General features: G+C 43.3%; 1 protein-coding gene across 1 annotated transcript; it reads right to left on the bottom strand.

Moving 5' to 3' along the window:
- Positions 1–13516: 13516 nt before the first annotated feature.
- EGLN3 (egl-9 family hypoxia inducible factor 3) lies at positions 13517–41203 on the bottom strand. Its single transcript, XM_056133684.1, has 5 exons — positions 40498–41203; positions 20223–20342; positions 18201–18337; positions 14958–15031; positions 13517–13952 (listed from the first exon to the last, which is right to left on the bottom strand). Exons 1-5 carry the CDS (start codon positions 40852–40854, stop codon positions 13921–13923), a joined length of 720 nt encoding a protein of 239 aa, XP_055989659.1. The 5' UTR covers positions 40855–41203; the 3' UTR covers positions 13517–13920.
- Positions 41204–72089: the final 30886 nt, after the last annotated feature.

The raw sequence follows: 72089 nt of genomic DNA, 5'->3' as shown, positions 1-72089 counted from the left end.
TCGATCCTGAGAAAACCTGAAGATTTCAGTCACATACCAGAATTTTCAGCAGATTATATCTCAGTGAGGTCCTTCCTGAGATGGTGGAGGCAAGCCAGGGTTATGGTGGAGATTTTGGATGGTGGAAGCAAGTGGCTGTCAGAGGCTCTGCTTGGATGTGCTCCAGGCTGACCCAGCCCCTCTGACTTATCCCAACCTGTTCAGCTTTGTACGGGTCTGAAATCAACTGCAGCTTTTGATCTCTTTCAATATTTACTTATGGCTCTCTGAAATAAGGTCAATAAATGAGATAGAATAGCTGAGCTGGAGGTGCTTTGCGAGCGTGGCTCCCACATAACTTTTGGCCATTTAATTCCTTGGTATACTTGGTCCCAAGTTGTTGGGGTCTGACCAAAGGCACAGTGACAATTTTGGGGTATCAGGAAGCCTAAAGGCACCATCAGGATGCTGATGCACTAGTCCCTCAGGCACAGGTTGATCTGCTGGCGGCACCATAACCCCCTTCCATTGAACTTTAATCTAAGAAACTTGGCAACTGTGAATTTAGCGGTCATGATTCAACCCACACAATTAAATGTTATATCTTCTTTACAGCATTATCAGCCATGTCAGTACAAGGAGTAACAACTCTCTCAGGATTATAATAGGAACGTTCAAACCTTTTATAGTCAGTCACACAATGACTCCAGTGAAGTTAGAGGGCCCTGTTCATCTTTTTCTCTCTGTAAATTCTAGAGAATTCTCAGGACAATCGACTCACATCCAGTTGTAACAGACAGCACCACTGCCAGAACAGTAAAGCTCAACAATTGCATGGGATTCGCTTACAGTGGCATTGCATTCCAGTTAGCCACAGGTGATAGCTTGCTAAATTGTGGCCCTCCACAGCATGCCACAGATGATTCCAATCCCATTTGGCAAGGGACTGAGAGCTTCTCTTCACCCCAAACAAATCTCCGATTATACACACACAGACACACACACACACAACACACATTCTTCACATCCTTTTTCCTCTGGGGCCACACCTGGGTCTTATTCTGTATCAGGTGTGAGATAGGAACTGGGTAAGAATTTAAGCAGCAAAGATTTACTGTGAAGAACTATTTACAGGGACTGCATGATATTGATGGAAAATACTGATAACGGATGGCGAAGAAGAGGGGTGAAGGCAGAAACAGAGTTGGAAAGTGGCCTCTTCCCCAGCTGGGACTAGAAACCCACAGGATGAGGGTGCCACTGGCAGAGGTGGAGGCTTACACTGGGTGAAAGGCTACAGCAGGTCCACAGGGGTGACTGCGGTTGATAGTCAGGAAGCCATCTCCGATACCTTGGGCTAAGAGCTTAGACTGGGACTGGCACTAAGAACCACTGGAGGGTTACACAGCACTGCCCAGGTTGGGCCGGCAACCCTGGGCAAGTCAAAGAGGAGCATCCTGAAACCCGAGCCTCCTTTTTCTCCTGCAACGTCCCTCCAGCGCCCTCTACTGGCAAAGATCAGCACGGGGTCTATGGCAAAGGAGTCTCGTTCCATTATTAACGCAAAGAAAGATGGATTTGAAACCAAGAGGCAGTAAATTGGTAACTGTTACGCTTATTTTCACTCCGAGGCACCTCACGGTTCTTGCCTTTACTGGCTTTTCCACTTTCCAGGGCTCTTTACTGGAACTGGATCCCTGCGGGACTGAGCCCTCAACAGTGCTGTATGGGAAGTGTCACTAGAGATACCTTTTAAAACTCCCAGGTACATTAATCCTGGGGAGGATCCCAGCTGAAGTCCTGGGCACTTGTCATCCGCATTACTCTAAACTCCCCCTTGCACGTTGGCCCTAACTTCCTGGACCTAACTCCCATCACTCACTCCAGACCACACTATTTTAGATGACCTTCATTTTAGCCCATTTACCTGGTAGTGAGTCCAGAGGTCACAAATGGTCACAAATAACACACAGCCTCCAGGAGACCCTTGTCTTTGGTCCTTTGTTTCCTCTGCGGTTTCTGAGCCCAGGTGCTCAGGGACAGGAAATGCTTTGTAAGTGGGTTGTCTGCTCATCTTTAGAGGTGGTGGAGGCAAGGTTATGGAGGAGGAAGCAGGCAGGGCTAGAGAGATAGGACAGTACTTGACTTGCACGTAGACAACATGGGCTTGATCCCTGGCACCACATACAGACCCCAAGACCTGCCAGTAGTGATCCCTGAGCACAGATCCAGGTGTAGCCCCCAAACCAACAACAGAAGAAGAAATCATTGAGATTACACAATTAGAAACAACTGGAAGTAAACACAAGCCTGACTCCACAACCTCCAACTTTGTTTCCAATGCAGAGTGTTGCCTTGGGGCTCTCTGCCTTGCTGACAGAAGTGTTGGTGATGAATACTTGGCAAGAGTGATTTTGCAGAAATAAAGTGCAACTGGTGAGGTGTTGGGAGGAATTTGAGCTTCTCAGTGGAGTAACAGCTGACCTTTCAGGATGCCCCCAAGTCCTAGATGGTTTGTTGAGAGAAGGAGCAACCTTCCACCAGGTTAAATGTCACTAGTGCCCTCTGCTCTCAGATTGGTGAGCTGGTGAGCACCATCTTGACAGGTCTATTTTACGAATATCACTAACTCCCCAAACACTAGTGGAAGCAGAAGAAATAGAGCTGGAATGGGGTAAAGATTTACTAAGTCCTGCAGTAAGTACAGTCACTTATTTATATCACTTTAAAGAAACTGCTGTCTGTAACTTAACAGGGAAAAGAAAGAACCATGGTGTAATTATTCTCCTTGAAGATGAAACTTTTGAATAATATTACTTCTACTTGTGGGAGTTACCTTCAGCCTGACCTGTGATGTCCATCTCACAGACATGATCTAATTGGGACAGTGCTGAGTGCCTGGGATAGGCTAGCATGACTCACCCACTCCTGCCATTTTACCAACAAGCCATGGATATGTCACAGGAGCAAAGTACTTTCAGCAGCTGCTTGACAACTGGGGGCACCTCTTCCTCCCCCCGTCTTCTAAGCTCCCCAAGCTCAACCACCACCACCTTTGCCTTCTGCAACCTACTCTTTGTGGCTCAGGTTCTCAGAGCCTCAATGACCAAGCATGAATCTGATCTGAAAAATCAGTGACTGTGTGAAGACACAAGCAGACAAGCACAAATGCATTTAATATTTTTTGGTACATTTTTGGCATTTGGTGTTTTTTGTTCTTGTTGGGGTGGGGTGGGATATAGCTTTCACCTCAGGAATGAATTGACTTATGATTGTCACAGAAGTGGGGAAAGAGATTCTCTGATATACAGAGGTCTTCCCATCCCACTTTCCTTTCTGAAGCAGTTGCCCTATGCTGCTCACAGCAATCAGTGGACTTCTTCCTCCCAACCCCCTGGACTGCAGAGCTGGCTATCCATTCTTCTAGTGTTGCCCCAGCCAGTGAACAGAATGAACGTTATTGGTTTTATCTCTCACAGTACTCAGACTTCTGACTATGTTCATGGATCACTCCTGAAGACTCAGGGGACCATCTGTGGTGTTGGAATTGAACACAGGTCAGCTGCACGCAGGGCAAGCACCTTACCTCTGTATTATCTCCCCAGCCCGCCATGTTCTTTTCTTAGAAATCAAAGAGTTGAACAAAGTTCGCATGTCACATGACAGTAAAGTCACAGAAGAGGGGATCCTGGTTCAAGAGAAACTCAACTGAGAGTTGCAGATAGGAGAGAGTTGAAAGGGACTGTGCTAGTTTCTGGCTTGCTCGCTTGCTTTAGGTGCCAACTTAGGGAGGCATCGACTGCTTCTGGCCTGTTTCTGCGTATCCATGAGGTTTCCTTTTACATTCAAATGGATGGGAAGAAGATCCAGAGGGTAGCATGAGGCCCACCCAAATTCAGTAGCTAGAGTGAAATTCAGGTCTCCAAGTTCAAATGGATGTGTCTGTTTCTCAAAAGCAGAAGTGATGGTGAAACACTGAATAATATGAAACAGTGACTGACTCCACTGATCCACATGGAGCTCTGCCCTGTCTTCTGCCAGCCAGAAGTTCTAAGTTGGAAGGAGACTGTTGGAGGGAGTTGTCAGGCAGTTTCTCATCCTTCCCCAGAGAAGATACTGCTGCAAACACTCACTGTGAATGATCAGGGGTGATGCAGCCAAGGACTCTGCTCCTCAGGCCTCACTTTGCACCCAATGGTGCCTAAAAGGAGCAGGGAGAGCATCTTCTGAAGGACTGGGGAAATTGCCCTGGGCTGACATCCAAATGAAATCCTTAGGTGAAACTAAAGGAGTTGCTTCAAATGTGAATTGCTGAAAATGAGTCATAGAATAGCTGTTAGAGCAGAAACTCAAGTTTTTGAGGGACAGTTCAGAGACCCTGTGGAAAGAAAAATATGCTCGTGGCTATGGCAGAGTCAAATACATACCATACCACCCTGCTCCCAGAAGAGAACATCCCCTTTCAAGCCATCCCTGCCTAGACTTAGTCTCTCCCTGTGACGCCCAAACATTTTGGCATCCCTCCAAATGAATAAAAGTAGGTACCCATTACATATATTTTACACTGTAGAAATTGTTGAAAGATTTGTAAAGAATATCACCTTAGGTATACAGTAGTGATGTTGTAAAATAACTGCAAAATAAACTTCCAATACTCTCCAGAATGTAATAAAACAGGATAGTGAGATAAAATCACGTGGTGGGTGTTGAAAGGAAATCCTCTTGAAGACACCACCATTCTTCAACCTTTCTGCAGCTGTGGGTCAGCATCTGTCTGCATATTGGGGCCATGCACCGGCAGTTATAACCAAGGTTATAGATCTGTAATCTCAACCTTTCTGCACCTGGAGGCCAGAACTGGCCCATGGAGAGATGGTTGAAGTACACTGATCTTAATAGCCCATCATCACCCATGTAGAGCAATATAGAAATCACATTCTAGGAAGGAGTCAGACTGAAGAAGGGTGGTGGCTAAGTGGATGGAGAAAAGTAGGGTGTCGGCTGGGTCACGGAGAATCTGCAAAGCTTCTGAATTGACTCTCTTCTTTCTGCCTCTCCATCTTTATACCTCTGCTAAGTTCTAGGAACCTGACTGGTGCCCCAACCTATAGCTCAGTTGAATGGTAGCTTCTCCATATGCTCTGCCAGGGGTATGCTCCAGCAAGTCTGATGAAAGAAAAGCACAATGGTAGTGTGTTTATTCTTCCAGCTCTCCTTTTTAGGGCCTTGTGGTCTAGTTGAATTCATTCAGCCAAGTTTCCAGCTGAATCAGAGAGAAACATACAGACTGATCTCATGTTTTGCATGCAGGCGGTGTGGGTTAAAACCCAGCACTACATGGTGCTCTCAGCACCAGCAGGAGTGATCCCTAGGCACTGAGCCAGGAGTGGCCCCTGAGCACCGCCCGATGTGGCCCCCACGCCACACACAGAGAGAAAAAGAAAGACTCTACATGACTCATTTCTAATTACCATTTCCCTGCAGTAGTACCACCTGCTGTTATAGCATTAGGCTCCCTATCTCTTATGGTTCACCAGTAACCTCCCTGCCTTGACTGTTTTAAAGGTCCTTTATTTAACTCTCTTCCCATTGTCCTCATTTGTATGTGTCATCTTTCCTCCCAGGACACTAATTGATTCCCCATGATAAAGTGCTCATGTTCTAGTACCCATACTCATCAGTCTTCTGCTAATAGTCTTCTATCCTGTGAAGCTATCTCAGGAGCCCATTTGTGTGTGTGTGTGTGTGTGTGTGTGTGTGTGTGTTCGCGCACGTGCGTGTGTGTGTGTGTGTTTGCTTCCTGGTACGAATTAGCGTTCTAGGAATGTACAGCCACCAAGATGCATGACAACACTAAGTGATACTTGAGAGTCAACTGATCCATTGAGAATGAGTGTGCCATTTCTGTCTTGAGCAGCATTCCCAGGCAAGGCGCTCTCTGGGGAACACGGTCAGTAACTGTAAACTCCAGTCCCCTCTTCAGGTTAAAAACTTCCTCTTCACCCTAGTGTTAGTTGGAAAACGTTCAGCCACCACCATATTTAGTCATATTTGGTGGGGGAGGAGGTGGAGTGCTGGATCAGGGTCTAAAAAGGAAAAAGGAATGTATATGTACTTAAGTAGCTGAGATCAGTTTGCTCTCCACGTACTTGTCTGGGAAAGCCTCCATCCAAACTCACACGAGCAAAACCACCAAACCAAAATAACACAGACCTCTTTCCCTTCCATTGGCTGAGCGTGGGGCCCTTTTTCATTCATTTCCAGCCAAGAGTCATTGTGTCAAGTCATGGCTTTGTCACACTGGGGGAGCTTGAAGTGGCTTCAAGGCCACTCACTGAAGATGGAACACAGTTCCACTCTGATCACCACTCACAGCTGGCTTGTTTGATAAAAGTATGTTTCCTCCATTGAGATAACATCAGTTGGTTGACACCAGGAAACACTCGGGCAGCTACCCAGGGAAGTAGGAGTGAAGAGTGAACAGTCCAGTGACAAGCAGGAGCAGGCCAGAGGAGAGTGGGTCCCCATCCTGGGAGGCTCAGCTGGGTTTCCAGCACCCTGAGCAGCTGTTCCCAGCTGGGAAAACCCCTGGCACAAGAAACATGTAGCCAGACCTTCTATTCACACCTTCTGAAGAAGCCAGAAAGCCCCAGAAACATATGAACTTGGGAAAATGAGAAGCTACGGGGAAAGGATGTAGAGATGGTTTAAAAATAAAACTTATCAGATGAGAATTAAGTCCTGAGAATGTTATCTCTTCCCACAGGAGGGTGGAAAAAAAAATAGGCATGTCAAGGAGAACATGAGCCACAGGATGAATAAGCATAAAAATAGGAGGAAATGAGCATGCAGACGTGCCAAGCGTGCAGGAGGAGGCCTTGCTCCTGCTTTCTAAGACGACCCAGAACCCTGCAGGGTGACAGTAGAAACAGGCCACGGGACAGTTGAGGTGCAGAGAGACATTTTCTCCTCTAGACCACATTTCAAATAGGTTGGTAGCTTTCCTCTTATGCATTTGATATCTTTTCAGGAAGATCCAAGTCTTTCCAAGTCCACAGAAAAGGTTCTTGAGGAATTCCCACTTCCCAGCAGCATATAGAGCAGAGAAGGGTGGTCGGGGTGGGCAGTGGGTAGGGGAGAGGGTATATGAGCCACACCCAGCAGCACTTGAAGGAACAATGAGGTGTGATCACATCAGGTCCTCTGCAAGGCAAGCACTTTAACCCTGTTCCATTTCTCTGGCCCTTTCCCAGCATTTTGATGGCAGGCAGGCAACCTGGCACCTTCAGGTTTGGGGGTTTTGTTTGTTTGTTTTCTGGGATTCAGATCGCTGGCCAACACTTCATTTGTTTCCTGGCTGCTAGTTTCTGCTTCCTTCACGTTCACACTGCCCTTGGCTGCTAGAAACAACACCCTCTTCCCAGCCTCTCCCCATGATTTTTTTAGAGATCTGGGCTGATTTTGGGCTGCTCCCAAAACTCTTCAAAATATACCTCCCACACCCAGATCATAGTTCTAACTCTCATTTACCTGGAAGCTCCCAAATGAGAAATAAAGAATTCTCTTTTTCCCCTTTCAACATTTATATACGGACTTGGCACTTTTCCCTCAAAAAATGGGCACAGAATAATGACTGCCTGTCCATGTGGAATGGTCCGGTGTTTATCTATCCCCAAAATAATGACTCTCACTCTACAACCACACTTAAAAATTGAAATGATAAAAATACAAGGGCTGTCCTTTGAGATGTTTTTAGAACTTGACCGAAAAAAATCACAAAATAGTCTTTATAAACGTTCTGAAATTTTTCAGCACTCAGGAGCACAAGCAGAAACTATGTCCAAAAAAAGCTGTCTTTTCTAAGTGCTAAGTTTATCAAAGGTCAAATAAACAGGATCCAAGTGGAATCTGGTGCTTTTTCAGTACTCTGTCACTCAGAGTACTGAAGAGCTGAGTGTTAAATTGAAATGACATGTTCCAAAGGCACCTTTAGAACATCAGGTAGCCTGGTTGTCCATATGTGTTCAGAATTGAATGTTTGTCAATCTTTACTCAGCATCATATTGAGGTTATAAATGTGGTCCCTAAGATAACAGGGCTGTCTTCCATTTCAAATTATTAGGGAACATTGCCAGAAACAATTCCACAGACGCTTCAACTTTAACTCTACCTCAAGCCCAAATTGGAAACTTAAGTCTATCAAAAAGGATGTCATGACAGAAAAAGAACCAAACATGATGGCCTCTCAGTATCTGTATTGTAAACCATAATGCCCAAAAATAGAGAGAGAGAAAGATTGTCTGTCATAGAGGCAGGGGGAAATGAGGTGGGAGTGGTGGAAGGGATACTGGGGACATTGGTGGTGGAAAATGTACACTTGTGGAGGAATGGGTGTTTGATCATTTTATGACTAAAACTCAATCGTGAAAGCTTTGTAACTGTATCTTGCAGTGATTCAATTAAATACATACATACATAATTTAAAAAAATAAGGATGCCAAGAAAATTCTGCTTCACTTCTTTCCCTTTGTGCACATAGGACATAGGGGCATGAATATAACACCTCACACACAGCCTGAAGGTGCAGTGAGCCATGGTCTAGATGACTCCTAACAGTACTCAGGAAATCTCACCCTGGTTTTGCTTCCAGATGACCTACTCGTCTCTGCAGGTGCCAGCATGCCCAATGGAGCCCACGCCCATCATCAGCCCAAGAGGACAACGTTACACATCTATCCTCCACAATCCTGCAAGGCAAGTGGAAAAGATCCCAGGGCAAATTCATGGGAGGATTCAACTGTGAAGTTATTTTCTGCTCGTGTGGTGTTAATTAAACAATTGACATTCCTTTGGTGACTAAGCATGAGACCCTTTTTGATAACCAAACATTATGTAAGAATCTTAAGCAGCAAGCCTTTCAAGTTCACCTGTCTCAGCACCACTCATTCTGTCTTGCTCTTTGTTTGGCATCTCCAATGCAGGAAGGAGACACCAAGACAACAAACATGCGGAGGTGGAAATCTCCGAATGCTGGCATGCTACTCCATCACCTGTTGTAACCTTTGGCAACTCACCTAACTGCTCTGAATATGCTTCTCGTCAGTAAGAACTGGTCTCTTTGCAGTGACGAAGAATAACCACATAAGAGCAGGAAGCACAAACCTGGCTTTGAAGGCATCAACTTATCACTAAAGGATTCCAAATGATTTCTGGCTTGACTCTGTCTGTGACATGGGAAGGTGAGAGGCCATGAGAACCAGTCTGAAAATTCCCAGTGAGGCAACGGCATAGTAAAATCATACATGTAAGGAAGTAAATTGGGTTTAAAAGTAAATTGAGTCTTTAAAAGAAAAACCAACAGGTTATTATCCAACAGAGTTCAATCACAGCCAACTTCATTTTGAGTAGAGCTACTTATTTCCACTCTATTTTGAGGCAATAGCCTCTATCTACCTCACTAACCAGTCTTCTCATGGCATTCCAACAATTCAAGACTGGAGCTCAGCTTTGCATTATTTTTATTTAAAATAACTTTACTAAGAACATCCTTTGTGCTTGTGCTCACAGTTGATAAAATATAAGAGCCCCTGACATGCCCAAACTCCAGTTTTATAAAAACTGCTGACCCAGCTAGAATTCCCCATCAATGCTTTATAAAACACAGGAAATTTCAAGACTGAATGACCAAAAGAAATTAGGACCCAGCCTCTAAAGAGTCTGAGTCATTTAAAGAAAAACAAAATCATGTCTAAATGGATAATTCATGTTTCAGACAGCCCAGCATTTAATTGGTATTAACTACTCTACTAAAGATGTATTTAATGCACTTAGGTAAGACTTTTTATTTCCATGAAATTGGATCTTTGCTTCAAAATTTAATCTCCTGCCCAGAACTCTGTGCGCTATAGATGACGTAACATTGAGGTAGGCTCTTAACATTTCATTGCCAGGAATATAAAGGAAATTGATCAGATTATTTGCCAAATAATGTTTCTTCTGCAGGGCTAAGTCCTCTCCTAAGTGGGCTGTCAAAGTGATGAGCAATAAAGCAGAAACTATTATAGTGCATTTTCCAAGTTAATCTTCCAGGACTCAAATTCAGCCATGAAAAATCAGTGCATTAAAAAAAATTTTTTTATAAAGTTTACAGGACTTTTTTTTTCCTGTATGGAATAAGGTTTAGAGGTCAGATATTTTGGCAAATCAAAATATTGACTGAAAGATACAATACATACTTACTAGAATGGCATAATATATTCCTTCAAAATATTATCATTTCATTCTCAATACATTATGCATTGAGTAATCATGGAGGAAAACAAGCTATATGGGCCAGAGAGATACCTCAGGGATTAAGGCACTTACCTTGCATAAGGCCCACCCAGTTTGAATCTCTGGCACCATATAAAGCCCTCTAAAAGCACCACCAGGGGTCACTCCAGAACAAAAAGTCAGGAGTAACCTCTGAATATGACAGGGTGTGGCTCCCATACAAAAAAACTTAAATTACATATATTTTTCCATATTGTTCCAAAGTAGGAATGTCCTCCATCTTAGCTGAAGCTTCTTGTATTAACTCCAATGTCCCGGGAGATTGAGGGCAAAATTCTTTGTTCATTTTGCAGGCGCAGAGTGGCCAATGAGCTATTCAAACAGGTAAACAATGATGAAGTAATTCTATAACCAACAATTAAAAATTATTTTAGTTATTCATATTTGCTTTTAGACATAGTATGTCCAGCACCAGTCCCACCAGTGTCTTCCCTCAACCAGGATTCTGAGGTACTCGCCCCGCACCGCCCCCCACCCCGACACACACACACCAATCCACTCCCCATCCCTAGCTCTTCACCTTGACAAGCACATTTTGAAGTTTGGTTATTGAAGTTTGGACCGCTTGTTTTCAGTGTTGCTGACTCTGTATACAACCAAAACTTAAAAAAAAATAGTACATAGTCTAAATTTATGTCAATGAGAGAAAGATATGCATAAAAAGATTCTTGCAAGTCATTCCTGACAAAGATGTTGGAAATTAATCAAACCACGAAAGCATTATGATATTCAACTTGTTAATCAATAAATTTCTACTGAATCCTTAACTATATGCCAGGTATGGTTGTAGGTTCTGGGAATATATTATATAGATTAAAAAGACAAACATCCTATCTTTTTTGTGTGAGAAAGGACTGTATCACTGTCATCCTGTTGGTCATCGATTGCCTTGAGCAGGCCCCAGTAACATCTCCTTCGTCCTAGCCCTGCTATTTTAAAAAGTGCCACATTCGAGGCTCTTTTAGGGTCAGGAGAATGAGACCCATCATTGTTACTGGTTTTTGGCATATTGAATATGCCATGGGGAGTTTGCCAGACTCTGCCGTGTGGGCAGGATACTTTTGGTAGCCTGCCAGGTTCTCCAGAGTAAGTCCTAGATAATAAGATGTCGCGCAGCCACAAATGCAGCCGCGCGCATCCAAGAACTGGGTTTTATAGTCCCTGGGTCTTGGCCGTTGATGGGATTACACGGCGCCAGGGGCAGTTGGTGAGTGTAATGTCTACATACTGGAAGATGGAGAATCTGGGTGGAGGAGGCCCATTCCCAATCCGAGCAGGCTTGGAGATCTCAGCCCCAGGACCTGCATGCCTGGGTTCCTCTGCTGGTTCCTTCATGCGTGAGGCTTGTCCAAATGTGTTGAGAGTGGTCTTAAGCATGGCTGTGGCTAGAACCGGAGGTATTCAGCTGCCGGGGCTCTGCTCAGGGTGGGGAGGGGAACTCAACCCACCCTCCTCCAAGGGGTCCCAGTGAGGACAGCCAGGCATGGAGGTGTGTAATCCCATCAACAGCCAAGACCCAGAGACTATAAAACCCTGCTCCCGGAAGAGAACAGCACAGTCTCCTGCCTCCGTGCCTGGCTGTCCTCACTGGGGCCCCTTGGAGGAGGGTGGGCCCCAAGCAGAGCCCCGGCAGCTGAAGACCTCCGGTTCCAGCCAAAGCCATGCTCAAGACCATTCTCCACACATTCGGATGAGCCTCACGCATGAAGGAACCAGTAGAAGAACCCAGGTGTGTGGGACCTGGGGTGTAGATCTCCAAGCCTGCTCAGATTGGGACTGGGGCCTCCTCCACCCAGATCCCCCATCTTCCAGGCATTACACCCACCAACTGCCCCCGATGCCATGTAATCCCATCAATGGCCAAGATCCAGAGACTATAAAACCCTGCTCCCAGAAGAGAAAAGCACAGAGAGGAATGACATAAGATAAAAAAAAAAACATAATAAATAAGTAAATCACATAGTAAAATATTAAGCACTATGTTTTTTTTAAAGGGCATTGTGATGGAGCCAGAAAGATACTCAGCAGGTAGGGCACTTGCCTTGCATGTCGTCAACCCTAGTTCAATCCCCAGAATCTCGCACAATCCTGAGCTTTGCCAGAAGTAATTCCTGAGTGCAAAGTCAGGAGTAGCCCCTGAACATCAAGTGGTGTGCCCTCCCTAGAGCCCCCCCCCCACATAAAAAAGTCATTGCAAAAGCAAACAAGCAAGCAAACAAGGATGCAACATGTAAACTTCCTTCCTAGAAATTCTACCTATCTGTAAATGATCAAAAGACATGTTTTTAGCAAGAAATAAAAGGATTCCAAAATCTTCTGTGGTACTGAAAACTAGGAACAGTAATTATCCAAAAATTTGGGCTCAGTACTGAGGCCTTGAGGCAGCACCATCTGTGCTAACTACAGAGGTAGTGCCTTCCAGGGTTCTAGCAAGTGTCATGATTCTTGCCCAAGCTGACCACACTGGGGCTGGAGAGAGGCCGCTAGAGACAGACAAGAAAATCACACCAACAACTTTATTCAGAATTTAGTTTCATTTTATTCCCATTTCCTTTTAAAAATACATCCTGCAGTTTTTCTTGTTGTATTTTCCTAAAGAAGAAGGGTGGGTTCATTAAAAAGAAAAACTGAAAAAATGGGAATGCCCACATTTACATCTCCATCCCCTCTGCTGTTCACCATCCCCTACCTGTACTGTGTATGTGCAGATCCTCATCTTTCAAAACCATTATCACAGGTTGTTGACTCTAATCTACTGGGCAGATTCCTTTACTCAAACCCAGCCCCTTGGATTTAAATTCAAATTCCATTTCAACAAGGCAACCAAGATAATTAATGTCTAGTTTAATCTCTGGGGAATTAGGTTCTCCAATATGAAGTGAAAATCGAGAATAAATGGTGTTGTCAGCTTTAATCAAAAGTCCTATTTTCAGCAACATGGGGCAGAGGCAGAAAGTCCAGGTAGCATACCAGGAATAAGGAGTGTCCACCCCACCGGACACTTATAATTGATGACTATGACAGCAGCCCTTTCTAGAGGTAATAATGTCATTAAGTTGTGATAATTCTCCAGAATCCCCACAAACCCTGGAGAAAGAACATCTGGAAATTGTTCCGATGACACAAATTGGTTTCCTGCTGTGAAAGCTTTAATGCAATCTCTCTGTAACATGTGTCACCAGTTGTTTTTTTCTTCTTCTTCTTCTTCTTCTTCTTCTTCTTCTTCTTCTGCAACCTCCGTGTTTCAATTCAGGAATCATAGATAAAGTGCAAATAAGAGTCATTCCCTCGCCCATGCTTCTGGGCTCTTGTTTTGGAGAGCCAGCATCACCCAATCTATCAGTTAAACCACCAGCCAGGTAGATCATCTGCAGGTATTTCTGGAGTTGGCAAATGAGTCCATCTGGCTAAGACAGTATCTGAAGACTGATGTAGTCTTGTCAAAAAAAAAAAAAAACCACAAAGTACCATAGGCAAGACAGGGATGTGATCAATGCAAGCAGTGAGGGGAAGTTCGAGTCATAGAAGAGGCCATTTTTGGAACTCAAAGCTTAAAAAATTCAAGAACCATTGCTAAAATGAGTAAGGCCTGTATACTTTCCAGCACAGTCAATCTTCAGTGAGGGCAGATTCAGATTTCCCTGGGTTGGGGACAGAAAAGAGTAAAGAAGGCAATGGATCAGATCTGATTAATGTTACAAGGGTCACCAAAAGATCTTCTAATCAATATTTCCCATCTTACATAATAAAGTTGGGTGGACTGCTTCCTGTTAGAGATTTGCACATGTGTTTTCTTTGGTATCTGACAGTAGAGCCCGGCAAGCTACCAAGAGTATCTGGCCCACACGGCAAAGCCTGGCAAAGTACCCGTGATGTATTCAATATGCAAACACAGTAACAACAAGTCTAACGATGGGGACGTTACTGGGGCCACTCAAGCAAATCGATGAACAATGGGAGGACTGTGACTGTGATTGTGACTGACAGTAGATAACCCAATTGGTCATGAGTTATGCAATATTACAATACATCCATTGCAGAATTTTATAAATTAATTTTTCTGCACTCCTGTGCCAATGAATACTGAGTTTTCAAGAGAAGAACATGGTCCGCAACAGTTCACACATTTGCGGGGCCAGAAAATTTACCTTTTCACAAGTCAGTCTAAAGGATCAGACCTCTCAATGCAACGTATTTTGAGCGACATTGCCTTACATTCTGGCCAGAATAACACAGGAATAATGTTAAGTCATATTCAGATTTCTATTACATAGCCCAATTTTTATACTGAGGCATATACTACACCAACATTAAAAATTAAGTAGATCTGGTCTTTATCATATCTCCTTTATAACGTGCCCAAACCATGTGTAAGTATATGTTATGTTCAACAAACCATTAACAATATAACTTTCTCATCAGGTATAATCCATCATGTAATGTCCTTAACATTTTCTTCTATTTTTTTTCTTTGCAAAGCTAAGATGGGGTTTTACAGGATTAAGCACATCAAGATATTTATGCATCTGACATCAAGTCATACTATACTTGGAACCAAAGAGTATATAAGAATACACATAAAAATTGTGAACAAAAGTCATGGATAAATTTGTTCTAAAGTCACAAAAGTTTATTAAAACACATACTAGTTAAATTCCTGAATTTCTTCTTGGCTTCTGCTCTTTCTTCAGCATCAAAGTACCAAACGGTCATAGCATATCTGTTAAAAAAAAATTAGATATAAGAGGCTTAAAAATTCTTCCTCAAAATAAAGAAAAAATCTATAATCTTTCATCAGAATCAACATGTGAAGTTTTCTCTATTATTGGAATTCCATCATAATTTCAACTTCATATAAATTTCTCTGATTTCCATCCTATTTAAGTGTAATAAAAACATGTAAGAATTTCCAAGTATGTGCCAAGCATTAGCCTCAACAACTGAAATTCAAACGATGATATAAATCTGGCTCTTCCTGTCTCTTCCAAACTCTAGCCAGGGAGACAGACCTTTCAACTAATAAAGCAACACATCTACCAGAAATGACTAGATGCCTGAAAGAGACCCAGGTTGGTAGGGAGAACACAGAGAAGAGAAAGTGACTTTTTTTTTTTTTTAGTGAGACACCATGAGGCACAGTTGTAGACTTACAAACTTTTGGGTTTGGGTTTCAGTTATACAATGATCAAGTACCCATCCCTCCACCAGTGCCTATTCTCTACCACCAATCAATCCAGTTGCCCTCCCACCACCCCAATCTCCCCCCACCCCATCCCACCTCTATGGCAGGGCATTCCCTTTTGCTCTCTCTTTCCTCTAGGGTGTTGTGGTTTGCAATAGAGGCATTGAGTGGCCATCGTGTTCGGTCTATTCGAGTGAAACTTTATTTATTTTTTAATTAATTAATTAATTAATTTTTTGCTTTTTGGATCACACCTCATGATGCACAGGGGTTACTCATGGCTTTGCACTCAGGAATGACTCCTGGTGGTGCTCAGAGGACTATATGTGATGCTGGGGATTGAACCCGGGTCAGCTGTGTGCGAGGCAAATGCCCTACCTGCTGTGCTATCACTCCAGCCTCAGTACTCGAGTGAAACTTTAAAACACTGATGCAGGCACTGCAAACCACATTCAAGTGTGAGCCACCAATGATGTCAATGTGTTAAAGACAAGTAGCCTAGAGATAGTACATGGGTAAGGCACTTTTCTAGCACGCAGCTGACTTGTTTAACTTCTGACACCACATGATTCCCAGAGCCCTGCAGGAGTGATCCCTGAGCAGAGAGCCAATAGTATCCTGAGCACAACTGAGTGTGACCCTCAAATAAATAAACATTAAAGAAAATTGCTTATGGAAGGGGTTGGGGAGAGATGAAGAGAACAAGAAGTGATGTAATGACAGTGAGGAGGATTCTGGACAGTAAGAGATGGTTTATCAACTTTGCAAAACTCATAAATATCAATGTGATTTTCCAGTTGCTGCAATAGTAATAATTTTTTTAAAAAGATTAGAAATAGAACAACTGATGTAAACAACAGGACACTTGCAAGTTCCTGGCTTTCTTTCCTTTAAATGACATAGTCTTGGACACTATGACAAACATGTACTACAATAACGATGCCCTCAAGCTTTCTCTTTCAGTCTCGTTTAATTTGCTTTATCCCATCCAGAGGAAAGATGGCAACAGGAGTGATTTCATGCTTGAGTTTTCAAAACATAACATTTTATAATTATTATTAGCCACTGGAATTTCTATTGCACTTTATATTTTCCAAGGGCTTCCTATCAACATTTGCTAATCTTTTCCCTATAAGTCTCATTGCCAAAGGACTGGGCAATAACTAGAAAATTCTGTGCAAATTACAGGGCCTAATTACTGCCCCCCCATTAAACAAGTCAGAAGCAGATTGCGGTGTCAGAATAAGTTACCTGCTCACCTACGGCACATTCCAATCTGGCATTTAATAATCTACTCTGGGGTTCAGACCTGTGATTTCTAGTGGGGGCTAGTTACAAATCTTTACACATGTGATTTTAATTTAATTAAGTTTGTTAATGTTTAATCCATCTTCTACACAAGTTCTCGCCTCCTGCCCTCAAAACTTATTCTCAATACAAACTGTACCATAACCAATACTCCTGTGCAGACTGACTTACTGCTTTAGTCATAAAGGAAACATCTGAAATTGAAATTAGGTGTCAAATTCAATATTAGGAATGAAGACACCCGTCTGGTTAGGGGTGGTTAAAAAATGTCAAGAATGTCCTCTATCTTTTCCTACAGGAGAAGAGGAGGGAAACTTTAATCAGAAATATTTATTGACAGTCATACTAGAAGTGTACCTCAGAGACCAGTCCCTGAATTTATTGATTACCCTGGCATCTACCAGTCTGTAACTTGCCTTTCCTTCTCTGTAAAATCCTGTAATATTGTGACTGTAACAAGACAGTTGCTTTGAGGACATGAGTCATCCTCCTCAAGTGAATTGAACTTTCATGGTTAAAAATTGAAACTATATCAAGAGGTTTTAGATTAACAATTCTTGCAAGTCATATAACAAACAAACAAAAACTAAGTTGTTCAGTTACTCAGAGAATGTCCACATGTGTGAGTTAAGATTTATGGGGTGAAGGAGAAAGCCTGGGGAGCCCCAAAGAGTTGGAGTGTTGGCAAAAGTCCCAGGTAGATTCAATCACCAGCACACGGTCCCCTAATCGCCAATGGGTATGACCCAAAACTGAACAAGAAAGATGGAAAAAAAAGATGACATTTAAAAAGAAAAATGTCATTGCTGGGACATGATGGGTATCTGGAGAAAAAAAATTAAACTTAAAGAAAAGGTAAACTTTATTGCAAACCATAACACCCAAAAGGAGAACATTGGTGGAGGGGACGGGTACTCAATCATTTTATGACTGAAATGTAATCACGAAAGTTCTTAAGTCTGTAACTGTACCTCATCGTGATTCATACAAAAAAAAGAAAAGAAAAGGTAAAAATGAAAAGTCAGAACAAACTCATTTTCTTTATTTTTTTTCAGGAGGTGAGGTTTTGATGCCACATCTGGCAGTACTCAGGACTTATTCCTGCCTCCCTGTTCAGGATCACTCCTGCCATTACTTGGGGATCATGAGGTGGGGGCAAGGGGAGAATCAAACCAGCAGTGTTTAAGTAACCATCTCTCTGGTCACCCCCTACTGTATCTCTTAAAGTTTTTTCTCTGCTTACAATTGACCCAACAACTCATTCAGTGGGAGGCAGACAGAATGCCTTATATGTACAGCCAGAATTCTATAGCCTCAGCCTAACAAGATTTTAGAGAATTCTTTGGGAATGGGTTTATACAAGAAGCTCCCCAAAAGAAATTATGGCCATGGCAGTTACCTGGTGGCATAGGAAGGCTGAACTTCATGTGGGTTCCTGCGGTCTGACCAGAAGAACAGGAGTCTGTCAAAAATGGGTTCCACATCTGCTATAAATGATTTCCCTTCTGGAAATATCCGTAGGACCCCACCATGTAGCTGAGGGAGAGCAAGAAGACAAATTATTTTCTGATCTATTAATCTTTAGTATTTCAGGCTACTGTAGAAACAAAGCCATGTTTCAACTTATCTTCCAAGCAGAAATTCCATCCACATTTTTACTACAACCTTATCCTGTATACTACGCTTTATCTCAACTGAAATAGCTCTTCAATTTCCTCATGCCAAATTTCTCACTCCCCATTGCCATGGAACCCACGAACACAAAATGAAGGACACTCTGACTGAATTGTGCACAACTGCCAGTGTTTGACTCATCTCAACCTATACTTCCAAACCTTCAGATTCTTTATGGTTAAATCTGATATTATTAGTTATCGAGGAGGATTTTCTCTTCATTTAGAATTTGTGGCTTTCTTCTGAATGTCCCTAGTCTTCTCACCTTAGAAGTGGTTAGAAGTGACATGAAGTGGCTGGTTAGAAGTGGCATGTTCTTCTTTCTGACCTCTTATGTCATCCCATGTGTACCTTTTATTACATCTTTCACTTTCTTGTTTGAATTTCTTTTTTCTTTCGACATGTATAGCTCATGTATTACTAGATGACCCATACAAGGGTAGAATTCCACACATCAGCACAAAGCCTGGCAATAACAACAGGCACTACAATATGTGTCAGACTATTTCTTAAAGTTTGGGGTTTTATTGTGTGTGTGGAAGGACATGGAAATCTCTCAAGGGGTACTCAAGAGATCCGGTGGCCCTAGCTATGATTCTTGGCCAATCAGGTAAGGGATTCAATGCAAGGGAATGAGCATACAAGTACTGTTCAGAGTTGGAGGTACTAGGGATTACTCAGCAATGTTTGGGGACATCTAGGGTCACACCTGGTGGTGCTTGGGGGACCATGCAGTGTTAAGAATCAAACCAGTCAGCTGCATGTCATGCCAGTGCCTTAATCCCCAGACTGTCTCTCTGGTCCTGTGAATGATATCTTAATAGGCAATGCATTCTTGTTGCTGTGATGCAATTCCACTCCCTTGCCTGTACCACTCTGCAAAACTGAACAGGACATTGGAGAAATATATATTCCATCCATGGTAACAGACAGAAGAGACAAGCTTTGTAACTAATTCACTTGTTTCTGAGGTTTCATTTCCCTTGCAATTGTGACAATTAGTATAGGCCATAACAACAGGAAATGGGATACAGAAACTTCGAAGACAAGTAGTTCTAAAAAGTTCCACAACCTCTCCAACTTCTAAGTTAGCCCTAACTTTCAGAAAGCATACAGATTCCAGACAATGTTTGTAAGTGTAGAACCAGACTTCCTACCTTTATCTATCTGCATGCTCAGAATTACAAAAATATGTCACAAAGCCTTGTGCTTTTATAAAGCCTATTAAACTATGGGAAGAGGCCAACAATAAAAGTGATTGCAGAGAGAGAGAGAGAGAGAGAGAGAGAGAGAGAGAGAGAGAGAATGAGAACTATCAAAATCTTTCTCAAAAATGATTTTATATCCTACAGTTCTATTTGAAGAAGAATCCTCTCAATGTCAGGGCTAGAAGGGAAAAGTGTATATCTTATTCTGCAATGAGAGTTGCATCAGCTCTGGATTAGGCTTCAAAATAAAAACTGATCCCTTAAATCATCAGAAAATAATAGATGGCCTTCTCTTCACCAACCTTTCCTCCCATCTTCTAATAAAGACCCGTTTCCTCCCTTCCATCAAATTAGCTTTATAGCAATCATTTTCAACTCCTCAACTTTAGGATAAATAAACTTCAATACTAAAATCACTGGGAGTGGGATGGGGGTGAGGAATATGAATGAGAAACCCCAGCATTAGGAGATATAAATTCTGAATGGTCATCTAAACCTCCTGTCATTTTCATTATCACACTCTACTCCCACAGAAGTACCTTGGCATCCCAATTCTTGTTCAAATAGTAGATGCAGGTGATACAGCGGCCATCACCGTTGGGGTTGTCAACATGTCGAACATAACCGGTTCCATTTCCTGGGTAGCAAGCCACCATTGCCTATGGAGAGATTCCCCAAAAGGTTAACAAAGCTGAGATGCTCCTCTCTCTGATGAGTAGCTGAGTAACATAGTCTCCTTGAGTGCTGTGTGACATTTATAGGTAACTATTAGGTACTTAGTTTATAGGTAACTACTAGATGTTTAACTGCACAGACAAGATCAAAATTTGGATACTTCAGCATAAAATTTTAACCATCAATTCATACATCACGATTCAACCTAGTGGGAAGTATTCTAAAATATTCCCACAGTTCTGGAACACTTTGGATAGGAAATCTCCTACATCACCATTAGGATGTTTGGTCTCCTTCAGTCATTCTTTCTGAAATAGCAGGTTCTGAGTTCTCACAAAATTAGAATGTCATGCATTTTAGTAGTTATGCTTGTTTGGCACTCATCCTGAACCACGTTTTGCTGTGTCGGAACAATGACTAAAGACACTTGCACTTACAAAGAAACAGGAACCCATTCTGAAGAAGGAAAGGTCAGGTGTACACAATAAAATATTTAGACCGCCACCCCCCCAAAAAAGAAGGAGTGTCAGCCTGAAGCTGTGCCCCAACTTGTTAGCAGAAACAACAGTCAGGTCCCAATAAGAACAAAAAAATAAAATCACAGACATGGGGCAGAAGAGATAATACAGAGTTAAGGAGTTTGCTGCTCATATGGTCTCTCAGCACTGCCGGGCATGATCTCAGAGCTCAGAGCCAGAAGCAAGTCCCTAAACATTACCAGGAATAGTCCAAAACCAAAAGTTTCTTAATGATTGTCTTCTCCTTGATCATAATGATCAAATTATATGAATACCTCAAGTTCTCTTCCTTTACAATTCTGAAAATTACTCTTATAGGATTACTATTAAGAGCATTACCAATTTCTAATTGCTCCATGAAAAATTTATAAAAAAAGACTAAGTGCAAAAAGTGAGTTTTCCCCCCATAGGACACCACAACAGTGCTGCAGTATTTTTGAAATAGTAGGATATATAAATGAAAAATATTAGAAACTTGCAATGAAAGAGGTGAAAGGTACATTTTCCTGTGTTGTTCTCTGATGCATTCTTGATCCCTGAACATTACCTGACACACAGAAGGTATCTATTTAAAACCCGATAATTATGGAGGCCAGAGAGATAATACAATGGATAGGGCACAGGCCTTGCATGCAGCCGACTCATGTTTGGTACCCAGAGCCCACCAAGAGCAATACCTGAGTACTGCTCGGTATGCTTCCAAAACAATAACAACAACAAAAACTAAAACAACTTGACTTGATAATTTTTTAAAATGGATAAATTAGAAAATGGCTCTCTTTTCTAAAGAATACCTAGATTATTAGGTAATGATTTTTATATTTAGATCCACAAATTATTGTCACTTTAAAAACTTATCTTTAAGACTTAAGTTGCAATTTAAGTCTTATATTTCCTTCTGAATGGCTGGGACGGTAGTTTTACTGGCAAAATATAGGTACAACAAGGGCATCCATGAATGAGCCTTGATGTGCCTCGTCATTCCCAGTAGTAGCATGAAAACATGAACTGGGCATGTACTCAAAATGCTTCACATATGCTACAGATGAGAACAATACTAAATGCTGAACAGTAACCTGATTTACAATGATCTTCATGCTTAAATCACCATCTCTCTCAAACTTTATATCCCCTTACAGCTAGCAATCCCCATATCCTTCCTATGAACATTTAAAGTGTCAATGCAATGTCACGAACAGCGGATGTTAGGCTGGTGGCTTTAACTTCTTTCTGAAGGTTGGATTCTGAAGTTACTGCAAGCAAGACCTAACAAAATGACAATAAGGCAAAGAACGGAAATGGGTGGTAGACAGAAATGATGGGCCTTGCTGGGGAAGAAGAGAAAAATGAAGTCACCTATAATGATTGAGGAATTACTGATCCCTGGAAGCAGCTATTAGGATTATATGAGCCACCACTGAGTCAATAATGAAAGTCACTTAAGCCACAAACAATTAAAGGCTGGATTTCTTGCCACCGAAGCCTCTCCCCACTGTGAAGCCCTGGAAAGAAAAAGTCCTCCATCAATGCTGCATAATCTAAGACTCTCAAACAGCTCAACTCTAAAGAAAAGGTCAGTGGTTTGGATACCTGCCATCCATCTCATCCTGCAACTAATTGTGTGATCTCAGGTTTCATTCATTTTGTCTTTTTGGTGTCCCTCCCGCCCTCCAGTCTGTGTGTGGGGAGCACACTCAATGATGCTCAGTGCTTACTCTTGACTATGCACTCAATAATTACTTATGGTGGGCTTGAGGGACCATATGGGGTGCTGGGGTTTGAATCAGCCGCATGCAAGACAAGTGCCTTGTCCTCTATCATTGCTCTGGTCCCAGGCTTCATTTCTTTTCTGTAAAGGGGGCTTGGGTTATGTGGCCTGTGACGGTCCAAGAACATCTAAGACAACAACCTCAAAAGAAGCAACAGAGTTCTTCAGGGAGTAGGAAATACCTATGCACATCAGGATTCCCCTTAGATTCAATTATGGAAAGAAAAAAAGTAGACCCCTCAACTGCTGCCTCCTGAAGGACCAATCCAGGGGACTAACTTTTCAGAGTAAAGCCCTCATGTGTCTACAAAGCATCTTTGCCAAAGGGAGAGTACAGAGAGTATTTTATTCTAGCTAAGTGGATCTTCATCCTCTCTCCTGGTTCCTGAAGGAATAGCGCCTAGTTGCAAACAATGGAAGGAAATCATTGTGGGCCTCAGTGGGCCTGTAGTAACTACACTGGCTAATTTTTATCAGTGTTTTTCTGGACAGGAGCCACAGGAGCTGGATGGGTCCTGGCTTGAGCACATTCCCAGCAATTTATTGGTCTTCGACACAGTCTAATACCAGGAGGCAAGGGATATACCGAGAAGTGAGTCTCACTTCCTTAACTTGTCTTCTGTGCCAATTTGTGCACGGGGCAGAAACAAACCCCGGAAAGAGATCAGTTCAACTGAGTTGCTATCTAAACCTCATCAAACCCGGGAAAGGATTTAGAGTGTACAAAGGAAGAGAATGCTTCAGAACAATAAGATCAGGGCCAGAGTACTTTAATTATCATGTGGCAAACATGCCAAGAAATACTGACACTGATCAGGAAGACATAGCATCATTATTGTAGACTTTCTATTTATCAAACTTCCGGACAGGATTAATACATGAAGTTTATAGGAGTTCAGTAACCTACCATCACACCTACAAGCTAATCCTATAATTCTATTCCTAGGTGTGCGGATAAATTCACACATCCCTCTTATGCATTCACCGAACTTGCTCTGCGGCCCACCCCTGCCCCACACTATCCCCAGAGGCCTCCCCATAGTTCTGAAGCAAAAGGATTTATTAACAGAGGAGTGAAGTCTCCGACATTCCCACACTGGGTCTATACCAAAGGAAAGCGTGTCAAAGATACCTAGGCATTGTGTCCAAGAAGAAACAGTACATGGATTCCTGGAAGATATACATTGATATATTTGAATAGTCAAATCCAAGTAATATAGTCAGTTCCCCCAAAAGCTACAGAGGGAAAAGCAAAGAGCAATTGGTTCTGTTCAAAGTTACTGTTGAACTGCCTCCATAGAACACTACTTTTAGAAGAAAGAAAGAAAGAAAGAAAGAAAGAAAGAAAGAAAGAAAGAAAGAAAGAAAGGAGAAAAAAAGAATCAGCCCATCAATTCTGAAGGTAAAGTTGAAAACTCAAAGTTCCAGATTCCCATTCTGAGGCCTTAACAGAAAGCTATTGATCAAGACGAACTCAGCTTGACTATTGTGCACAAGTGATAGCACAGTGGGTAGGGCATTTGCTTTGTAGGTAGCCGACCAGGTTGACCCGGGTTCAATTCCTCCACCCCTCTCAGAGATCCCGGCAAGCTACTGAGAGTATTTTGCCCACATGGCAAAGCCTGGCAAGCTACCCATGATGTATTTGATATGCCAAACACAGTAACAACACATCTCACAATGGAGACGTTACTGGGTCTGCTCGAGCAAATCGATGAACAATGAGAGGACAGTGCTACAGTGCTTTTTTTTTTAACTTTTTTATTGAATCACCATGAGATAGACCATTACAAAGCCATTCGTGATTGGATTTCAGTCATACAGTATTCCAATACCCATTCCTCCACCAGAGTACATTTCCCAGCACCAGTGTCCCCAGGTTCCCTCCCATCCTCCCCCCCCCCAACCCCTTGCCTGCCTCTGTGACAGGTGCTTTTCTCTCTCTCTCTCTCTCTCTCTCTCTCTCTCTCTCTCTCTCTCTCTCTGTGTTTTAGGCATTGTGGTTTGCAATATTGATACTGAAAGGTTATCAAGAATATCCCTTACCTACTTAACCCTCAGATCTTGTCCACCGTGATCATTCCCAGCTACTATTGTTACACAGGTCTCTATTCATTTTCAAACTAGAAAAGTGGTGATTCTAATTGGAAAATGGATGGAGCAGAGATACCATCTGCTTCATACTTTTAGTCTAAAATGATCATTTGCTGACTGGAGGTCTTCCATTTGAGGGGTTGGGATTGGGTTCTTGGGCCCCATCCTGTGGTGCTCAGGGGCACCCTGATCAGTGCTATGGAAGAACATGTGGTGCCAAGGATCAAACCAGTGTTGTGTGCATGCAAGGCAAGTGCCTCACCTCCTCTATCTCTGACCTTTAACTAATGACTTTATGCTTCAGTTTTCTCATCTGAAAAAAGGGTTTGTGAAATGCTTATCACAAGTTTGGCACAAACTGCAGCTTAATCTCGCTATTTTTATAGCTGATATGCAAGTTCTCATTTTCCTCTCAACTGGGGTTCAAAACGTCTCTCCTTCAGAGACCTGACTACTTAAGTGCTTTACAACTTCAAATCCAAGGCCAGCAAACTTGCGAAAGCTTTTGGCATCTGCGAGTAAAGGAAATTGATTGATCTAATTTATATGTGGATAACAATAGCTTAGGTGACAAACTAGCCTATGTTTGTAGTCAGTGGTGAGTGGAGACTCTAGGGACCATTTTCCTGGGTCATTTGTGTTCAACACATATTTTAACACACACAACTAAGGCAACAGTGAGCAGGGCAATGTCACAGTTGAATACTTCCATCCTGTATTCATAAAGGCACCTTTGGGGGCCAGAGAAATAGTACAGAGAATAAAGGGTAGTGCTTGCCTTGCACAGGGCTCACCTGGGTTCCATCTCCAGCACCACATACGATTGCACTTCCAGGAGTGATCTCTGAGTACAAAGCATGGAGTAAGCCATGAGCACAGACAGGTATAGCCAAAACACCAAAACCAAACAAACAAAACAAAAGGCGCCTTTGGAGGTGCTCCACTTAGTAATGCATCTGAGGCATTATCAGTAACAGGAACAAGGGCACCACATGGGCCAGCATCAACTCTAAAATGAACTTTTTCTACTTAAAAATAAATTTTAAAAACTTATTAAAAAAATCCCTAAATATTCACACTGATGCATGCAGGCAGAGTCTGAGACAAACACCAGAACTGGAATAGAATGGATTTGCAAGTTTTTTACTTGAGAATAAAAATAAATAATAATGCAGCTGAATTGAGGAGAACTGTACAGTAGAGCACTCGCCTTGGAAGTATGAGCCTGTGAGACTGCAAGACAGACTAGGCATCTAGGTACATGCCTCTGTGATCCCTGCACTCCTGCTGTGTAAGATTCTTGGTGCCATGGCAAATGTGTGTGACCTTTGTGACACACAACTAAAGTGTGTATGACCCCGGCCACTGAAATGAATGCAGGTGTGGGGGTGATTGAGGAGGGGAGCAAGGACAAGCTAAAGATAAATAAAGCCAAAGTGCCAGTTTCCATTTGGTTCTAGAAAGGAGTCAGAAAACTCCAAATATCCTTTCAGAGGCAAGTTACCTTATATCCAGGGCATGTGGAAAGTAAACTAATTGTTGCTTTTTCCTCATTTTCCTTGAGAATGTGATCTTCAGAGGTCCACTGTTGATACTTTAATTCCTACAGAACCACCTCAGAAGTTATCTGTGTGAGAGGACAGAAACTCTGCAAAGCCTTCTAAAGCTTTGAGCAAATGCAGTGGAACAGCACCAGATTGCCACCAGCTCCACCTCTGGTATGAATCCAAAGAGAAACTCTCTGTGTGACTACTCTCGTAAGCATTCAAAGTGCTATCAAATTTGTATACAATCATTTTAACTTCATCTAGATTGGCACAAAGAAATGAGATGTAGGGGAATGTGACACTTCGGAAGAAGAAGTAGGAACTTCGCACACATTATGACTATTTATCTTGCCACCTTGCTCATCTATCTTATTTAAGAGCAAGTCTGGCTATTTCCTTCCTCCTCATGTGCCTGCAGTTCAAGATTGATGTCACCACACAGGGAGAAATCGGAAACACATCTTGGGTGGGTCATAACACCAGCCAAATCCAACTAGCATACTCCACACTTTCCAAAGCTTTCCTACCTGAGCAGGTAATTTGGAAAATTCAAAATGCCAGTCAAATCAGTAATCTATTCAGCAACTCCCAAGTTATCCATGACTAACAATTACTTCTGCCTTTCTCCTCTGCTCTAAAGCCAAAGTGAAAATTCCTCATCCTGATCCTGTCCCAAGTACCTACACCTAACCTTACCTCCAACCCAGAGGACTGCCATCCTGTTTGGATCTTGTACTAAGGCAGGCACTTTAGTAATTTGAACAAAGAGAGGTTATATGGAGGCAGTTTCTCAGGTGATGGGTCTGCCTATCCCTCCTGGGCAGCAATGCCTGACAGGAAGAGCATTTACCACCCTTATTGCAGAACCTGGCTTCAGGGTTTCCTTTATCAACTAGGGGGCAGCTCTGGAATCATTCAACCAACCAAAAACCCGTATGTGATATTTGATTTTTAGTAGGTCTACAAAGTGACCTCGGGTTGGAGTGACAGCATAGGAGATAGGGCTTTATAGGGCTTTTGCCTTGCACACGGCCGACCCAGGTTCAATTCCTCCATCCCTCTCAGAGAGCCCGGCAACCTACCAAGAGTATCCCGCCCTACTCGGCAGAGCCTGGCAAGCTCCCCGTGGCATATTTGATATGCCAAAAACAGTAACAACAACAAGTCTCAATATGGAGACATTACTGGTGCCCACTGGAGCAAATAGATGAACAACAGGAGGGCAGTGCTACAGTGCTACAAAGTGATCTCAGATTCTTAAAATTAAAGAGCTGGGCTCCATCCCCAAAATAACACACACACACACACACACACACACACACACACACACACACACACACACACAGTCTGCATAAAATGCCAGGTTCACCAGCCTGTGGAGTCTGTCCTAGATCAAGATTCAAAGATTTGATTCCAGGGGACCCTGCATTTCCTGCATGAACTTGAGTGACTCCCCCCCCCCGCCCCCCCAGAAGTTACTGAAACTCTCAGAGGCAGGAAGAATTTAAGAGATGATTGTCATTCCTTTCTAATTAATGGCCCATTCCTCTCCTTGGAAGGGATTCAACCTGGGCCCAGCAATTAGGCACAGTCAACAGACTCTGAGCAGGACAGAGCAAAGCAGGCAGTTTGGGTTTGGGGCGGTGGCCCTTCCCCCGTCCGCGGACGCCTGGCCTGGCTCGGGGCCAGCCGGGTGAGGGCTGAGTGACAGGGCTACGTGCACTGCGTGCGGTGGCGCTGGCCCACACCCGAAGCGCACACCACACCAGCGCGGGCGCGGGCGCGGGCGCGGGCGCGGCGCGGGCACAGGGTAACCAGCAGCACCGCACTGGGGAAATGCTCCCACGCCTGCTCCCAGGCAGCGGGGAAATCCTCAGCCCGCTTCAGCCCAGAAATGAAAGCCAGAAAGACACATCTCCTTTGGGATTCTTCCTTAAGAGTTACAACAGATCTGCTGAGGATGAGAGTGCTGGAGGGTGGTACCCGACATATACGGGCATTTGGAACTGCCCGGCGCTGGGAAAGGCAGCAGCTGCGATCCGCCCGGTGTCCCACTGTTCACAAATTCTCATTAATCCTGGAAGCCATCATGCTAACTTACTCCTATAGAAAACTTCACGAGTAATCCCTGGGGCAATATCCGGATAGGGACTCAAACTATTTCACTCCCTTTGATGTGAGAAACAGCCTTATTAGAAAAATTAAATTTTACCTGTTGTTATAGAGGCTCTAAATATTTGAAACAAGGGTGAAGGGAGAGGGTGTTTATGATTACAAAATAGTCGAAGAATGAAGTATGATTATCAATACACTCCCATCTATATTAATTCTAAAATACTTGAAATCCATCTTAAGTAGAGTTGGTAAGGTAAGACTTTGTTCATGAAAAATAAGGTGGTCACGGATGAAAGAAAGTCATTTTGTTGTAGTGGGCATGGAAGGTCAGGTTCTGGTCCTCAAGCAGTCAAAACTGAAAGCAAGGGACTGGGGAGCAAAATAGCCAAATTCAGTAAAAGACTTTATTTAGGGAAACAGGAAGGGAGAGTAAGGCAGGGAAGATCCCCTCCTTAGGGAGAGGTCTCCGAAAGGAGGAGTATGAAGAAAGACTGAAGCCTTTCTCCTCTTTCATTCATATCTTTTTCACAAAGGTGGGTGTTATTATGTCCTAAGAATGTGCACCAATAAATCAGTCAGTCTTGTCCAGCGTGATCATTTCCAACTATTATACTGGTCCCTTCTCTGTTTTACCTGCCCTCCACCTCACACACACTTGTGGTAGATCCCAATCATTGACCAGTTTTCCTAGCCCTGTTTTCCCTGACCTTGGATATTAGTCTTTTCTTATATATTTTTATATACCGCAAATGAATGCAGTCATTCTATATCTGTCCCTCTCCTTCTGACTCATTTTACTCAGCTTGATACACTCCGTGTCCATTTACATATAGAAAGAGAAATGCCCGCCTTAGAGCAGGCTGGGGGTGAGGTGGGGGTGATGGGAGGGAAATTAGAAACACTGGTGCTGGGAAATGTACACTGGTGGAGGGATGGGTGTTGGAGCACTCTATGACTGAAACCTAATCATTAACAGCTTGTAAGGGTCTATCTCACAGCGACTGAATAAAAACATATATAAATAAATAAATAATAAGTAAACCTAGGTATGGTCTAGGTAATCCAGGCGATTAGCCACTTCCTAGGCCTCCTTGATGACCTTCCACACCAGGTGATTCCTTCGTATCCCTAATCTCCTCCTGCCTGTTCCCCTACAGTCTCTATCAGTTTTACCTGCAAGTCTCAGGGAATTTTGAAAGTACTATATCAAGTTACTGCCAACTATGCTAGAAAAAATAAAGCTCAAGAACTTTCTAGGAAACCAGATCTTATATTTACATTCGCACTTTAGCACTTGGAAAAATATCTGCAGACTGAAAGACCCGGCATGCAAGCCAACCACTTGCGCTCATGAAAATGTAGAAGCCCCGTTTCTTCACCAAACACGCCTGGCACTTACAATATTGCTGGCACTGCTGTACGCACATAACAAATACTACCTCATTCATCTTCGTAATGACCCTGGGAGGTAGGAATCATTTTTTGGTGTTTATTTTAGGGGACCACACCTGGTAGTGCTCAGGGGCTACCCCTTAGGTCATGGTGCTCTAGCTTGGCCCCAACAGGAACCACTGCTATATCCATTTCACGGAAGAGAAAACTGAGGTGTAAGGAGACTACGTCACTGGCGTGTCTGCAGTGTGAGGCCTTATCTTGTCCAGGAATGTTTTACCCACCCAGTTCATCTAATGTCCGACATCAACCAACCCACCCTACTTCTGTGGAAATGGAGTTCTGGCTCAGGCTCCTCCCAGCAGCCATATGACTCCGGGGGCAGAGTTCACTGTAGGAGTCTGTGCTGTGCTCACGGTTAATGCCGGATAGATGATCCAGTCTCTCAAGAGAGAGGATCATGTGCTCTCACACACAATTTTCCAGTTTGTGCTCATCCAAAACTCACTTTCTCTCCCGATTGTCCCAGTGCCTCCCTTCCCTGAAATGGGGCAAACACTCCATTGTCATTCACACCACAGAGGGGTTTCACTCACTTGTAGAGTTCACTGCAACTTGTGGTTCTGAAATATTCAGTTTAGGTTGAAGAGATGGTACAAGAGTTAAAGCACTGTAGCACTGTCCTCCCATTGTTCATTGGTTTGCTTGAGCGGGCACCAGTAACATCTCCATTGTGAAACTTGTTACTATTTTTGGCATATTGAATATGCCACGGGGAGCTTGCCATGCTCTGCCCAGTGGGTGGGATACTCTAGGTAGCTTGCTGTGCTCTCTGAGAGGGACAGAAGAATAGAACCAGGGTCGGCCACGTGCAAGGCAAAAACCCTTCTCGCTGTGCTATCATTCTGCCTTAAAATGAGGCCAACCCCAGTTCAATTCCAGGCATCATGTAGAATCCTGCAGAACTGTTAGGAGTGATCCCTAAGGGCAGAGCCAGGAGTAAACTCTGAGCAAGGCAGGTGTGGCCTAACAACCCAACCCCCTAGTCCCTAGCCCCAAAAGAAAAAGAAAAGAAAATTCAGTTTACTGATCCAAATATTAGAAAGCATGACTAAGCAATGCTTAACATATGGTGGGAGGTTCCTTGAGGTTTCCCAAATGACCCAAAAATATTTTGTAGTTTTGGTTTGAGCAACGAACAAACTCAGGTGTCATTCCTGCTTGAACTCCTGGTTTTTCTCTACTAGAGAAACTATTGGAAGATATAGCATCATCCCTACTACCCTTCTCTTAATTCATTTTATTTACTGGTTCTCAAATGTGAACATGGATGTAACTCACCTGAAAGACCTGGGAGTTTCCCACTTATTGAGAAGTCTGGGAATTTGCGATTGCTGCCAAGTGTCAGGCGAGGCTGAGGCAAGCGTCAGGCTTTTGAGAATCCAGACTATTTTTGTGGCAAAACTAAGAGCTTTTGGGAAAGGCTTCAATCCTAAAGTACAGTGGCACTAGTTAGTTTGGGGAAACGGAGGTGACAGGGAGCAGTGAGAGGAAGTTCCTAGGATAGTTTCTGACCAGGTCTGCAGTGTTATTCCTCAAGTCAAAAGGTACTGCAGCAAAACTGCAAAGCCACTGAGGGACCCCATCCTGTCGCTGGTGCATGTGTCCCTTTTCAAAAGTCCAGGGCGTGATACTGAAAGCACCTATTTGCCCTTTCACTTGGAAATTCACTCTTGATTTTCTATAGATTCGTTATGATCCCACGAGTAGATGGATGTGGTCGCATCCATGTTGCAGACGAGGTAGGCGAGTGCTGACTTGCCCAAGATCACAGGGAGATGAAATACAACATCAAACATCTGTTCCTGTGCCTGGTAAGAGGTGCTGGGGCTAAGTTAAGCTAAAATGTTAAAACAAGAAACATGGTGGTGGGTGTGCAATGGTAATCCTAAAAGAAGGTGTTGCAGATCAATAAAGCCACCAAATAAATGAATGTAGAGAGGGGGGCCTCAAAGGAGCTCCATACAAAAAGGGGTGGGGTGGGGGCTAAAAATAATAAAGACAAAAGGCCAGAGAGATAGTACAATAGGGAAGATGCTTGCTTCACATATGGCTAGCCTGGGTTTGACTCTCCTCACCAATAATGGCCCAAGGAATGAGCCCTGAGCACTGCCAGATGAGCCACCCTGCAAACTTCCCTTCTTCCCCTTCCCACCCACCCCAACACACACACCAAAATAGTAAAGCAGAAGTAAGGTAAACAAATAAAAAGCAACCATCATCCTTATTCATAAGAAGAAACTGATACCATGAGATGTTACTGGCCAGGGACAGACCCAGGTCTCGCCTCACATCTGCAGGCTCCTCTTGACTCTCTGAGCCAGACCTATACATGAGCTGTGTGACCTGGTTATTAACTGAGGCAAAACCCAGAACTTCAGACTTGGGGGACGGGCGGGGGGGGGGGGGGTTCTTTGAAAAGATCTCTCACAGCACATTACTTTAATAAAATCTTTTCACACTCCAGGCATCAAATCAGGGCCCATCTGGCAAAACCTTTTGTTTTCCCTAAAATATTTATAGCTTTTGGACACCCTGACAGCCTTTGAAATCACAGGGCTTTTAAAGATGCAATTTAATCAACAAGCACCTATGAATTACAAGCGACTGTTTGAAGCATTAAAAGTCTGCATTAGGTTTAAGAGTTTTTGTCTTCAAGGAGTTAAGACGTAAATAATGGAGGGCAGAGTAAGCCACCAAAAATAAATAAATAAATAAATAAATAAATAAATAAAGATAGAGAGAGGGGCCTGGAAGGAGCTCCCTGCAGAAACTTAGGAGCAGAGGGGGAAACTCCAGTGGGGAGGCAGTACGATGGGTTTTGAAGAACAGAGAACAATGGGGAAGCTCATTCGGTTGGGCAAATAGGTTTCCAGCACTGCAGGGGCTGAGTGGGAAGGAGGGTGGTCAGTGGAAGATTAAGTGCAGAAAGGTCAGATGGGGTCAGTTGCGGTCAGAAGCGGGAAGCCTTAAAGGCATGCTAAGAAATTAACAGAATGTACAGTGGACAATGGGGAGAGAGCCTGGTGGTTGCTGTTGCTGTTTTAAGCATGGAGAGGCGGCATGATTGGAGTTGGAGTTCAGTCTTCTTACACTCTGGCAAAAGCACATGGAAATGGATCAGAATAAGAAATGGAGGCAAGCGATGTATGGTTCAAGTGCCAAAAATAAAAACTCTTCAAAATCTGTCTTCATGATTTCTCCTATAAAAATTAAACCCCAAATTTAACAAAAGTGATAAAAACCTGAGATTCCTTAGTAAATTTCAAGAGCAAAAAATGGAGAAATAGGTCAAATTATTGATACAAGTTTTTATTCCTGCCTGAGACCACGACAGACCTTGTTTTAGTACAGCTATGCTCATCCTCTGCAATTACGCAAATTAACCTGCTTTTATTTACCAGCTTTAATAGAAGCAAAGCCATCCCCTCAAAAAGACTCAGGGACAGAGAGGCAGAACAGGGCGTAAGGTGTTCTTGCATGCTACTTGCATGCTTCTGACTCCAGTTTGTTCCCGGCACTGCAGGTTTTCATGAGTACCATCAAAAATAGCCCCCAAGTGTGGTCCCAACACTAAAAAAGAAAAAATTTAAAAGGATGCACTGGGAATTTTGTGAGTACTAGCCCCTCAGGCCTGGAGAGCACAAAGCAAGTGCTCAGAGTGCTTCATGCAGCTGAAAAAGTACATCTTCGTTACTTCCAAGCAGTGCTCGGAGAGGAGAGCATTATCAAGAATACTGCAGAGCAATTTCAAGTTCTCCAAACAAAACCAAACAAAGATTCATTAACACCTGTAACTGAGGTTTTTCATTTTGTTTTCTTCCCACTGGCCAATAATCAAAACCACTGATAGTACTGATGCTCTGTATTTGGGAGTTTTGTGTGTGTGTGTGTGTGTGTGTGTGTGTGTGTGTGTGTGTGTTTATAATAATAATAGTATCTTGACCTCATTTTGATAGGAAAATGAATACTTAATAGGACTTGGGTACATTTACTCCGCAGAAATGAGTCATCGTGTTTGAGAACATGAGTCATCATTTCACCCAAAATATAAAATCTTGACTACAAGTACAAAGGACTAGAGCGTAAGCTTAATGTGCAGGGGGCCTGTTTCCTGACACCATATGGTGCCCCAGCACCAGTGGGAACAGTTCCTGAACACCTTGTTAGAAGAAGCCTCTGAGGACTGAAAAGTGTGGGCCCTAGCCCCCAAATCCTGATACAGTAAGGTAGATTGATCCCTGGCACCACATGGTCTCCAGCCAAACATTGCTGAATGTAGTCTAGAAAAGCCAGGTTATGGGGCCCAAGAGCATTTATCCTTAAGCCCGGACATTGAACACTGGCCCAGTATTCCAGGAGGTGCCAGGGCCCCCTGAGTACTGCCTGGGAGGACGCCCCCTCCCCACCCTTCAAACAACAAAAAAAAAAACATAAAGAAAAAATCTAAAATTGCCTTGATTTTAATGAGTTATTAACATTATAACAAATATGAGGGACACTCAGTAGGTACCAAATTAATCTAAAACAAAATATGATGCTGGAAATCCAGGTATATGTTCAATTAGGATCAGGCTGGTAAAAAAAAAATTGAGATTAAATCACAACCTGCTCTCCAAAAACAAGTACAGGAAGTCACCCATTAGTAGTAAACGAAGATACAAGACTGAGTTAAGTACCATGTTGGTTTAAGATGGAAATAATCTAGGGAAACAAGGGTACACACGTTCTACCTATAACAAACCAAGCTAACTAATCTCCCTTGGCAAACAGACACAAAGCTCTGAATCTGAGCCGAAGCAACGGCTCCTGGCAATCTGCCAAGGCTGAATTCCTTAGTCTGGCATCATAAAATGATTTGTCTGTCGCATTTACAACTCCAGTGTCTCTGGATTCAGCTACCCGCTGGGCACCCCTGGCAGATTCCCAACAGAACACATCTGAACTATCATTACTGTCAGAACATGTGCACTGACAAACACTAGAGAAAAATGACACCCATTTCTTCGAGCAATATTAGTTAATAGCTACAAAGTGCTGCTATAAAGGAATTATTAAGTCCTTGTTATAAGGGTTAACAAATAAGTGCCAACCCATACATTGCTCCTTAGTGTTCAACCAGCAGAGGTCAAGACACCACTTAATTTACCCAAGGTCTCAAAGGTTGTTAAAGGTGAGTGAGTAGAAAGCAGAGGTCATGCCAGACTGAGCAGCTGGGGTTCACAGACAAGGTGCCCTCTGAGCTTGGCCCTCAGGACATATGTGGGGAGCTTGGAGATGCTTCTCACATGTGTTGCTCATTAAAGGTCAGACTCCATCAACACCCCCAGCCCCTTTATGTCTCATCAGAGCTGTCTTCCATACAGGATGTTTCCAGAACTGAGCTGTAATTTGCAGGACTGATTCTTGGTTGCAAATCTTGACATTCTTCTAGCCAGAGACAGGAATCAGGAAAAGAATGAACAAACTGGAGTCAACTAAGGTCAAAAAGGGAAATAATTCATGCCGTGTAAGAGAAAAATGTACAGAGAGGCCACGTAATTCCAGCTAAGTCAGAAGTATATTTAAAACTCCCAAGTAAAGGCTGATTGATGCAGCTATACTGCCAAGGAGGTCCCATCTCCACATCTACCTTTTTCTCAGAGCACACCCTGGCTGCAGAGTCCCTCCCCGCTACACCAACTTTACAGAACACCCCCCTACATCACCCCCTACCCTGCCCACATCCTGCCGGAGATGTGGATCAGGACCGAAATGTAAAACAACTGCTGAATAGCTCTATGACTGAGCAGAAGCAGTTTCTCGTATCCAACTCTGAAAACCAGTATCACTAAAGACCTTCGCCAGATAGAGGCTCTGTGACTACATCATGTGTATTATTTTCTTGGATTAATTTTGTTCCTCTAAGAACTTATTTTTTAATGCCAAACCATTTGTATGAACCCTCCATAGTCTTACAAAAATATATTCCGGTATATCAAACTCAGCTTCTCCTCTCCCTAAAAAATACACCTCACTTAGAAATGTTTAAGATTTCAGTTGAGGGGCTGGAGCAATAGCACAACGGGTAGGGCATTTGCCATGCACACGGCCGACCTTGGTTCGATTCCCAACATCCCATATGGTCCTCTGAGCAGCGCCAGGAGTAATTCCTGAGTGCATGAGCTAGGACTAACCCCTATGCAATGCAGGGTGTGACCCAAAAAGCAAAAAAATAAAAACAAAAACAAAACAAAACAAAAATTTCAGTTGAGGAAATGCCATTTAGGGTATCTAGACCTCACACAGACCTTTCTTCAAGAAGAGGTCTTCTGGGACCAGGCAAGAGTATTTGTAAGATATGCCTGAATCCACATGCCTGAGTACCACCCCTCACCAAGTTGACAGGCCTTTTTGAGCCAAGGTGAGACCATTAGACATCCTCCCAGAGAATGAAAATACAGAGTCCAAGGAATTATAGTCAAGGGTTTGTTGATCTGGAACTGAGGCTGTGGCAGCTATGTGGGGTTCTCATCTTCACCCATGTATGTTGCAAAAGCAATAACTGCTGGACAGAAAGGAAGAGATGAGAATGAAAGTGTACATGCAGAGAAGCAAAGACAGGAGCCATAAAACTACTGAGAAAAGAATGAACAGATCAGCTGACCAAGATGCTTAGGACTGTCTGGATCCAATTTCTGGCTTCAGTCCTCGGTGAACTGTGATTACATTTCCTGCACTTGGGACTTGAGAGAGATCCTGATCTTTGAAATACATGATCCTACTTTGATTAAAGTATCTTGCAACCATGATAAGCTCCACTGAGCAATATATATTCCTGACATCACACAAGAAGGGTGGGCCAAAACTGTTATTGCTGAATAGGAGGAACAAATCCATCACTTTGCAACAGTTTCTTTGATGCCTAAGTTACTGCTCACTCATCATTTCTCTGTCTGGTTTTCAGGAAAGAATTGAACTATCAGTTTACCCCATAACACCATCATGTAAAAGTCAGGGAGTTCAACCACTAAATTAACTAACAAATACTTTCCCTGCACACAAGAGTTAAGAAAACATTAGCACAGTGTTCCAGTTTTTCTTCTTTCTAGGTACTAATCTGACCCACTTCAATATTTAAGCTTTGTAGTTTTTTTGTTTGGGGGATACATCAAGCAGTACTGGGGGGCACCATGCAATGATAGGGATGGAGTCTGGACTTCTGGAATGCGTAACATGTATACTATCCCTCTGTGCTATCTCCCAGTCAGCGGTTTTGTCTTTTTTCAAGCCAGATAGTTAATCAAGTGTGAACTAGGAGATACTACAATTCAAAAGCAGGTACAAATGCGAAGTGTATGCGGCAGGCCTGTGAGCCTTGGTATCCCCAACCCCTACATAGCACCCCACACAATACTAACTGTAAAAATTAGAAGATGAAGGAATAGATCATAAAAGTTAAAAAATATATACTCTTGAATGAGATTTGGATTAGAACAAAAATCTCTCTGACACCCTTCTAACAGAGGTTCTGGATTTGTGAATACCCCCATGTACTTTAATTCTTTTGTTAATACCCCACTCCCCAAAAAGTTTTAACTATTTCCCCTCATTTTACACTTGGTAAAAACTAAACAACTTTGATCTAAGGTGTCATAGTAATCCCTCAGTTAAACCCTAACTTCTGTGAAAAGCGACTGCTTACCAATGATTCTGTGACCTTGGTAAATAATCTGGTCAATTTTTGATGCTATTATTATAAAGAATAAAGTTTAAAAAGTGTTTATAAGTTTTTAGCACAGTGCTAGACAGAGCAAACTGCTCAATAAAAGGTCGCTATTATGATTAGAGCTACTTCCTAGTGAGTCGAGAGTGAGATGCTTTACAGAAGGACTTTTGGTTCCATAAATTACACGTTCTCTGGAAAACAGCCATTTTCAGTGTCTAGGCAGCCAAAGCAAAAGGAGCAAATTATGACCAATATTTATCTTGGATATGATCTAAATTCTCCAAAAGGGAGTAGCAAATAAATCTTTTGATAGCTTGAAAGCAATGATCATGCTTAAAGTTAGGGGGCGCCATACTGCTGTAGTACAGTATGGAAAACCACTTCCCCCAAAGGGGTTTAGGCACCTTGTAAACAATTTCTGACCAGCAACAATTTTTTGGCAAGAAGGAGAAACCTAGTTCCTTACATACTCTTCCACAAGTCTGGGGAAGGGGGAGTAAGGGGCAGGGGGAGAGAAGTATTAAATTAGGATCAACGCAATAATAATCGTAATCCCTCCAAATTTGAAGTGCCTGAAAACACAATGGTTGAAAATGGATGAAAGGTGTTCATTATGATTAGCCTTTCCACATTTACATTTGAAATATTTCAGAATAAAAAGTACAAATAAAAGTTTTTAAATGAATGTATGAATTCTGCCTTTCAAAGATTTTGTTTTTGCTGAAAAAAAAAAACCTGCTTTAAGGATCGATACAGTAGGAAACTGAGGTCTCTATCACTACTCTGGGAAGCAGCCCCCAAAGGAAGACTCTCTAGGGAAAGAAAAGTAAGAAAAGGAAGGTTTAATTTTAAGTGATACTAGTGATCTTCAAACAAGAGACCCAAAGCCATCGGACATTACTAGGGAAGCTTCTTTATACAAGCAAGTCAAGCAAAAATTTTTTTGACCCCACTAATTGTTTGCTTAAGCATGTTTTTCATTTAGTTCTAGTTAGTCAGAATATCCTAACATAGAGATGATTTTCTTTCAGGAATGAAAGAATGAAGAGCTCCGAGGTAAAACAGAGAGAGGTGACCTCAAAATCTGGGTACAGACCAACATTTCTTCAACGAACAAAAGGTGAATTTTCTCCTTTCAATTAAGAATTTAGCTCCTGAGAGGGCTGATTCAAAACTTATTTGTTCTACCCCCAAAGCCCATAACTGAAGTCATATATGGAGATCTTTTTCCCCCATCTAGATATACACAGGACTCTTCATTTCATCTCAAAAGTGAATTTAATTTAGCCGCAGACTCTATGCATCACTATCCATTAGATAAAATGTACATAAAAAATACTTAACTTTCTAATATGTTCCTGACAGCTTTCTACCACATAATTCTGACCTCCCTCCAGCAAACTGTGAGTCTACAAAGCTGGGGTTGGAAGCTGCTCACACCTGAGTTTAAGAGATACTTTCAAAGCTGGTATGAAACTATCTACTGTCTAGGCAGAAGCACCTTTACTTACAGAAATGAGTCCCCCACCCCACCCCAGCCTCCACTCCTGTAGGCAGGGTTATCTAACGCAAAAACAAAACTAATCAGGACAAAAGGCTTTCTAGTCCCCCACTAAAGTGAAGGAACAGTCAAGGAACACTACTAGGAGTTCAGTCGAAAGAGTTCAGTTCATTCTGATTTCCTTCCAATTAAAATAAAATTTAGAAGGAAAGCTTTTCTTCTAAGACTTCGTGTCTCCTAAGTGATTTATTTGGGTTTGACTAATAACGAAGCTTTCAAAGATTCTAACCAGGACCTCCTGGCTTCAGAAGTATATACAGCATCATCTACTTTCCCCTTATCTGTTCACCTGCCTCAACCCCTTTGTTTCCTCACGTTTCCAGTCTTCATCTCTTGCCCTTTATTAAGTGTCAACCTCAGACAACTATTGTAGGCTTTTATCACAGAATCAAATCTTCACTTGAGAAATGCTACATATATTGTTTTTAAAAGGTACATAGGTCAATGTTCACCTTGCTTCTCAAGCTTTTTTGCTTGGCCTCAATTGTGTTGAACAGTTTTCTACCACTCTGCATTGCCCCTTGACCAGGCCACAAGAAAAGAAATGCAAGTCATCCAGGACTGCGGAGGGAAACTGGCAGGATTACCACTGATATAAAGACTGAACGACTGGACAATTCCGCAGCACCATGTCATACATCCATGTTTCTGCCCACCTACCTGTGAATGATTCCAAGACAAATCACCACCCAGGGAGTCAACTTTTGGCCATGTGAACAAAAACATGGTTTCTGGTCAGAGAAACATGATACCCTCTCCTGATCACTTACCCAGCTGTTTGGGGTGGCTTTCCCCTCTAATCTATTAGGTAGGAAATGTCAGGTCGGGCTCAGAACCACAAGAAAACTTTCTTGGTCAATAGTGGGTCTAATCGTGTCCTGGATGCAACTTGGAGACGGGAGATCTACCCTTCCACAAGGCAGACTCTCCCCACACCTGCCCAGCCCCACAAGCCAACGGCCACATTGAAAAACCCCAACTGCCTGCATTATGTACTAGAAGTGATTCTGCAGGAACCCGCTTCTGAGCACAATTCAGAAGGACAGTACGGGGGCTTGTGGACATTTAAATTGACGCATTCTCGCACTATGCCACCCAGCCAGAGTCTCTCATCACTTGCGTGAGACCTTTCCCGTCTCTCTGTCTAAAAATCAAACCCTAATCCCGGCTCGTGGGGACTTCACCCCCTGACCCTCACGTCTAGGCAGGACATGCAGATTAGCATGTCTTTCTATTATAGGCCCCTGGCCCAGGTTGGGGGTAGAGGAGCCTGTACACCAAACTAGTTCTGGCTACGTGAAAAACTAAAGTTCGCCGGCAGCCGTGCCAGGGCGACACCACGGACTGCGACACCCGTGCCCGCGCGCGCGTCCTACCTTGGACCTCTCCTTGACGTAGTACTTGCCCAGCCGGCTCCCGCAGCACAGGACCAGCCTGTCGAGAAGGGACAGCAGGAAGCTGATGGCCTCGCAGCCTTCCTCGTTGCCCCCGATCCACGCGATCTGGTCACCCCGCAGGTGCCGCTTGGAGACGCCGGCGCGCGGCCCCGCCAGCTGCCCGTCGCGCAGGACCCCGTCGCCGTGCAGCTGCTTGACGCGCTCCAGGACACAGTCGCCCACTACCTCGCCCAGGAAGTTATCCAGGTAGCAAAAACCGACCGCGTGCAGACACGGCACGATATACTCCAGGGCGATTTTTTCCAGATCCAGCCTCATGCTGTGTCCCAGGGGCATCTCGCGCGCCGCACCGCGTCGCGCGGCGCTCGGGGGAACCCGGCGGGCACCGCAGCGCGAACCGGCGCAGGGAGCGTGACCGGGGGGGTGGGGGGTGGGGGGGTCCGGGAGCGGCCGCAGCCGCAGCCCCGGGAAGAAGGGAAAGTTGCGTGCTAGTTTGGGGACGAGGGAGGCCGCTCGGAGACCCCACGGGGGTGTCCTGCGGGGCTCCGCGACTCGGCGCCGGACTGATCCAGCGGCGAGTCGGGGGGCCCCTGTTGGAGATGCGGCGGCGGCGGCCCGGGGCCGGGAGAGGCTGAGGTCGGGCCCCGGAGCCGGTGGAATCGGGCGGCCCGGCCCCGCCCCGGCCCCGCCCCGGGACCGCCTCCCGCGCGCCCGTCTCGGGCCTCCTCCCCCCCCACTCCCCACCCCCTCCACCGGCTCCGCACGGAGAAACCGTGAGCAGCGCCGGCCTCCCTAGTTTGCGCCCAGGGGAGGGGCGGCCAACAGACAGGATTTTCAGAATGCTGGCGGTTTGCGTGTTCTTTTGCATAAAATGCCGTAGCAAAGTTTGAAAACCTGGAACACAACTCTGGAAAGTGGAATGAACGTCACGCTCTGCAGCGCCCAGAGTGGGGTTTTGAACCAAGGAACAAACCCAAGAAAGCACAAGCCTGAGCAGAGGAGGAACCGCGATCTTGGTCCAGCTCACCTGGTGCTTTTTCCCTTTTCCCTGTTCTCCTTTTCTCCGTTGTTGTTTGGGGTCTGGAGGTTCAAAACAAGAGGAGTGGGAGATATGTGGTTTTAAGTTAAACTAGCATTTTTCTTTTTCTTTTTTCTCTTTTTTTCTTTTTTTAATCAACCCCTGCACAGTAAGGGAAGGGGTGTGTGTACAATGGTGAAATGCTGGATTTTCGCTGGTTGGACCCCTCCCCGCCCCCACCGATAGATTATTTGGCTTTGTTGGGTATTTTCAATGACTTACATATCCAATTTCTTAGGATAAAATGTTTCAAAAGTCTGTCTTCAAAACCAATCCCATGCTTTGTCACCGTCAGTATGGGTATGTCCGCACTCACGGTGCAGTTAATATGTCTTTATTCGAGGTCTCTCATCTCACTTTTCCCACAAAAACTTGCAGGGGCTAGGAGAGATAGCCCAATGAGCTGTAGTCTGGTGTTATATGCAGGGTGTCTGCGTGGATCCCTGGAATGGCATAGTTCTCTAGCACTGAGCCTGGAATAGTTCCTGAGCACCAGAAGTGTGACTCTCAAATCAAGTATTTAAAAAAAAAAAAGTCAGACCTGAAAGATTATACAGGGGTTAAGACACTTACCTTGCATGCAGGAAACCCTGTTCTAATCCCAGCTACCACCTGTGGTCTCTCCAGCCCAGAGCGAGGAGTAACTACTAAGCACCCCTGCTACCTCCTCACCCCTACCCCATGTAGTTCAAAGAAAGAAAGAAATTTCACATTTCACTTACTGGTTGGTATGAGCATGACTGGGAAACTTAGTTCTCTGAAAGTAAACTAATGGCTTTTAGATATTTTTTCTTTCCTAGTGAGTATCTAGGGCTGTAGCGATAGCACCGCGAGGAGGGCGTTTGCCTTGCATGTGGCTGACCTGGGTTCAATTCCTCCTTTCCTCTCGGAGAACATGGCAAGCTACTAAAAGTAACCCACCCGCATGGCAGAGCCTGACAAGCTTCCCATGGCATATTAGATACGCCAAAAACAGTAACAACAAGTCTCACAGTGGAGATGTTACTGGTGCCCACTCGAGCAAATTGATGAACAAAGGGAGGACAGTGCTACAGTGCTAATGAGTATCTAAGATCACAATTAGGGTAATACTTATAAATCACATGCAAAGCTATTTCCATGGCTTTAACTTAATGGTAGTTTGTACTTATGTAAGACAAATATAAGAATGTGCAAATGTGGGGTGTGTGTGCATGTGTGTGTGTGTGTGTGGTCACACCCAGTGGTTATTGGAACTCAGGAGACCTGGGATCAAACCAGGCCAGCAGCATGCAAGGCAAATGCCTTCACTCCTGTACTATTTTTCCAGCTGGAATTGTAAAACTTTTTTTTCTTTTTGGGTCACACCCAGGAATGCTCAGGGATTACTCCTGGCGGTGCTTGGGGGACCATACAGGATGCTGGGAATCGAACCCAGGATCAGCCACATGCAAGGCAAACTCCCTACCCGCTGTACTCACGCTCCGGCCCCTGAAATTGTAAAAATTTTAAGGTTTTATGTAGGTTATACCAAATCTTCTATCCCTTTTTCAGTCTTACTCTTCTTCCTAGAGCCCTCTCCTCTCTGCTTCTAGGAAGAAGTGTGAACTGAAGAATGACTCCAGACCAAAATCAGAGTAGAGCATGGGAAGCAACAAATAGAAGCTGTATAGATGGGTGACCTGAGGAATGTTCAGAGGGAGGTGGGCCGAAAATCTGGGTGAAACTTTTTGATTCTCTGCCATGACTTTTACCTGGAGGTGCACCAGATGCAGTAGATGCACTAGTGGGCCAGAGCTCAAGTCACTATCCTCTGAGTCCCACTGCAGCTCAGAGACGGAGGTCTATCCTCCTGGAAGCCCCAATGCCTAGCACATAGTGGGTGTCTAATAGACAGTGACCAGGAATCTGTTTCTGTCCATGAGCCATGGTGACCTCCAGGTGGAGCCAGGCCTATTTGGAAGCCATCTTGTCTAGTAGACTACCTGAAGGGCCTATCTGCATGAGAAGCTGGACAATCTTCTCTAAGGGAATTCTGGTTGACCCGACCAGTCTGAAGCAGCTCAGTGGAGCCTGTGGAGGGGGGCAGGGAAGCTCAGGGAGGGGGCTTGTCTTCTGGCCTTTCCTCCCTCTGCAGTCAGGGGAACAGGGTCTGTGCTAGAGCAAGAGACTAAAAATGAACACTGGAGAGAGGGTGTTGGGTTGCTGCAGTGAATGAGTGGAGAAGCCAAGAGGAGTCCCTTCATCTCTCTCCTCCAGGCTCCATATCATATGGAGTGAGTTAAGACCATGTGGCCGAGGTGGGCTACGTGTGGCCTGATTGCCCTGCTTTACAACTCTTTCTGCTTCAAGGAATATGTATTTGAAGGAGAATTTTCTGAAGAGGGCCACAATTTAAAGGGCAGGGCAGGGAGCTGATAATCCCTGGAAATGGCTAGAATACTTCTTTCCACCTAAAGAATTTTCCTTTGTATATACACTTGATAATCCTGAGAAGAATTACAGGAGAAATAAAGTGTACCAGAAATCTGCAGGAGCTGGAGGATGAAAAGGTGGTCAGGCAAAAATAAAAAAAATTACCTACCCACATCCCAGAATAAATGTTTTGACCCAGGATTTTCAATCCCAGGAATGGACACTTCAGCTTACTATTAAAAGAACATCCCAGCAGCTTGATAACAAAACTGCAGTGAGTCTTATTGCAACTGGAGCAAACGTGTATAACAGATTCTAGTGACCAATGGCCTTAATCTGTCAGAGATTGCTTTGGTTGTGGGCAGTTTAGAAGGATACTCAATCCCCTGCTGCTATCCCTGCTTGGCTAAGATGCCTCTTCATCCATCCAGGGCCTCTTAATAAACCCAGGCTACCAGCCCAGGACCTTGGCAAAGGAACCTGTGATACTGGGGGACCTGGAAGGAAGCACCATGTGTAATCCCAGAGGGAAGCAAACAGCAGCTGAGTGTATGCTAAAGTTGAGCATCTGAGTATTTGATAGCAAACCCCAAGCTAATCATTCAAGTACATTTGTTTTCATTATTTGTGGATTCATTTTGTGTCATGATCATGAATATTAAAATGCTCTTTCTATTAATAACTAAAACAAACTGATTTTCCTGTAATTTAATTATGACAACATTGTCTCGGGTGCACATCTGCGGTTCAGATGCAGGCATTTCTTAATGTGTGTTGAGAGGCTGAGTGAGGAAAAAGTTTGTTGGATTGCTTTGCCTTGGAATTGGGGTGGGGAAAAAGCCATGTGTCCCCCTTCATTTCCCTAAGATGAAGACTCCATAACTCAAATGATTTTTCTAAGATGAAGATTCCATAACTCAAACGATTGAATGGGCCTTGGGTGACTTGGCTCTGTATGGAGTCTCTGGCACTACCAATGACATGCTACTAACTCCTCTCTTTCATCACTCCTAAAACACCTTAGAAGGGGCTAGAAAGACAGTATAGTGGGTAGGGCCTTCTCAGAATTTATTCTAAAAATATAATAAAATGAGTTTATTTTGAAAGGTTTTTCGTTTGCCTCGCACACGGCCAACATGGTCAACCCGAGTTCGATTCCTCCACCCCTCTTGGAGAGCCCGGGCAGAGGAATCGGAGTATCTTGCCCATACAGCAAAGCCTGCCAAGCTACTAATGACGTATTCGATATGCCAAACACAGTAACAAGTCTCACAAAGTTACTGGGCCTGCTCGAGCAAATCGAGTGACAGTGACAGAGAGTTTAATTTAGTTAAGCTCAAAGGGAAAAGCGTGTTAAGACACTTGCAAGTTTTTGCCCTTAAATTACTCTTTTTTGTTATAATTCTTAATTAAAGACAATTAAATTCTTAATTGTCTTGCCCTGCAATGACAATTTTCAGCCAGCATATCTTGTGATAAAGGGTAAGAAGGGAAATAGGCAGAGCTTACCATAAATGAGTTAGTTGACATTGTTAAGAATAATCTTCCAGACTATACATCAGGATTTTCTTCTTCTTTCATTCCAGTTATGGCCCAGTGTTTCCAGGAATTCTACATAAATTTAGCAACGTACAGTATGTTGAATGTAGTGGGGATAATGAGCCACATCTCAGACCACCAGGTTCCATGGTTCATCCCTCAACACACAGAATTCACATTAAGTGGAGCTTCTGAAACAACATTGTGCCTGAAAGGAATTTATGCTTGAGCTCACTGCTATGAATTGGGTTTCGAGAAAGATGCATTTTATTATGCCCCATACCCTATGGAGTTGAGCTAGTTTTGGCCTTTCTAGATATAAGGAAACTACAGAGAAAGTGACAAAGGGTAGGGCACTTGACTTGCATGCGGCTAACCAGTGTTCAATCCCCAACCCTACATAATGTTCCCTGAGTCTACCAGGAATGAGCCCTGAAAGTAGAGCCAGGAGTAAGTTCTGAGCACTGCTGTTACCCCCCAAAACAAAACAAAACCCCCCAAAAATGACATTCTATTAAGTTCTTAATTATTTCGATGCATACCAACAAGTTTAAACCATATTTGTTAATACTTTCCAATTCAGTTGTTGTTTAGATAGAAAATATCTAAAAAAAATCATTGATCTAGCTAAAATCTGTCCTTGATCAAAAAAGTATAGCAACATCGGGGCTGGAGCGATAGCACAACAGGTAGGGCATTTGCTTTGCACGCGGCTGACCCAGGTTCGATTCCCAGCATCCCATGTGGTCCCCTGAGCACCGCCAGGAGCAATTCCTGAGTGGAGAGCCAGGAGTAATCCTGTGCGTCGCCAGGTGTGACCCAAAAAGCAATAAGTAAATAAATAAAGTATAGCAACATCACGCAAATGTTAATACAGAATACTTTAAAAAATAAACTCTTGGTTTGATTTTATATATTTGTAAATTTATTAAAAAAATTATAAAAAAATTTGCCAAAGGTGCTTCCATTTATTAGAATTTCGCCTTGGAATGTACCTATTCTAAATTACTTTAATATTTTAGAATGAGTTAACATTTTCAGAAAAGTTATAAAGATTTATACCCAATACCCTATTTCCCCCAAATCACATCTGATCTCGGTGCAATGCATATCCCAATTTCCAAACCAAAGTCTTCACTGAAGTCATTGTCGTGTTCAGATTCTTTTGTTCCTATTCAGTGGCCTTTTCTTTCCCCAAATCCTGTTGAAATTGTATAGTGATTGAAGTAAGTTCACAATGTTTTGGGGGGACGTGTGTACCAAGTCAGTCCTTTCAGCCTTTGCTCCTGCAGAGCCATTCAGAAATTCCCAGGGGAGGAAGGAAGGGCTACCTACAGAACATGGCTTCCTTCTGCCCTTCCTGACCGCCCACTATAGAGGCCCTGCTGGGGGCCCTCTGCATACACCAGTAAGGCCAGGGCTCTCTGGAATCCAACAGACTGATCTCTCCCTTTCCTAGCCATGGTCGGTGGGGGGGAGGGGGGAGAGGAGGGGACTACTTAAGGCCCAGCAACCCTGGGGTTCACTTTCCAATAGGCCTCCCTTTGTTCATATACATACTTCCTTTTAGCTTCAAAGAGGGATGTGACTGGCCTGAGGTCATGAGTCTCAGATGTCAGTGTTCCTTAGAATCACCTGGTAAGCTTGTCCAAGTACATTTTGTTGGGGCCCAACACAGAGATGCTGAGAGGGTAGGTTTGAGGGAAGCACAATAAATTGCATTTCCACCAGTGTCTCAGGAATTGTCTTTGCTGATCTGTTGTTAACATTGTCAGATCTACTTTTTTGGCCAATCAAATCCTAGCATTACCAGGTGGCTATTAGTTTGGGGGTGGGGAGGCTGGTTACCTTACCCAGTCTAATACAGTGGACCTCAGCCTCAGCTGTAGTAGAATTACTTGGGGTGGAGCCAGAAAGATAGCAAAAAAGATAAGGCACTCGCCTTGCCGACAGTCTCTTTGATTGAATCCTGACTTTTTCCCCATTAATGACTAGGGGCTCCTGAGAACTGCCAGAGACCACTCCTGAGCACTGGTGTGTGGCCCTACCACCCCACTCCACCCCCAAATAGCATCACTTGGAAACTTCTAAAGTTTCCTCCTGTTGGACCTCACCCTAGACTAATAAGTTAGCATCTCTATAAATCAGGCATAGGCATCGTCAATTTTAAAAATACATAAACACTACAGACTAAAAATGAATAAGTAAGATGAAATAAAAACAATAGGGATATGATTAATATTAAGCACCCTGGGCAGTTTCCATGTGTGGCAGTATTGAGAACCACTGGTCCCCGTGAACTAAAGAGAAGAATCTATATTGGGGCCTATTTGTCTTTCCCGCTGAACATTGCAGAAAGGAAGCTGGCAGACCTGCAGCCTCTGGCAGCCACAGAGTCCCCATGAAGACAGCCAAGGCCCAGGATGAAGCTAACACTGAGGAAGGTGGCACAGAGTGTTGAGAGAACTTGGGGCCTTGGTGACATCATTGAGCTGCTTATCTAACTATTCCTGGAGCCTGTGTGTGACTCTGGAGTTTCAGTTATGTGAGACAGGACATTCCCTTGTGTTTGAAGTGACACAGGCTGATTTTTCTCTGAAAGTGTTCTAGATCTTATACTACACCATTTCAGACAGCTACAGCTGTTTGCAGCTGAAAGCATTCAACTTGAGTCATGACAACTATCTCTCCTTCCAGAGGACACCATGTCGCATCTCAAAGTTGGTGCTTCTGTGCTACCAAGAATGTGATTACCTCTCAGAAGTCTGACAGCTTTAACCACGAGGGATTGGGCAAGCAGAGTCGTCTAGGGCTCTCTGTGACTAAAACTCCCCTCTGTTGCCACACTGTATGTTCCTAGCTCTGAACCTGCTATATTTCCTTTCTCCCAATAAAAGAAATGGACAGGGTAAGAAAAGACCTGGAAATTCACCTGAGGTTCTCCCTTCCTACCCAAAGTAAATATTTTCATGACAGTCAAAGATTCTACTTAGAAAATCATCTAGAAAATATTCTACCTAGGAAAGATTCTATTTCCTCTAATTGGAAGCTACAACTGTATGCCTCATGACCTGTTTTCTGAGACTGCAAATGCGTTTTCAGGCAATAATGTCATTTTGATACTTAGAGTAGGGAAATGATTATGAGACATAACTACGCAACATCAAGAGCTCTGTGGGAACAAAGCAAATGTCCAGCAAATGCTTAATGCATACATTTATTGCAGCGGTTGCAAAACAGAATGTGGAGCAAGAATTGCTTGTTTTGAAAAACAGAGAATAAATAAATGTTTAAGGATATCAGATGGTTTCCTTCTACTTAAAAGCAACTTTAATTCTTCCAGGAGGTGATCATTGACTCATTGAAATTAACTACTATTCCCGTCATTCTCTGCTTTGTTGAAAGTGGCTGGAATCTTGTGAATTTCCCAGACTCCTTTGCCAGCTGGCTTAGTCAGAATGCTGCTAGTCAGAAACTGCATATAATGAAGGCTAGACCCTTTCAAATACTAAAACCTCCTGGCAGTGGCGTGGCAGCAAGCAGCCACTGTGGGCTCCAGGAGCCTTCAGCAGTTACAGGAACAGCATCACTGGTTGGGGCAGTGACCCATTTCAACATCATCAACAGCTTCCACATCTACTTCTGAATGGTCATATTGGCATAACCTCTTTACCTTCTCTTCATTCCTTGAGACTCAGGAATGGCACTAGCTTCTAGCAGATGCTTGTCACTAGTTTACCAAACCTTCTACTTTTTGCCCCTCCAACCTTCCCTGGGAGCAAGAAACACTTTTCTGATTGATTCTTTCATTAAATCCCCTCTTCCTGAAGTGTCTCTACTAATTTCTATTTTCCTAGTTAGATACTAAATGAAAAATTCACTCTCAACTCATCTCATGTCTAATATTCTCTAGACACTCAACTTCTACATAGAACTCAACAAATCCTCTCAATGCTACTTCCAGCTTTCAAGTACAACCTTACTTATCTTCCCTGCCTCCATGGCCACTTTTGATCCACGGCCACCTTTTACCCATTTTCCCACAAATGTCCTTCTCTCAATCTTCTTGCTTGATTTTACCTACCATCCATCAAGCCATTCTTAACCTAGAGATCAGAGCAATCTCCCTTAGACAGAACAAGATGGTATCACATTCCTGTGTGAAGCCTCTGCACTTAAAATCCAAACTTATCCACAGGACTTTGAGCTTCTATGATCTCTGAGCCTCTTCTTCACGCACTATAAACCAAGGACACCACTTTTTATTTATGAAACAAACCAAGCTCCCTTCTTCTCAACAACATTGCATGTATGGTATCCTCACCTGGGAATATTCTTTCCCCTGACCCTCAAGAAGGCATATGCTCTTCATTCCCTAAATTATATTTTCTCAACAGGGAAATGACAAAGTGGGTGTTGCCTGCCTCAACTCCTCATTTACGTCTTTCAGAGAACCTATCCAAACCGGACTCCTTGATTTGTTCATTTTTTTCCTTTGAATAGGTCTGTTTAACATCCACTCACAGAAGTCTGAGGGCAGGGATATGCCCACCAGAACCCAGCTTGACACAAGTCAGATGTTCACTATACATTCCTCCAAAATGCTGCTTATTTAAGTGTTTCTGTATGCATGCACAGAAATCAAACAAATGTGCCCTATTTCCATAAACTCTATATTATTGGCTTTTAAATAATGTTTTCCTAAGGAATAAGCCAAAAGTTAATTAACATCTACAAAGTAGCAGGAACAAAACACAAACATTTTGGAAAAACAGACCAAACTGATAAAAATAAGAAGAGCTGAAAAAAATCTTCCCATGAGATAGTAGCAAAATGTTCTACCAAATCTGATTTCGTTTACATTCTTCTTTTGACAAATCTGCTTTGCCTAAATTGATTTAAGTCCATTAGCTTAAGCTGATTTAGCTATCCAGCGTGGGCTCTAAGTCACTTTGAAGACTCTATAAACAAGTAGAACTTCATTTGGAATCAGATTTTAATTTTTAAACTTTTGTATCTCCTGCTTTCCTGTGCCCTTCATTTAGGCATTCATTCAATCAGCCAGTGAGAAAACTTGGTGTATACCTTCTGTGGGCCAGATACCATACAAAGTTCAGGAGGCCGAGGTGAATCAGACAGTAGGATTCCTGTGCTTCTGAGGCTGCCATGCACAGGAAGGGATCATCAGCCAGGAAGCCCATAACTAAGAACAATAATTTCAGCTTGTGAATCAGAGCCGTGAGAAAATCCAACAGAACCAGGTATCAGGTGGTGCAGGGGGAATGTCAAGTTATCAGTGGGAGAAACTTTCCCAAGACAGCAGTGGTTGACCTGCCCAGTATTACCAAGTGGATCCAGCAGGGCTACACTGACAACTCAGAGTTCCTAAGGATGGCACCCCTCCGACCCCACTACCCAGGTCATGCAAGTGAGCGGGGGGGAGGGACCAGCCAAGAAAGTAAAGAATATGTTATTAGTGAATATGTTAACGGAGTTCTGAGCTGCCCCAACTCCATTACACTGACACCACGACAACTGCTTGAATACTTTTAGAGGGGGCAATCCTGAGCACAGAGCCAGGAATAGCCCCTGATCACTGCTTAGTGTGACTCCAAAATATAAAAAATAAAAGATGACTTTGGCGGCTTGAAAAAGGTTGGAGGTGCTGATGATAGTGGTTCTGAGGTTGGAGCACAGATGTGTCAAATGATGGAGGGAACCAACTTTTCTGGAGTGAGGGCAACAAGGCATTGTTTTTCTCCAGAGAGGTTTAAGAATCTCCACCTTTAGTTAAAAAAAAGAAAAAGTACCTCCAAAAACTTCCTGTCTTATTTGAGACTTATATGACTACCCAATCTCAAGTCCTTGGAGGGAATTCTGGGACATTGGTCACCCTTCTGGTTTCCAGATGTTTTAAGAGTTCCTGAACCTCTGATGGGTCTGGAGACATAAGGAATGCATTGTGGGTGTTGGTTGGTGGCATTCCCAGCTTCTCCTGGCAGCCTGCTGGGGAAAACTGAGATGGAAGGCAGATTTCTGACATATGCCCTCCCTATGATGTTTATCACAGGGTACAGAGTCCCTGCTCCCCTGACCCCATTACTCTGGGTTTTGCCCATATGCTTAACTATGTGTGGACTTCTCTGATGGACAGCTGAGACTTTATCCAAAGTAGCTTCCACCTTCTAGAGTGAGTCACAGCCATGTGGCCTCTTTGGCCCAAACAGGAGCTCTGGTGAGACAGCCACCTGCCTGGTGAGCTGCACTTCACTGTGCATTCACCTTCTGGGATATTGGCTCTTCCCGGGAAGAAGCATGGAGTGGGCTGTGGAGGGCAACAGAAGCTGGAGTTTCTGATAACATTTCCCTGATTCACAGAGCATGAAAGGACTCTGCCATGTACCTTTTCATTTTTCTGAGCACAATTCTGAATATAACTATCTTAAAGATTCAGTTCAGAGCCAGAGCAATAATACAGTAGTTAGGGCATTTGCCTTGCACACAGCCAACCAGGGTTCGATCCCTGGCATCCCATTTGGTTCTCCTATCACTGCCAGGAATAATTCCTAAGTGCAGAGCAGGAGTAACCCCTATGCATCACTGGGTGTGATTCAAATAGGGAAAGAAAAAAAAAAGATTCAGTTCAATTTTTAAGAAACAATTTACTCAGAGCACTTCAGAATTGAATTTGAATTGAAATCTTAAGGATTGAGTACTGGCTAAAGGGAAAGGCAAATTAGATTAAAAACAAACAAACAAACAAAAAAGAGTCTGAGAGGCACCACAAGATAATATTGACCCCCTTCGCGGGGGGGATGCGTGCATTTATCAGACCTACTTGGATAACTGTGGTAATATTAACAATGAAAAATAAATCTTTGGGGGCCAGTGTGATAGTATAGTGGGTAGGGCATTTGCCTTCCACGTGGCTGACCAGGGATTGATCCCCCACACCCAGTATGGTGCCCTGAGCCTACCAGGAGTGATCTCTGAGCACAGAGCTGGAAGTGAGTCCTGAGCACAATCAGGTATGACTCAAAAACAAAAAATAGCTAAAAAATATCTATTTATATGAAATAATATGTGAAATCTATTTAGTGTTTTTTCCCTATTTTTATGGGAAAGAACGGGAGGGAAAGGAACGGGAGGGGAAGGAAGGAGAGGGAAGAGGAGAGAAGATAAGGGAATGGGAACAGAAGGAAACAGAAGGGTGGGAAGGAGAGGAAAGGGAGGGAAAGAAAGGAAAGGAGAAGGAATGGGAAGGGAGGGGTGGTAAGAAGAAGGGGAGGAAAGGGGAGGGGAGAGAAGGGAAGGAAGAGGGAGGGAAAGGAAGGGGAAGAAAGGGGAAGGGAGAGGAGGGGAGGGTGAACAGAGGGAACTGATGGGTGAAAAGGGGAGGGAAGGGACAGAAGGAAAGGAAAGGGAAGGGAAGGAAAGGAAAGGAAAGGAAAGGAAAGGAAAGGAAAGGAAAGGAAAGGAAAGGAAAGGAAAGGAAAGGAAAGGAAAGGGGATGGGAGGGGAGGAGAAAAGAAGGGATGGGAAGGGGCTGAGAAAGGAGGGGAGGGGAGGGAGGGAAAGGAAGGGGAGGAAAAGAGGAGGAAGGTAAGGGAAGGGGCAGGGAGGAAAAAGGAAGGAGGGAAGGGAAGGGAAGGGAAGGGAAGGGAAGGGAAGGGAAGGGAAGGGAAGGGAAGGGAAGGGAAGGGAAGGGAAGAGAGAGGAAGGGAGGGAAGGGAAGGGAGGGGAAGAAGAAGAAGAAGAAGAAAGGAAGCAGGAACAGTTGGGGAGAGGGAAAAGATGGAGAAGGGCGTAATTTAAGAAAGCCAAGGGAACCATGTTTGACTACATACAGTGGTGCTTACTACATGGGCACCTGCCTCTCTATATTTCAAAGTTTTATGCCTCCTTAGCTTTGAAAAGTAATTATTGTAAACAAACACATAAGCTCACATCTTGATTTATGAGACTAATCTTTCCTGCTAACCTGGTTTATTCCCCTCCTCTCCTTGAAGGGTTTCCAAACCACCCCAGCAGCAGCCAGTGTTTGCCAAGCAACTGGCACAATGGAGGCAAAGGGAATACCCAGGTGATTTTTTTCAAAGATAAGAACTTTGCAGAGGGGCTAGAGCAATAGCACAGTGGTTAGGGCATTTGCCTTGCATGTGGCCAACCCGAGTTTGATTCCTCACATCCCATATGGTCCCCCGAGCACCACCAGTACTAATTCCTGAGTGCACGAGCCAGGAGTAACCCCTGCGCATTGCCAGATGTGACCAAAAAATCAAAAAGAAAAAAAAAAGAACTGTGTAGAGCTGCCTGATGTCAAAAAGCCTACTCAGCTTTGAGAGTGATAAGGAGCTTGGAGACACTGCTGTCTTCTTGTTAATCAGGAGCGAAATAGCAGCTGTGTTTCACATGGGAAGGAGGAAGGGTCAGGGATAGGACCCGTGATGGGATGGCAGCTGCTCCCAGCTCCTAGGTGCCCACTCAAGGCTGAGGGACCAGGCGGACATAGGACTCTAGCTGCTAGAGTTAGTCTTTCTCTGAAAGGAACAGTGGTTTAACCTCTGGAGAACGGGACTGGGGACCATGCAAGTCTGAGGACACAGGGCTGGGGAACACTGCACAGTCAGCTGGATTTCAGTGGGTAGAGAATTTCAGAACCACCTGTGGAACTTTATCAGCCTCTCAGTTTTGACCCTTCTCTTTCCGATGCCATCCAGACCCTCTGTCTCTCTCTGTCCCCTCCTCTCCCTGTGTAATGGAAGGGGTTGTGACAGAATGGGCCATCTTCCTCGATGTGTGGCAGCAAAGAGTGAGAAGAGGTTTGGAGGAAGTTGAACCTGGGTCTTAAAGCCTTTAAGAAAAAGAAACTCAAAATAGCACATGCCTACAAATCAATACAAAATGTACTCAGAGAACTCCAGAGTCACAGACCCTCTATTGCATTCTTTCTCAGACCTGGGACACCATTGTATTATAGGAAGGCACCATTATGGATCCATTTCCCTATTGATATATTGGTGTGTTACGATCTTTTCTCTTATATACAACATTGCCTTGGAAGGCTTTGTACATACAGTAATTCCCACACTTCAGAGCATATCTTTAGGGTAAATGCCTACAAGTAAAACCACTAGGGCAAGAAGATTCTGTTTGTAATTTTGATACATATCAATTAACCCTGGGCTGGAGCGATAGCTCAGCTGGTAGGGCATTTGCCTTGCATGCAGCCAATATGGCTGACCTGAGTTCGATTCCTCCGTCCCTCTCGGAGAGCCCGGCAAGCTACCGAGAGTATCTCTCCAGCACAGCAAAGCCTGGCAAGCTACCTGTGATGTATTCGATATGCCAAATACAGTAACAACAAGTCTCACGATGAAGACGTTACTGAGCCCGCTCGAGCAAATCGATGAACAACGGGAGGACAGTGATAGACAGTGATCAATTAACCCACTATAAAAAGTGTTCCAGTTTACAGTCTTACCAGCAAGAACTAAGAGTGTCTGTTTCCAACACCTTGCTCACATAATATTCTTCTTTTTCTTTTGCCAATCCGATAAAAATACTATCTCTTCGTCTGGTTTGGAACTGTAGAAATTTGAACACATTTTTATATGCTTGAGCAGTTATTTGGGTTCTTGGTGCATTGTTCCTGTCCTTTGCCTGGTTTTCCACACTTGATAAATAAATAATAGCCATTTTGTCACTGAATTGTAGAAATAATTATATTTTATAAAACTGTTTAGCCCCATAATATACAAATAATATACAAATATTTTCAGTTACTATTATTTTTGTTGCAGGGCTGCAGATTAGATCAGGATCTCACTCATACAAGGAAAGTTATTTTATTGGCGTTTAGCTTAGCTTTAGGGCCCTAGAGGAGAAACAAAGTCAATGGGGAAAAAAGACAAAAAGGCAAGTTTAAGTATACATATTAGTAGATGAGTTTTCTGTCATTTGCACCAGCAAGCATGGGATCAGGATTATTCATCAGTGAGTCCCTATCCTTATTTTATTGTTGTTTCACATATGGATATTTTGCCATTAGATTTCTTTGCTCGAGCGGGCCCAGTAACGTCTCCATTGGAGATTTTGTTGTTACTGTGTCTGGCATATCAAATACTCTCGGTAGCTTGCCGGGCTCTCCGAGAGGGGCGGAGGAATCGAACTCGGGTTGGCCATGTTGGCCGCTTGTAAGGCGAACGCCCTACCCGCTGTGCTATCGCTCCAGCCCTAGATTTCTTATGTCATCAAATTTAACATTCAAAAGTGATATATCTTTCTTATGGTAGACTGGGACATCCTCTGTCTAGAAAGGTGACATCTGAGCTAAAACTTAAAGGCCTGGCACAGGGCAGGAGGTAAGTATTCCAGTGAGAAGGCACCATGCTTAGCATGTAAGAGGAAATGAAAGGGGCCCCAGGAACATGGCACATGAGCCAGAAATGGTACACAATGAAGAAAGAGACAGAACATGTAGTTTAAGGGTTTGGAAGATCAGGGAGGAAAATATCACTTAGCTCTAGGGCCCTAGAAGAGAAACAAAGTCAATGGGAGAAAAAGGCAGAAAGGCAAGTTTAAGTCCTACATATTAAAAAGAAGAACTCAGACCTTGGACTCCAGGCTCAACGGACCCAAGAACTGAGATCCTCTGCCTGCTCCCAACAACCTCAGGTGACCAAGGGATTAAGACCAGGAGCCTCACCCTACCCTGCCCTGTCTGCTTCCACCAACCACCAGTGACAAAGGGATCACACATAGAAGACCCACCCTACCGGTACCAGATAAAGACCTCACCAGCAGACCTCCACTACCCAGCCACCGCCACGCTCCAGGATGCTTTCCAGACCACGTGGCTGCTTCAAGGCCATGTGACACATCATAAGACACTTAATACCCATCTTCCAGAATTGCCGCACCATATTTGATATGGTTCAAATATGGTTTGAACTATGGGAACACCTGCAAGGGCGATTAGAGGCTGCTCTAAAAGCCTCCATCCCTCTCAGAGAGCCTGGCAAGCTACCAAGAGTATCCCTCCCATACAGCAGAGCCTGGCAAGCTGTCTGTGGCATATTCAATATGCCAAAACCAGTAAATACAATGGGTCTCATTCCCCTGACCCTGAAAGAGCCACCAATATGGCAGCATTAAGAAGGATAAGGAAGGAGAGGCTGATAAAATCTCAAGACAGAACTAGGCTGCCAAAACAAAGAAAGACAAAAATGATTGTCTGTGCTTTCAATGCACATACACTGGCATCAGATGCATCCATTGAGAACCTGATAGTACAAGCGCAAAAGATCAAGTATGACATCATTGGTCTCCCTTTTCCCCTAGCATGTGTTGATAATTTTAATGCCAAGATGAGACCAAGAAGATTAGCCAAAGAACTCCACATTGGGACCATGGCCTAGAATGGAATGAACCAAGAATGTCTGAGTTCATTATGTCGACCAAGACCATCCATGGTAACTCACAGTTCCAGAAGGCCAAATCTAAACGTTGGACTTGGGAGTCTTCTGGTGGACGGTTCCACAACGAAATTGACCACATCATATTCAATCAACAGTTTTGCCTGACCAATGTCGCTGTTGTCTCAAAATTCCAAACAGGATCGGACTACCATATCCTTTGTGCAAAATTCTACTTCACAGAGCGAGAAGAAAGAACTGCAAAGTTTAAGAAGAGAACTCCCAGAATGACCACCAACTGGGAGCTCTTTGGCACTATTGTGGCGACATGGGAAGATGCTTTTGTTGACAACATTGATGAGGAATACAATTGACTGGTTTTCAGCACCTCCATGATTGTGCGAGGAACGCGAAGAGAAAGACAGCCACAAAAAAAAAAAAAAAACCTGTCTTGGAAAACTCTTGAGCTTATTCACCAACGTGGCTTGGAGCAAGCCTCAGGCAACCGCAAGTGAATGTCCGAGCTTGCAAAGCAGTGCAGAGAAGTGATAACGGAAGACCTCAAAGAGAGAAGAGCAGCAGTGCTGGCAGATGTGGCAGACGCCAGGAAAAGCATTTGTAACGCCCACCTGTCCTTCGCCAACTACAAGACCAAGACAACTGCCCTCCTACGTCCTGATGGATCTATCACATCTTTCAGAAGGGCAGTGGAGAATATTATCTATGACTTCTACTCAGATCTCTTTGATAGCCACGTCCACCTGCCCACCTGCCCACATACCAAATTCTGCAAGATGGATATGTCATTCCCAACGTTCTCCATTCCGAAATCCGACACGCCATTTCTTCAGTAAAAAAGTAAACAGTATCAGGCCCAGACAAGGTCAGACCGAACACCTGAAGAATCTGCCATCTGTACTCATCAATACACTGGCTTGGCTCTTCACACACTACCTGCCTGAATGCAAGGTTCTGTCCCAATGAAAAGCCAGCAGGACTGTACTGCTGTACAAGAAGGGAGACATCCACGACATTGGCAACTATCACCCTATCTGCCTGTTGTCTGTCGTCTACAAGCTGTTCACTTGAGTCATCCTGAATAGGATTGGCAGAACACTAGATGAAGGACAATAATGCGAGCAAGCTCGGTTCTGCAAAGGATTCAGCATGATCGACCGTATCCACATGATAACCAAGCTCATTGAGGTTTCTTGCGATTTCAAGATGCCACTCTGTCTAAAGTTTATTGATTTAAAGAAGGCCTTTGATTCTGTTGAGATGGAAGCGGTCATCGAAGCCCTAGCCAAACAGGCATTCAAACTCAATGCATCAGGATCCTCTGTGAGCTGTATTATGGATTCACTACCAGTATCTCACCATTCTACAAGGAAGTGATCATCCATGTCAAGAGAGGAGTTCAGCAGGTGATACCATTTCACCAAAACTCTTCAGTGCCACCCTCGAGAACATCATGCGACCACTGGAATGGGAAGGAATGGGAGTGAAGATAGATGGTTGGCAATTACACAACCTCCGCTTCACTGATGACATTGTTCTACTAACACCAAACATTAGCCAAGTGGCACAAATGCTGGCAGACTTCAACAATGAGTATGGAAAAGTTGGACTACAGCTGAATCTCAGGAAGACAATGTTTATGAGAAAGTGTCTCATTCCTGATGTTCCATTCGCTCTCAACAGAACAAACGTCTCTGAATGCAACAGTTATGTGTGCCTAGGTCAAGAAGTCAACATGATGAATGACCTGGCACCTGAGTTGTGCAGGAGGAAGAGATCAGCTTGGAACGCCTTCAAGAGCGTCAAAGAAATAGCTAAGAGGACGAAGAAACTCCGGCTCTGGGCACATCTCTTCGATTCCACTGTTCTTCCTGCTTTAACATATGCCTCAGAGACCTGAGCCCTACGGAAAAAGGATGAGAACGCTATTTGGGTCTCCCAAAGAGGAATCAAAAGAGCTATGCTTGAAGTATCACACTTCACTCAAATGAGAGAAAGAATCTGTAGTTCCGACCTCCGTCGACGATCAAGAATCAGGGATGCTGTCTCATTTGCCAACGCATCAAAAATCAGATGGACTGGACACATAATGAGATTTGGAGATGACCTCTGGACTAGAGCCATTACTGACTGGATTCTACAGGACATCAAAAGATCGCATGGCTAACCACCTAAGAGATGGTCAGACTTCTTCATCAAGACCCTGAACAATCGGTTTGAGGCTCTTCATGTTCCTAGAATGAGCAGACATCATTGGGCTACACTAGCACGCGACAGGGACAGATGGAGACGTTACTGGCACCCACTTGAGCAAATTGATGAGTAATTGGATGTCAAGTGATCAAGTGATCAAGTGATATTAGTGGATGAGTTTTCTGTCATTAGCATCAGTCAGCATGGGATCAGGATTATTCATCAGTGAGTCCCTATCCTTGGAATTTTTCAGGCAGAAATGTCACACAGTTGGATAGAAATGCTGCAGGGCAACTTCAAAGATTAGCTAGGAGTTTAACAATCACCTCCTCTTACTTAACTATTTGTTGGGGTGGGGGGAGTATAAACCCAGCAGTGTTCAGGGTTTACTCCAGCCACTGTGCTCAGGTATCATCTGACAAGGATCAAGAGAACATATGGGTTTCCAGAGATTGAACCCGGGTCAGCTGCATGCAAGGCAAATGCTTTACCCCTGTTCTATTTCTCTGTTACCTCCTTTTAAACCTTAGCATGATTCTGAGATTTTCTGTGGTATTTCATATATATCCCTGCTTTATCTTTTTTTTGCTGTTTTTTTCTCCTCCCTTTCTATTCCTGTTTTCTCTCTTTCTCTTTAGTTTATTTCTTTTTTCTTCTCTCTTTCTCCTTCCCATCCTTACATCCCTACTCTTTCTCTTTGAATTTTTTGGTACTTTCCTTCTATCCATCATCCTCTCCCATGTAAAATGTCTGCAATAGTTTATCTGAGCTCCATGACACCTTTAAAAGTTAAGGTGATAGAGAATTTATGTGGAAATGACAGTCTACTTTCAGTGGCTCCTTTTTATAGGTAGGCTTTGCTTGAACCTGGCACTTAACACTCTTTGATCCATGAGTCCCTTTGGACAAATATCACATCTTTTCTCTCTTACAGTGTATCTTGGTGCAGAGAACATGGATCCACTGGGTGCTTAATTAATAGAAATTATTAATATGTATGTACAAACCACATCTCAATAGGCCTAGTAATAATACAGGCACCTCTGGGCCTGAGAAGTCTTGCCAGAACAATGACTTTGAAACCTTCTCTAGAGCTGAGGTAAATTTCCAGTGATGGAGATAATCACTACATGAGAAGCAATGGAGAAGATGCAGAAGGGCAAGAAAGAAAATGAACGCCAAAGTTCTCCAGCATAGGAATCTTCAAAACATTGGTCAATGTCATGAGCTACTCGACTTGAAAAGAGGCCACCCTAGGGTCTTGACACTCAGATGTGAAAATAAAGGAAAAGAAGGGCTTCTCAAAGCCTGATACCAGACTTGCAAGGGCCTCTTGGTGAGTAGGGGGAGGAGGAAGAGAGGAGGGTTTGCAGGTAGTGAGGACCTTTTCTGGGCCAGAAACCATTCCATGCTTAGCGCCATTAACTTAGTCTTACAGTGGTGGAAGCCAAGATACAGGAAAGGCAGTGGCTTCCCCAAGTCCACATGGCCAGTAAGTGGGATCTTCTCCTGTCTGACTCCAAGGCCACCTTTCTCTCACTATTTCTTTGAGAAAGTGAAGTTCCCTGTGGGCAAAACACATCAAGGAGGTGCTCAGGTGAGTGTGGTGCCTCAACTGGGTGAGCAGGGCCAGTGTGTGCTCGTCTGGACTGGAGGGAGAAAAACAGAACTGCAGTTGCAAACATTTTCTCAGTTTCTCTCCTCCAACAACTCAACATCAACATCATATTTGCTTGAGGGCCACATTTCAACTAAATAATATCTTAGTGTTTTCTCAGAGGAAGCATGCTTAGCTTTGACATCCTAATTTCTTTCCAATTCCTTTTTCCCTGGGGCCACCTTCTCTTTCTCTATCTCCCTTCCATACATAGCAACCACACTAATTTGGAATTGGAACCTATACAAGAGAGAAAACTCCCACTAGGAAAATGAATCCTAAAATGCTTTTTTTTTTCATTCACAGTAGATTTACTTAGAGACAGGCATGGTCCTGCTTCAAACACATAGCAGTGCAATTAGCCACACAGCAGAAAGTCCTAAATTCCATGATTTACTCACTGTTTACATCTGCACCCTGTTGACTGCAAGAACAAAGGCACTCACTCGCAAATGGATTGGGTGGGGAAGTAGTTGAAAATACACCAGAAAACAGGAATTGATTTTTGCTTATAAAAAGAAACCCCAACGAATTCATTATAGTGACATTTTGCCTACTATGTATTTTTTTATCAATGGAAATAGAGATAATGTACATCCATAAAGCTGGGATTATAGAATACATTAAAATAGAAGGGAACATAATTATAGAACACAACTATTCCTCATGTAAACTCTGAAGTGGAGGGTACTCCAAACCAACAGAAAATGAAAGTTCAAGTTGATGTAAAATTTAGGATTGGGGATGAAGTGATAGTATAAAGAGTAGGGCATTTTCCTTGCATGCAGCCAACCCAGATTCAATCCTTAGCATCCTATTTTGTACCCCGATCACCACCAGGAGTGATCCCTGAGCACAGAGTAGGGAGTAAGTGCTAAGCACTGCCAGGTGTGTCCTAAAAACAAACAACCTTCTAACTAGACACCCATAAAGAAGTTTCTCTGTGAGAGAAATATGCATGTGAGTGCATGCATATGAGTGAGATGCAAAGGATTGAACCCAGGGCTTCACAATTACAAGACATGGTCTCTACTGCTGACTACATACCTGGCCCAGAAGTTTAATTTTTTTTTTTTTGGTGTGTGTGTGTGTGTGGCAGGGGCACATTTAGGGTAACACTGGTGGTACTCAGAGGTTTCTCCCAGTACAGGGTTTAAGGACCATGTGGTGCTGGGGATCAGACCCAGACTTTGCACACGTTATAAACATGCACTTCAAACCCTTTGCACCATCTCCCTGTTCCTAGTTTTTACAGTTTAAGGTTCTGTATTTCCGTTTTTTCTCATCATGAGTCATCAGAGCTCTAGTTCAGCCACTGACTTGGTAAGTATATGAGACTTGAAGTAAATCGCCTCCCTTTTCTGGGTTGTAGGTTTCTCAGCTATTAGAGACCCAGGATGAGACAGATTCTACCACTTCCTGTGGTTCTATGCAACCTGGGATCATAGTCTTTTCTGTTCATTTTATAATTTAGTCAGAGCTGCTGGACTTGGCTGCTATAGAAGGAGGTACACCTCATCTTCTGGTGTTCTTCTTGCCTCTGTGCACTCTGTACAAGCAACACCCCACTATATCATAGGTAGAGGTCCATCTGCAACTATGCCTTAATGCACAGGTGGGTCCCCCTGGCTCTATAATAAGATTGCATAGGTATTAGTATTATAAAAATCAGTTACACTGTGAAGCAGATACTGTGGCTCCATTTCACTTAAAATCTAATCTAATCTGGTCATAAGCCAGTCATCTCACTAATAAATTACCTAAAATTTAGTTATTTTTAGTATTTCCCCAAGGTTTTTTGTTCATTTTATAATTTTTCCTTTGAAACTGATAACAATAGACAGTAAACTGTTCTCCCAACCTACATTTGCTTAAGTTTTGCATTGCTGGTCCATTTGACAAACCCTGATACTTGGTTGGGAAATGTGTAATCTCATAAAACCAAGTTTGTCTTGGTTTCCTCAAGACAAACCTCTCTTGAGAAAAAGCTAAAAGCTTTTGAATTTAATTCCTGTTTTAGACATGTTATAAACATGCAAATTTATTTCCCGGTTGATTCAATCTGCCATCTCTAAATCTTTAGGGAGAATTACAGAAATGGAGATAAAATCTTGGTAATTTATTCAATTTTATCACTTCTGCTGATCCCATAAAAAGACTCCATCTGTCAAATTATTTTTTCTTTAAAAAAATCCAAAAAACCTTTTATAATTTTCTTTATATGGTTGTGTTGAAAATGAGTAGTTTAAGTATCTGTGTCATGAAAACTATTGACGTTCCAATAAAATCTGTTCTTTGTAAATTATCTGTTCTTAGCCTCTTTTTGAAAGGAAACTTCAGCTTCTATGATTTGTTTATAATTTTCTTGTGCAGCTTGGGATTTATTTCTTTGGGTGAATATATTATGGCATGTTTGGGAAGTGTAGAATAAAATATTCTTATGTTAACATATTCTATGATTGGGATTCCAATCCATAATCAGTACATCTTTTGTTTTAGAATTTATGCTGCCTAGGTTTTATTGAAAGCACAAATAGTATAAAAAGAAGAGAAACCTTGTTGAATGCCATCTTTTATCACACATTTTAAACATGTTTCTGTTATTACAGGCAGATGCAAAAGCACCTGAATTCATTCCTTTCGACCCACCTCCCTCCTCCACCCGCAGCGTTGTCCTACCTTCTATTCCCTCTCCTTTCCCTTTCCCTCTCCTTCTCCTCTTCAACACCCCATCTAGAACTGCGAGATAAAGAACAGAAAGTTCAGTTTTGGCCAAATCTGAAGTGGTTAGCAGAAAGTTCCTCAAATCCCGCCATCTCATCTTCAAACGCACCTACCCTAAGACTTACTATGACCTGTTTTTCTCCTGCCCTGGCACCTACCTTTCCTCATCTCCAGTGTGAGGAGTTGACAGGAGTCAGGCTCGAGGCTGTGATACAGTATGACTGACCAGACCTTCCAGAGTCCAGCTGGCATGAATACAGGCAGGTGTTTCAAGTGGAGGAGAAACAAGTCTGAAGTAGATGGAGTCAGAGGCTAGTCTGTACAAACTTTTATGTTTTACAGCTTGTACAGAAGAAATGCCAGATTGCATTCCCAGATTTGAAAACCCTAAGCATTTACATCAACAATTACTGTGATGCTGAAAGAAATCTTTGTAAACTATCGATTTTGTCTTTTGGGTTCTTAGTTTTTGCACAACACCCAGCAGTGCTTGGGGGCTACTCCCATCTCTGTTTTAGGAAATTACTTCTGGAAATACTCAGCGTCCATGAGGTGAGGCTGGGGGGGGGGGGCAAGGGGAGAATAGGATGGGAAAGAGAATACTACAACAATGGAGGAGAGCAGTGTTTAACCGGGAGGAACAGATGTGCTGAACAGTGGTGAAGCATTATGAAACACTATGAGCAAGAGTATTGCAAATCATAGTTTCACAGTCAAAAGTTTTGGGTTGTTGTTGTTTTTTTTAAGTGCCTCTCACAAAGGGTGGATGGGAGGGAAAAGGGAAAGGCATTGGTGGAAGTAAGTGGAGACTGGTAAAGAAATTGGTGTTGAAGCATTGTATGTCTGGAACTCTGTCATGAGGAAGGAAGGAAGGAAGGAAGGAAGGAAGGAAGGAAGGAAGGAAGGAAGGAAGGGAGGGAGGGAGGGAGGGAGGGAGGGAGGGAGGGAGGGAGGGAGGGAAGGAGGAAGGGAGGGAAGGAGAGAGAAAAGAAGGAAGGAAGGGAGGAAGGAAGGAAGGAAGGAAGGAAGGAAGGAAGGAAGGAAGGAAGGAAGGAAGGATGAATTGTTAGAGTCATGAGTTGTTTGTTAAAATCAGTTAGACTGGGAAGACAGTTCAAAGAAGTGGAGTGTCTACTCCGCATGTCAGAGTCTCCTCTTTTTTTTATACCCCAGCACCACTGAAAGGAAACCCCAGCATCACCAGATATGCCACCCCCTATTGTAAAGTCAGTTAGATCTTCAAAATTAATTCACTTAGATTTTTGTTTTTGAACACTTTCTCATTCCAAATAATTGTTGTTTTGCTTAATTTCATTGTTTTAATTTTTTATTCTTTAGTTCTTAAAATGAATCTCCATTGGCTGGAGTGACAGCTTACCAGGCTGAGTGCATGATCTGCAGTGGAAGGCCCCAGGCTTGATCTCTGGCACTGTACACACAAAGCACCAACAGGTATGTCTCCCTTTCTCAATCCCCCTTGTCTTTTTATCACACCCAAAAAGTAGGTCTCCATGATTGTGTGTACTTTAAGGTCCCATCCAAACCTGTGTGTGGGAAGGTCAAATTAACAAATTAGAACAACAATCATCATCAAAGTGGAATATTTCCAGCACTTACACCAGGTGAGAAGGAGAGAGGAAAAGATTTAGGAAATTCCTTGAAACAAGCAACAAACTTGAAAAATTCCAGAAATGAGAAGCAAATGCCTTTGGCAGTTATTCACACTTTCCTGGAGTCTTAGTTGGGTTCATGGCAGGAAAAATGTCTCCTTTTCCTTAGCTCAAGTCATGATACTCCAGGTCTGTCATTCTCTTCCTCTTTGTTCCACAGAACTGAAAATTAACACATGACATGAATTGCATGTTGATAAACACCTATAATCTATTGACTTTCAACACTTTATTTATTTATTTATTTATTTATTTATTTTTGGCTTTCAACACTTTAAAATCTGCTGCTCTTTCAAATTTATTCACACACACACAAAAATGCTCAGGAAACATTTCTGCTCCAGAAACCACTTTGATGGGCTCTTGATTCCATGTTGCAGTGAGAGGCTGGGAGGGCTGTCAGTCAGTCACGTGTGGTGACTGGATGGAAGAGCTGTCAATCAAACACCTCTTTTGTAGTTACTAGGAAAGAGGAGGGAAGAGACAAAAAAAGCAACCAACCTGCCTTAACAGAGAGCTAGATTTCTCAAGGGTGATGCTGTGCAGAGGGAAGGCCTTTCCTACTACTGAGAATCAGAAGTCAGTGTGCAGAGAAAGGAATGTGAGCACATATGCACGGAGAAGCAGAGATCATCCCCAGCAGGAATGCCCCATCCCCCCACCGCAGCATTCCTAGTCTTTGTATCAGAACCTCCTCTATATTCCACTAACAAGATAACCTCAGTATCCCCATAACAAAGTTCTTATTTTAACTTCAATTAGCATGGACTGATTTCTGAAACTTGTAACCAGAAAAGTATTTCTAATTAATTATTAGGTACAGCTACCAGGTCATATCATAAACTCAGACTGATCAACTCCAAAGCCTAACAAAGAGGATTCTTCTCTTCTACCGAAAACAAAAACAAAAACAAAAAACTCTGCTATTAGAACTCATTTGTAGCCATCTGAAGATATTTCTTTTCTAGGTAGAATTTTTGGAGCTCATTTCAAGTTGATTACAGCAACCTCTACTGTTAAATTTTAGATCAGTGTCATTGCAGTCATGTGGGTCACAGTCCAGCTGCTCCTTTATGGAGATATGACTTCACGCGAATGGAATTTCCCTATAGGATTTGAGATTATTTCCCTTTTTCCTGGAGTGATACAATGAGCTGAAAATTGATAAAAAAAAAAAAAAGTAACTAGCAGGCTTACCAATAATGATTACAGAAAAAATTTACTTATGAGTCTTCTAATATTATATGCAAATGAAGAACTTTATTTAAATTTTTAATAGCTGCTTTTACTTAATGGTGTATCAAATAATATCATGTTGATAAACATTTTCTAAAATGACTATACAACTGCCTCTCTGTTTTTAATTGAATCACGGTTACAAAGTTGTTCGTGACTGGATTTCAGTCATACAATGAATGTTCCAACACCCACCCCTTCCCAGTGTACATTTACCACCAGTTTCCCTTCTGCTGCCATACCACCATCCCCAGCCTGTCTCTCTGTCTCTATAGCAAGCACTTCTCTCTCTCTCTCTCTCTTTCTCTCTCTCTCTCTCTCTCTCTCTCCTCTTTTTGGCATTACGGTTTGCAATACTTGTACTGAAAGCTTATCATGTATATCCTTTTACCTCCTTTCAGCATTCAATTCTTGTCCTGAGTGATCGTTTCCAACTATCATTGTCATACAACTGCATTTTAAGGAACTAAATAATGCAAAGAAAAATAGGAAAATAGCTTCCCACAGTGTAAAATGTATGGTAGGGAGGTTAATTTCAGAATTTCAGAAGCTTACAAGAAAGAGAAAGTTTTAAAAACTCATTTTAGGCTGAGAAGATGTCTCAAAAGGGTTGAAATACATGCTCTGCATGCAGGAGCCCTAGATTTGATCCTTGGTCTGCCTGAGTATCACCAGGAGTCACCTCCAAACAGTGATCTAGGTGTTACCCCAAAACCTAAAAATCAAAATTAGAAGTTTCTCTTCATAAGGTATATGTATTATAATTTTTACTGCAGTATTATTTAAAAGTTGGAAATAATATAAATATCTAATAACCAGCTCTTGGTTAAATAAGTTACAGGATACCATGTAGTCATAAGAATGATGATGTGTTATAGTTCACATAAAAATAGGGTTACTTTCAGGAAAAGGGTTATAAGGTAGCAGGTTTCAATCCCACTTGTCACTTGTCATCCCGTTGTTCATCGATTTGCTCAAGCAGGCGCCAGTAACGTCTTCATTTGTCCCTGTCATGTGATAGTGTAGCCCAATGGCATATTGGGGGCTCTTTCAGGGTCGGGGATTGAGACCTGTTATTGTTACTGTTTTTGGCATATCAAATACATCACGGGTAGCCTGCCAGTCTCTCTCTGCCTTATGGGCGAAATACTCTCAGTAGCTTAAAGGGCTCTCTGAGAGGGATGGAGGCTTTTGTGGCCTCCAACGCCAGGCTGCCTTTTCTCTTCCGGGAGCTTTGTTTTACAGTCTCTGGATCTTGGCCGTTGATGAGATTACATGGAGCCAGGGACAGTTTGTGGGTGTGACTGCCAACCTACTGGAAAACTGGGGGTCTGGGTGGAGGAGGCCCAGCCCCGATCCGAACAGACTTGGAGATCTCAGCCATGGGTCCCACATACCTGGGTTCCTCTGCTGGTTCCTTCATGTGTGAGGCTCTCCAAGAATATGGAGAGTGGCCTTGAGCATGACTGTGGCTGGGTTCTGGAGGTTTTTGGCTTCCAGGGTTCTGCTTGGGGTGCAGAGGGAGACTCAACCTGCCTTCCTCGGTGGGCCCTGATGAAGACAGCCTGGCGCAGGGGAAGAGATTCTGCCTTTCAATCCCGTTGTTGTAAAATAAATAAATACACTATGATGCACACCTAAATACAAAGGGCAGGGCCTAGAGTACTTGTCTTGCCATTATACTGTCATGACTCTAAGTCCTCAGTGTTCCACATCTGCTGAGCATGATTCTAGTAGATCTGCTTTCTGCAAATCTTGGTACAACAAGTGATTTCTGGATGAGCCCAACCCAGTGTGTGAGCACCAAAAAGAGGAGGAGGAGTGACCCCAGCAAGCACCACAACTAAAAATATGTGTGGTCACAGTGGCAGACATGTGTGAACAGCACAATTCCTGAGCTTTGGTGAAGAGTACTCATCCCACAAGCACATAAACAAGCACCACAGCTAACAAAGTGCCAACTGTAGTTAGCACTGTAGAAAAGTGTGCAAATACCACAACCTCATGCACATCCCCTGATGACCTACATGGCTAACAGTATGTGAGCATCAGAGCCAGGGATGTGTAGGGCCACTCAATTAATCACAGCAACAATGAAGGGAATTGGGAGGGAGAAAGGAATCAAATAAATACATTTAAAAAAATTTTTTAGCAACCAATGTGAACGCTTTTTAAAAATTGAATCACAATGAGATACAGTTACAAAGTTTTCATGATTGAGTTTCAGACATAAAATGATTGGTCACCCATCCCTCCACCAGTGTACATTCTCTACCACCAATGTCTCCAGTATCCCTTCCACCACCACCACCCCAACCTATCCCCTACCTCTATGGCAGACAATTTCCTTCCTACCCTCGCTCTACTTTGGGGCATTATGGTTTGCAATACAGATACTGAGAGGCCATCGTGTTTGGTTCTTTGTCTACTTCAGCACACATCTCCCATCCCAAGTGATCCCTCTAACCATCATTGATTAGTGTTCCCTTCTCTAGCCCAACTGCCCTCTTCCCAGCACATGAAGCAGGCTTCAATCATGGAGCAATCCTCTGGACTGCTACCCAATCTACACAATGGAATACTATGCAACTGTTAGAAAAGATGAAGTTGTGAAATTTGCTTATAAGTGGATAGACATGGAGAGTATCAAGCTAAGTGAAATGAGTTAGAAAGAGAGGGACAAACATAAAATGACTGCACTCATTTGTGGGATGTAAAATAACGTAGTACAAGACTAACAACCGAGGACAGTAGAGACAAGGGTCAGAAAGATTGTTAATGCTTTTTTGATACAAAATAAAATACAAAAATAAATCTCATACATAGGGATAAAGACAGATAGATAATATGGATATAGGTATAGGTAGAGATATAACTAGGGATCAGAGAGATAATACAGGGAGTAAGACATTTGCCTTGAACATGGCCTCCCTGGATTCAAATCCATGGCAATGCATATATTTCCAAGTATATACCTCCAGGAGTCACAACTGGAACCAAAGCCAGGAACACTCTCTGAGCTCTGTTGGTTGTGGACCAAACCTCTCCCCCAAACACACACACACACACACACACACACATTTTATATATAATGTGCTGCATATCAGTACTTTTCTTTAGATGATGGCAATGGGGTGAAATATTTGTATTTCTGTATTTATGCATTATCTAGCTTTAGTGTTTTTTGTTTTGACAATGCATGCAACTTATCTTCATGGTTAGAATAAAAATAATACTATTTGCTTTTTGAAATTTTTCCTTCCTTATCAAAAGCACAGTAACAGGGTCTTGATGTGGAGGGGCAGTAGTGATCTCCAGATCCAATGCCCGACCCCTGTCCTTCTATACTAAGACTGGATCCCTTCTAGAGGTTTCTGACAAATGGTGACTCTGACCTATTTCATGGAGAACTCAACACTTGTCAAGTATTACAAAGTAATTCTAATGACAACAGAGTCCCAGCCCAGCCAGGAAACAATGTGGAGAAATAGTCTATGGAAGACACTGAGGTTTGGTGAGACTTTGAGAGCATGGTGTTTAGGTTGTCTAAAGTGTGTCTGAGATGAGGAGACTTTCTTGAGTTTTTCCTGCAAAGATGGGAGAGGTGTGCAGAGTCCGGCATGAGGGCGTGGCCTACACTGCAGAGAAGCTGGGACCACCCCAGAGTTGACTGCTACTGGGAGGCTTCAACCTGTGGGCCAAGGACTCTTTGGTGGGTGTATTTTGTTTTTTTTTCTCTGTGATGTTTAAATCTCCTTGTTTTCTTGCTTTGCTTTCATCACTCTATTTCATTGTTGTCATTGTTGCTGAATTGTGCTATACTTGGGGCTGCTCAGGGATTACTCTCAGCTGGTTGCTTGGGGATTGTTCCTGGTGGTACTCAGAGGATCATATAGTTCTAGGGATGGGACTTGGCCTCCTGCAAGCAAAATATAGGCTTAGCCCGTTGAGTTATTGTCACAGCCCTCTAATTGTGTGTGTGTGTGAGAGAGAGAGAGAAAGAGAGAGAAAGTGAGGAGATTGAGAGAGAGAGAATGAGAGAGATTGATCAAAGTTGTGGGTGATTTTTATATTTGGATCGAAATACAAACAAACAAAAACAAGGCAACTAGGGTAAGCATTAATCATAAGAAAAGAATGTGTCACACTCCTGAACTTCTATTTGGTAAAAAGTGAGGGATATGGTTAAGTTAGCCTTTCTTAGGTTTCCAGAGGCAGGTCAGAGAGAGAGAGAGAGAGAGAGAGAGAGAGAGAGAGAGAGAGTACAGTAACTCCAAGTCTGCTTTAGAATCTTCCATTCCTTTGGTTCTATTCTAAAACAACAGTTTAATCTCTGTCTCAAAGGAAAGATAAAGGAAAGATGGTACTCTTGAAATATTAAACTAAAGTAATTTTCATTCCCTACAAGTGGTGTTGTCCTATGACCCCTCGCTCATTGAATCAATGGGTTTGACTACTTCAGGGGAGTGCTGAATACCTAACTGGAACAAAGTCATTACTCAGCTTAGCTTGTCAAACTAAATTTCTTAAGCTGACAGCAAGAGAATTCCAGTATTTGTTAAGAGAAAAGAGATATTTTACCTATGTTCTAAGAAATTTTCTTTTTTCAGTATATAAAAAGTAAAGGTTGGGGGTCTGAGCATAAAGTCTTTCTAAAATGCTGCCATCTCCATGTTAGCATGAATGTACCTCTGGGAGTACATGAAGACTTTCTTTTGGTGGGAGGTGGAGGATGTTGACTTTAGATTCTGGGGCCACACTTGGTGTTGTTCCAGAGTCCTTCCAAGTTGTACTCAGGTGAATGTGAATAAACTGTGAGTGCCAGGGAATAAACCTGGATCTTCTGCCTAAAATAGTATGTGCTCAGACCTTTGAGCTATTCTTCTAGCATATGAAGACTTTCCAAATGAAGGTTGGTCATTAGAAATTTACAGGGAACATTTTTGAGATCATCAACTTCCATGTGTATTCTTTCCTAAAATGAACCTACCTTGGGGCTAGAGTGATAGCACAGCAGGTGGGGCGTTTGCCTTGCATGAGGCCAATCCAGGTTCGATTCCTGGCATCCCATGTGGTCCCCTGAGCACTGCCAGGAGTGATTCCTGAGTGCAGAGCCAGGAATAACCCCTGTGCATTGCCAGGTGTGACCCAAAAAAAGAAAAAAGAAATGAACCTACCTTTACAATTTGCATGTGAGGATTGGAAGCAATAGTACAGTAGGTAAGGCCCTTTTGTTGCACGAGGATACCCAGGTTTCATCCCTGACACCAGATATGGTCTCCTGAGCCCAGCCAGGAATGATCTCTGAGTGCAGAGCCAAGAGTAAACCTTGAGCAACAGCGAGTGTGGCTCAAAAAAAAAAAAAGGAAAAAATTTAAGAATTTGCATGTCAATCTGCATTTTCAAATAGTTCTTCTTCCCTACGAAAGAAAATTGGACTGTCTTTCATTCAGATATAGTGCATTTCCCCAGAATTCAGAAGTCTCTGGGTGACCAGATGACCCAGCAGTTGGAGAATGCACAGCCCCAAGTAAGGGTTCTTTGAAAGCAGTGCCAGGTGAGCTCACAGGAAAACATTGAGAGCTTCGGGGCCTTATTTCATCTGGGCTGCAGAGTCATGCACAACTCATTGCCTCATCTATTTA

This window comes from Sorex fumeus, unplaced genomic scaffold, assembly GCF_029834395.1.
Source record: "Sorex fumeus unplaced genomic scaffold, SorFum_2.1 ptg000098l, whole genome shotgun sequence".
NCBI classification, from domain to species: Eukaryota; Metazoa; Chordata; class Mammalia; order Eulipotyphla; family Soricidae; genus Sorex; species Sorex fumeus.
Note: the sequence above shows the minus strand (reverse complement) of the source record. Positions and strands in the feature narration are given on the sequence as shown.

Coding starts and splice junctions, on each gene's coding strand:
- EGLN3 (XM_056133684.1), bottom strand. CDS start 40,854: ATGCCCCTGGGACACAGCATGAGGCTGGATCTGGAAAAAATCGCCCTG. Junction 18,338..20,222: donor ACAAGAATTGGGATGCCAAG/GTACTTCTGTGG, acceptor GCTCTCCCTCAG/CTACATGGTGGGGTCCTACG. Junction 13,953..14,957: donor GAAATTCAGGAATTTAACTA/GTATGTGTTTTA, acceptor TCCCCAACCCAG/GGAAATCTGAATCTGCCCTC.